General features: G+C 39.4%; 4 protein-coding genes across 7 annotated transcripts in view; all 4 read left to right on the forward strand.

Moving 5' to 3' along the window:
- Positions 1–16,891: 16,891 nt before the first annotated feature.
- Positions 16,892–17,329, forward strand: LOC148875510 (uncharacterized). Its single transcript, XM_088964720.1, has one exon. It carries the CDS (start codon positions 16,892–16,894, stop codon positions 17,327–17,329), a length of 438 nt encoding a protein of 145 aa, XP_088820846.1.
- Positions 17,330–33,396: 16,067 nt separating this feature from the next.
- On the forward strand, positions 33,397–41,653 carry LOC148875511 (autophagy-related protein 18f-like). Of its 3 annotated transcripts, XM_088965972.1 has the most exons (10): positions 33,438–33,626; positions 33,734–33,841; positions 33,929–34,324; positions 36,746–37,210; positions 37,313–37,744; positions 38,113–38,349; positions 38,440–39,261; positions 39,372–39,535; positions 40,160–40,615; positions 41,274–41,653. In XM_088965972.1, the coding sequence occupies exons 3-9, from the start codon at positions 34,118–34,120 to the stop codon at positions 40,536–40,538; spliced, it is 2,706 nt and encodes a 901-aa protein (XP_088822098.1). In that variant the 5' UTR covers positions 33,438–33,626; positions 33,734–33,841; positions 33,929–34,117; the 3' UTR covers positions 40,539–40,615; positions 41,274–41,653. The 3 variants fall into 3 exon arrangements, with proteins under 3 accessions (XP_088822097.1, XP_088822098.1, XP_088822099.1); XM_088965971.1 differs by lacking the exon at positions 33,734–33,841 and having other exon boundaries at positions 33,397–33,626; XM_088965973.1 differs by lacking the exons at positions 33,438–33,626; positions 33,734–33,841; positions 33,929–34,324 and adding an exon at positions 35,961–36,228.
- Positions 41,654–56,482: 14,829 nt separating this feature from the next.
- PEX22 (peroxin 22) lies at positions 56,483–64,906 on the forward strand. Of its 2 annotated transcripts, none has more exons than XM_088964831.1 (9): positions 56,483–56,796; positions 57,476–57,706; positions 57,806–57,853; positions 60,628–60,684; positions 60,771–60,872; positions 61,360–61,425; positions 63,996–64,097; positions 64,225–64,345; positions 64,658–64,906. In XM_088964831.1, exons 1-8 carry the CDS (start codon positions 56,692–56,694, stop codon positions 64,336–64,338), a joined length of 825 nt encoding a protein of 274 aa, XP_088820957.1. In that variant the 5' UTR covers positions 56,483–56,691; the 3' UTR covers positions 64,339–64,345; positions 64,658–64,906. The 2 variants fall into 2 exon arrangements, with proteins under 2 accessions (XP_088820957.1, XP_088820958.1); XM_088964832.1 differs by having other exon boundaries at positions 56,490–56,796; positions 57,476–57,700.
- Positions 64,907–69,235: 4,329 nt separating this feature from the next.
- LOC148875513 (putative galacturonosyltransferase 12) overlaps positions 69,236–72,089 on the forward strand; it is a 5,443-nt gene continuing 2,589 nt past the window's right edge. Inside the window, exons 1-2 of the mRNA XM_088947938.1 lie at positions 69,236–70,070; positions 70,622–70,694. Coding sequence (XP_088804064.1) covers positions 69,860–70,070; positions 70,622–70,694 — 284 coding nt within the window. The 5' untranslated portion in view covers positions 69,236–69,859. The remainder of the gene's footprint in view (positions 70,071–70,621; positions 70,695–72,089) is intronic.

Below are 72,089 nucleotides of genomic sequence, written 5' to 3' on the forward strand. Positions count from 1 at the left end.
ATCAGCCTGCCGCCAACCTCAAGTACCTCACCAGTCCATGGCCCTTTGCGCAATGGGGCATCGACCTCCTGGGGCCATTCTCGCCAGCAATAGGTGGGAGGAAGTTCCTAGTGGTGGCGGTAGATTACTTCACAAAATGGATAGAAGTCGGACCTCTGGCAACAGTTACAGCCCGAAATGTACAGAACTTCTTTTGGAAGAACATAGCATGTCACTTCGGGTTACCTCGGGTACTGATCTCCGACAATGGCAAGCGGTTCGAGGATATCAAGTTTTAGAAATGGTGCCAAGATATGGGAATTCGACAGAACTTCACATCGGTCGCACACCCACAGGCAACCCACAGGCAAACGATCAAACAGAAGTAATGAACAGAGTTATCCTCCATGGACTAAAAGCGCGACTAGACCGGGCTAAAGGGTTGTGGGCTGACGAGCTACCAAGTGTTCTATGGACTCATCGAACTATGAAAAAAACCGCCACGGGAGAAACCCCCTTTAACCTCACCTACGGCACCGAAGCAGTAATCCCGGTGGAGATCAAAATACCTATACTGCGACTAGAAGCATACGACGATCAATCAAATGGAGATGAGTTACGTACCAACCTCAATCTACTGGACAAGGTAAGAGACCTCGTATACATCCGGACCACAACTTACTAGCAAAGAGTAGCTCGGTACTACAACACCAGAGTAAAAAAGCGGAACTTCCGCGTCGACGACCTGGTCCTCCGTAAGATCATGTCACCCGAGCCCGGCATGGGCAAACTTGGACCAAATTGGGAAGGGCCCTACCGAGTAAAGAGCGCGCTCGGGGGGGCATACGAGCTCGAAACCTTAGAGGGCAAACAAGTACCCCGAGCTTGGAATGTCGTTAACTTGCAATGATACTACCTATAGATCACCAACCAAAATGGACCAAGTCGATTCCAGAGCCTAAGGGCTAGGATGCCGGGCTAACAAATACCTCGACATGAGCACTAAGCGAAGTGCCAACAACAAGCTAATAGGTGCACTGGCATATGGATAGTTTAGCAATATGGTCAGTTAAGAAGAAAGAGCAACAACAACACTTAACCGAAAGAACATTCCATTGCAAGATACTTTGTTTACATTCCGAAAAAAAAAAAAAAGAAAAGCAAGCTCACAGGCACGGAGGTACTTCTTCACCATCAGAAGGCACTTCGACGACACCCGAAGGTCCTGCCTCATCCTCAGAATCCGACTCATCGTCAGCAGCGCTGGCCATCTCCTGAGTAATGCGCAAAATGGTTATGGCGCTAATATCAAGCTCGGGGTACGTATTCCGGATCATCCACCGGCTCAGTTTAAAGCCCCGTTTGTACAAGCCCACCATTAGGTCGTCAAAGCACAGCGAGGCGATATATTCATTGACGACCTTCTTTTTGGCATCCTTGATGCCTTGAGAAAAGATCTCCATCCTCTCCCTAATATCCTCTTGAAGGTATTCAACCTGATGCTGCAAGTCTAGCCTCATGTCCGCCATGTGCTTCACCACAACCCCCATGGCCTCGGTAGCTCTTCGAGACCTCGCCAACCTGGCCTGTGCAGCATGAGAAGCCGCCTCAGCAGCTCGGGTAGCCGCCTCGGCAGTGCGGGAAGCCTCTTCAGCAGCTAGCACCTGACTCGAGCTCCTTTCCACTTGGGCCGCCAAGGCGTGGATAGAAGAATTCACCTACCAAAAGGAAAAATAACAAATGACAAAAGAACGATGGCAAGAAAGATAAAAGCAAAGAGCTCGACAAGAAATCGTTGACTTACCACCATGGCGTGAGTGGCAACACGACAAGCTACTTGGTTCAAAGTAAGCACGGTCCATGTCGCGATCTCCTCAGGATAAATGGCCTCTCTACTCTTTTGAAGAGTGTGGTTCGATGACAACACGCTCTTGAACTCGCCTTGGGTTCCTGAGCCTGAGGGCCCAGCTCGTGTATAAGCAGACCCAGAGTAAGCGGGAGCCCCGTGTAAGTAGCCTCAGCATAGGGGGCCCCTGCCGCTTCTTGCATCGGAGGGGCCATCTCGGGCTCCATGGGCGGATCCACTGACGGGTAGTCTGGTACCTCAGGCTCCGCATCTCGGGGCAGCTCGGCATGAGTCTGTTTTGTGACTCTCTTCCTCCTCTTCATGGCGTGAAACAGGTCCCCACCATGAGTCTTCTCTAAGTCCATCACACCTACAAAAGAGGTCGGCATTAGGGAAAATGAAAGAACAGAGCAAAACAAAAGGTAGTCTCTGAGTAAGGAACCTACCCGAACTCAGACCGGCCGTGATGAGCTTGGCCTCTGTCAGATACTGATGGCATTTTAGCCCAAGCTGTGCCCATTTCCGGAGGCCCTTCTCCGTCTCCTTGTCAAGCATGACACCGGCATTAGGGGCAACCACCCCCCACCTGGTTTGGAACGGCCACCCCAATGCACTTCGCACCCCGAAGTAGTCTCGTTTCCACACTGGTACCTTGTTGGGAAGATTGTGTAAAAGCTTAAAACCCGGGCGAGGAGACAGGTAATATGCCCGCCTATGCCCGGGAAGGGGACCCACTTGCTTCTTAAGCATCAGAATGGAAGAAAAAATCTCTAAGTCTAAGGGCAAGACCTGTTTGCAAAATAGGGAGATTGTCCCCACCAAGTTACGAATAGAATCCGAGTGAAGCTGGCCGACAGTAATGCCGAAGTGGTTCATGACCTCGACCATAAGGGGGTGGAAAGGCAGGCGCAAACCAATAGCGAGCTGCTCCTGGAATATCACGATCTCATAAAGATCGTGTTCCCAAGGGAAACTGCCTGAAGGTATAAAATAGGTATACTCCCCAGGCAAGTTGAACTGGGTAATAAGGGAGTGAAGCCCCTCAAGCATCATAGTTGAGGGCCCAAACTTGTCCAACGTCCGACCTCGACGGGAGGAGGACGCCAAACCACCTGAGGTGACTCGGCCTATTGGTTCGAACTCTTCCTCGAGTTCTATCCAAGATAGACATCGGGAGGAGAAGGATCCCAGGAAAGTACTCACCTAGAAAAAAGCAAACGGAGTACAGGAACGTGAACGCGAGCTAAAGTCTTGAACACAAGCTGAAGGCTTGAACCCGAGCTGAAACTTGGACGCGAGCTCAAGAAGAAAAATGCGGGATAATGATGGTGACTGGGGTCCCCCACTATTTATACCCACAGTAACTGAGAATCAATGGTTTTGAACAAAGCAAATCCAATGACCCATAGTCGCGCTGACCACATGTCTCCTGAGACCAAGACATGACTGGCCGCACGTCTCTTAAAACTGAAAAGAGCACCAGCACACGTCTCCTCGCATTAAAGGTGGCAGCAGCGCATTTTTTGAATTTGAAAAGATGCCCATTGTCACGTCCCCCAGCGACGCGCTTTTTGAATTTTTGAAATAAACGCACGCTGTCACGTCTGTCGGCATTTGTATACAGATTGGCGTGTTTCGTGTCTTTTCGGTGCTTGAGAAACTAAAAAAAAATCATGACAAATGCGCACTTCGCGCTAGCAGTCAACCAGCTCGGAGTATGGGACAAATCCACCCACCACCTCGCAAACTCCCCGTGCCAGGGCAAGTCCCTTAGCGCAAGGAGTGGGGGGCAAATGATGAAGGAAGATTTGGCCCGACCTCGTAACCACTCAACACGTGGAAAGATAGCAGCTCGGCACAACAGTACGACCAAGGCGTGAGCTCCGAAAAGAGGAACCCGCGGTCCAAACTCCCCACAAGGAGCCCGAGCTCCCCCTTGGACCCCGAGCCTTACAAACACAAAAGGCAACAACCCAAATTGGCCTGCCTCACGGCAGTTCGGGCGACACCTCTATCCGAACTCAAGACTTCACCTCGCACACCACTCCAGCACTTTGCCTCTGGGACGTCGAACTGGACAACCACACCGTACCTGACACCAAAGGAGTCTGTATTTTGAGGTGGCACACCTGATTGACTTGAGACCTAATGCTTGACAGCCACATTCCAACGGCCACCTACAACCGCCACTTGCCACTGCCATCTCCAGTCACAGAGACGGCTCCGACAAAGAGAGTAGTGGCGGTTCTGCTCCAGCATAGGTGAGGACACCCGAACTGGCATAGGTGCAGGTAATCATACCCGACCCGACAGAAGATTAGGAGTGAGTGCGCGAAGTGGTTATAAAAGGCTCTCTACCACCCAAGAGCGAGGTATGTGAACTTTGCGCCATCTGGTTTATCATCTTGCCTTTGATGATACTAACTTAAGCTTCGAAGCATTCTCATCGGGTCCCTCCTTGGAGATACTCGCTTTCTTCCCCATTTCAGGCACCTTCTGCTCCAGCCAAAGGCAAGATCGTTGACAGGTAGTATCGGCCAGATTGCGCTCCATCAGCTTTCATTTTAAATTGATTTTTATAAAATGGTTTTTCTGTATTAAATGGGTATGAAAATGCTAAATCAATAAACAATTCAGATATCACAAAATGTCAAAATTAACATGGTATAATTGCATATATAGAAATGAAAAAAAAAATCTAAGCCAGCGGTCATGGAATCACCGGTTTAGCCACAAACAACACCTAAGGCGATGGTCATTTAACACCTAAGCCGGCGGTTCGGACCGCCACCTAAGAATATAAGGGAATTAGGCAGAAATCTAAGGCGGCGGTTCTAATCTAGGGCGGTAACTGATGAGAAATGAACACTTGACCGCCGCTTTAGGTCTAAGCTGGCTTTGACCGATTTTCCTGTAGTGGGTATAACATAATTTGTGTCTTCGCATGGCAATTTTAATTAATTAATACATATGACCGCCGACTTTGACCGTTTTTCCTGTAGTGGGTATAACATAATTTGGGTCTTCGTATGGCAATTTTAATTAATTAATTAATGTAATTTACTTAATAATGCAATTTTATTAAGTATAAATTAATATAATATCGATATTAGCTTAACTAAATTACATTAGCTTTAATAGTTTAATTAAATTAAATATACTTTCCAAGTTAATTTATATTAATATGTATGAATATCCTACACCTTCCAAACTATTGTATGTTGCATAAAATATATCACTCTTGGTCTTGGATGTGAGGCAAAAACCTAGATCAATAGTGATCGTTTTCATTCTCTAGGTGCAACATAAACATATTTCATAACTTTCATATTAGTAGATAGAACTTTCACCTATTTATTTTCTCTCTTCCTTTTAGAACCAAAATAAAACATAACCAATGATAAAACATTCAGATTCTTGACCGACTTACTCTCTCACCTAATGTGACTGGTGTAATTTAGAAAATTGAGATCATTTGACAATAAGTAAAATATGTAAAGAAGATCTACAAAATCCAGATCAGATAAATGATTTTAAACTTAATAAAATAAATAAACAATCTTTCCATATATCAAAATCATCTAGTAATTAGAAATTCCTTCAAAAGCACACACCATCTTGCGTGACAAGGGAATTTTCAGCAGTAGAGAGGTTAATGAACCGATCCCAATTAGAAAGGAAGCGGAGAAGAATAGAAGCACCGTGAAGAGTAGAGGTGACAGTGGAGGAGCTACAGGAGAAAGCAAAGTCTTCTTTGCTCTATTCTGCATAATGGCCACTTCTAAATATTTTTTTTAGATAAGTTTCTAAAAGTAAGTTTTTTTTTTTTTTATTAATGGGAAAGTGAAGGAAAGGAAAAATGGGAGTTGGAGATAATTTAAAAATCTTATGAATATGGAATGTAAACGGGTAGGATTCTAATAAATAAAAGAAGAGATTGCCATGTTAAGGTGGCAACTCCAAAGGCTTTTAAAGGGAATAATGCACCCCCTCTAGAATTATAGGGTTAGGGTAATGGAACAAGGAGAGTCAATCTAATGTGGCCATCCTTATTTTAATATATAGTAATATATGCCACCTGATTGGTTGCCAAACATCTATGGTACCGATCAATTGGTATTAATTTCTTTGATCTAGAGACTTAAAGACAAGGTTTGGGGGTTTAACCTACTCGAGAACTTACTGAAATCATCCTTTTCAATTCCAAATTCTTGGAACCGACTCCACCAATTCTGGGTCAATTCCAAATTCTTGGAACCGACTCCACCAATTCTGGGGGTTGGGGGGTTAGCCTACCCGAACTGGCCTAGAGAGCCAGCCTGGCTGGAAGTAGCCTAAGTGTAATTTGAAGTTAATGTATGGGTTTAAATGATATATATATATTATGTTTTATTGTTTGGGTTGACTTGGATTGTTTACGTTTACATTAAGATTGTGTTTAATTAGATTATGAAATCTATTGGAAGTTGGATTATGGATCAATAATATTTTAGGTTATTTATAGATTGTGTTTCATTTTCTTTGAGATTAAATGTCTTGTGGATTTTAAAGGTAGAATGATTATGATAAATTGTTATCCAAGGCCAAAGTTTGAAAGGGAAAAGAAAAACAATATACTATTTGTTCTAAAGAATATGTTACATGGGTAGGCCTTGAAATTGACTTTAAAACCACTAACAAAACCAAACCTTAAAACTGATCTGAGCATTATAGGTTTTGGTTCTAAGCTTCTAGAACTATAGGTTCTAGCTAGGTTCTACACACTGGAACCCGACCAAATCAATTTATGCTCAACCCTAATGGCATTTATAATAAATGTAAGTTATAGGTTTGGAACCTAACTTACCTTGGGATCCAATTATATTCATTATTAGAGGTGCTAAGCCCAGCCCGACGATCACCACCCCTTAGAGATGGTACTTTAATAAAGAGATCAAATTAGTTGAACTAGGTAAGTGTTTTAGAGCTGTGTGGCCAATCATTTTACTCTGCAGCAGCCATAAATGCAGGAGCACAAGATCAGGGGTACAGTGTGTTCAAGTGATGTTCTTGTTATGCAAACATCACGAACCCTAAGCGTGATGTGTGCGCAAATCTCTCCACATGATGCATCTCCTTTTCCTATAACCTTTTACTCCTTCTACCTCACCCAACTATCGGGTTGTCAGTCTCGTGTTTCTTTCCAGCTCTTTTATCTCCGTCAGAGCTTTCTCACGGCTACTGTGAAACGCGTGAATGAAGTCCTCTTCCAGAGCTCGAATACAAAAGGGCAAATCGGTTATTTCCAATCCAGATACCTCTCATGTACAGCCAAATCTGGAAATATTCTTCTCCGACACAATTAAACTGGCCTCAGATCAACAAACACCCATCTTTGAGCCAGTAGCAGAAGCTGTGCATGTTACGGAACTTGTACTTAATGGTCGTATTTTTCCTAGGCAGCAAGTCACAGAAGTACTAGAGGAAAATGCCAAGAATTTATGGCACGACATTAACTCAGTTACTACCAAAATCATTGATGGCGGCAATATCGAGTTCCTTTTTGATGAAAGGCAGATAAGAATGCAGTCTTGGAAGGTGCCATTGAAAAGGTATGGACTCAACAAATCTGGCTACAAATACATATGATTCCCCCACGTATTGTGGAAGAATCTGGAGTTTGTTACTTGGCAAACTTTGTTGGTGATGGAGGGTGATTTGGCCCGACCTCATAGCACGGGTACACGTGGGTATGTTTTTGTTCAAGCGATGACTTAGCGTAACAGTACAGCAAGCGCAACCGCAACTTGGTGGGAAGGGCTCATCGAGTTTAGTCTGGTAACTCGCGGGTTAGGCTACTCGTCGAGAGCCGCCTGACTTGCACCTCTTTCCCAAGGCTAAGGCGCTCCGAGCTACCTTCGAGCTCGGGGCCCCCTGACCTTTCCTAATGCCCGAGCTCCTCCCAGTGGATTTTACGCCACTCCCAAATAGGAACACCATGATCCACCTCTAGATACCTCGAGGTAGAGACACCTTGGGCCAAACAACTCAGTGTAGCTTGCCACAGGCAACTCGCCACTTGCAAGGTAACTCGGTATAGGGTAGCTCGGAGAAGAGTAGTTCGGCACATCACAGGAAGGCTTCCTGCCCGACCACCGTACCTGACAAAATTGGAGACTGCAACCACGTCTCTCGTCAGATAGTGTTGTGCTCGCCACCTTTAGAAGGTGTCTTACACCTGACAAGTACATACCCTGCAATGACGGCCCCGTGCGTGCCACCTCAGCCCTGGATGTAACGGCTGCGGCAGGATGACAGTGGCGGTTATACCTGCCCTGTCAGATGCCGGTGGGCCTGATTCGATAGAGTTCTATTATAAGTAGCCCAATCCCAAAGGGCAGAGGTAACTTTCTGATACTCGCGCTATCTGCACTCTTAACTTTCTTCCTCTCTTTGCATCTTTCACAGAACTCTAACTTAAGCGTCGGAGTGTTCCCACCAGGCAAGCCCCTGGAGATCCCTTATCTTCTCCATCTCAGGTACCTTTCAGGAGCCTTGCAAGTATCAGGTAGGAGTGACCGGATTGCGCGCCATCATTTGGCGCCGTCTGTGGGAAACGCTTCTAAAACCCTTCTTCCAAACTTTCACAATTCCTTCTTTTCTGAAAACTTAGCACCCATGGCTTCTTCAAGCAATGTCGGGCATAGCATGGAGATGGACATCGTCAGGGAGCAACTCTAGGCCCCCGTGGTCTGCATTGGGCAGTTCACCATTCTCCTTTCGGTGGACAGAGTCCCTAGCCTGAACGTACCATGAGTAGTGGCACCTGTGATTGTTCCCCTTCCCCCCTCTGTTGAGACAACCTTCACTAAACAAACTGTTGTTCCTCTGGTGACCAGCCAGAACCAACTCGATGATTTGATGTAGTGAATGCGGGCCATGCAAGCCCAATTGCAACAGCTTCAGCAACACCAACTCTACTAGCAGCAGGTGTTGCATCACGTCTCTCAGTATCACTATCAGCAGTAGTTCCCTCAGCTGCCTTAGCCTTAGCCCCAACTCCCTACTCGGCACCCAGCCTCACAACAAGCCATGTCTCGCTGCTAGGATGAACGCCCTTCTCGCCAAGAAGAGGCTTCCCAGAATCCACCTAAGAGCCAAGCCTCCTCTCGCGGCAAAAAGGAAAGACTAGCCACTCCGGTCTCGCCGTGGGCAGTCAGGTCAGGAGGACCCTAGCTCGCTAGGTCTACGTCACATCAACAATTAAAGTTCGAAGCCCCACTTCTGGAGAACCGGTTTGAGATCCTAGCTGTAGGCTCTAAGCAGAACCCCTCTATTCGCAGCCATCACCAGTAGCCCGAGCTGCTTCCTGCACAAACTATTCCTGACAGTATGGAGGTGAGCAGCACTAGTGCCGAGCCCGCCAAGAAGCAAAGATGCCACCGCCGAACTCATCGAACTACCACCCACAACCTGCCCAAGCTCAGAGGTTGGGAAAAGGTAAGCTCGGGTGAAGTTTGATGAACTTACAATTTATCTATATTTTATGAGGTTTTTGCATGAAATTTTATGCTGGTTTAATTAGATTTTGCCCTATTTTAGCTTGATTGCAAGAAAGATTTCAGGGGGAGCCAAATCAACAAAAAGAAGGCAAAAGCAAGAAAAGAAAGCCCAAAAATTATCAAGTTCAGCCCGGCCCAGCCATGAGAGCAAGGGAGTTTCATTTGGCCCAAGTAGTGCAAGCTAACTCTTTGGAAAACCCAAGGGAAGAAGCCTAGCAAGAAGGAAATTTTGGCCCAACCCATTTTTAGCCCAAATAACAACCTAGAGTGTAGCCCACATGAGCTCAAAAGCAAGCTAAGTTGTAGCCCAAATAGCAGCCCAAAGGGAGCTAGGGGCGGCAACTCCTAGAAATTTCTTGAAGAGAAGGAGGGAGCACTCTAGAATGTTCATGAGGGGTGTAATACACCCAATTCTAGAGACTTCAAGAAGGGGCAAGAGCCCCCTTGAAAAACTATATAAGGAGGCCTCTAGGAGGGGGGAGAGGTGTTCAATTGTTTGAGAGGAAGGCTCTCCCACTCTTAGAGGTTCGGCCACCTTGAGAGAAGAGAAGAGAAGAAGGCTAGGCGCAAGGAAGAAGAAGAAGAAGGGCTAAAGGAAGTTCAAGACAAGCAAGCTAGAAGAAGAAGGTGAGTTTGAATTGAGGGTTTGTGATTCAAAGATCTTTTGTAATAAATCATTTGTAGTTTCATTCTCTTTTGATTTGAATTCAGTTTCTTTGTTATATTTTCTTTCTTCTTTCTCCTTGTTTCCATTCTTCCTTGATGTATTTCAGCTTGTAAAATTTCAGTTCAGCAATCTAATTCTTTTTGATTCATTCAAATGGTCATGAATTGTACTTGAAGTTTCTTGAATAAGGGTGTTATTGTAGATTAATTCGGCCAATTAACCTTCAAAACTCAGATCTGAGATTGCAAGTTCTGAATTGCTTGAAAGAGAATTCAGATCTGCAATTTTCAGATTGGCCGAATGGATCTAAAGTTTGGAATTCCTAGAGTGCTTGAGAGAGACTCTAGGAATTCAGATCTACTATTCAAGAACTGAATTGAGTGCAAGGTTAGAGATAATTTGCACAATTCAGTTGGTGATCAATTCAGACTTGAATTGATGTTTTAGAAGTGTTTGAAGAAATGCATGCATGGGGATTAAATTCTTGTTAGAGATAGAAGAACCGTCACTCACGCATAGGATGAACATGCGCTTGAGAGAGGCTGTTCATGACCTTGGGGTTTCACCAACCCAAGGCTCAATCATGATTTATTCGACTGATCCAAATTGATAGATTGCTGAATTCTGAGATTGACATTTACTGCTTACTCTTCTAACCTGATTTGAAGGCAATTGGGCCAATGATTTAGATAGATTTTAATTTCGGATATTTTAGCTTTCATTAAAGTTTTGATTTATTTGTTGATTAGATAAGAAGTGCTCAATTTAGTATTGGTAATTGTTTCCTAAATCCTCGTGGGAACGATACTTCACTCACTACTTTATTACTTGAACGGCTAGTGCACTTGCTAGTGTCACAATGAGCCACACATCAAAGTTAAAGCTCTTTTCCTTTCTGTTCCATCCCCCTGTCTCCCGAGCTCCTAGTTGTTCCAATGCCCAAGGACTTCAAGCTTCCCCCTCTCGATAAGTATGATAGGTCGTTCGACCCGAATGATCATGTAGACGCTTTCCAGTCACAGATGCACCTGGTGAGGGCCAGTGAGTCTTGCATGTGCGTGGCTTTCTCCACCACTTTCAGAGGAGTGGCCCGCAAACTGGATCGATAAGAAGTTGGGCACAATTCACGCAAGCCTTCACGTCCCACGTCGTCACCAGCAAGTGGTGCCCGCAAACTGAGGAAAGTCTTCTCAACATAGTCCAGATAGAAAGAGAGTCCATCCGGGGCTATATCAAGCGGTTCAATGAGTCATGCATGCTGATACCGCGTCTAGACCCCACAGTGCGCCTTGCGGCAGCCAAGAAGGGTGTGACACACAAAAAATTCAAGTGGCACATGGTTCATAGCCGCGGAAGAAGAGATCAACCAGAAGGGTGAGAGCGCGCCCGAGAAGAGAAAGAGAGAAGGGGAACCTTCCAACCAAGGAGACAACCGAAAGAAGAAGGATGTAGATCGGGGGGAAAAGTTGGGTCAGTTGTTCTGAGCCCCTGTAGCGAACCGAACCGACCACACCCCACTGAGTGCTAAGCGGGCTGAAATCCTGATGGCAATCAAGGATGCCCCGTACGTGAAGTGGCCACCCTGCTTGAGGGAGAATCCTAATGAAAGGAATAAAAATTTGTATTGTAGTTTTCACAGAGACCATAGTCATAGTACCGAGAACTGTAAAAATTTCCGCAATGAGATAGAGGAACTCATTCGTTGCGGATATCTAAGGAATTTTGTACAGAATAATAACAACAACAACAATAATAATAATAATAAAGCAGGTCGGCAAGGGGAGCACGGTAAGGATGCTCTCGAGTCCAGTAAAACAGAGTAGTCACAGAGGCAGCCACTGGAAGAGAGGCCAGTTTGGGGCACCATCCACATGATAGTTGGAGGCTCGATCGTTGCAGGCTGTACCTCGGCGGCAGCTCGGACGTCAGTTCGTGAAGCTACCAAGGAAGAACAAAATCCTCCGAAATGGCTGAAGACAAAGGAACCGATCTTCTTCACGGAGAATGATGCACACGGGGTCCACTACCCCCATGATGACGCGCTCATCATAAAAGTAAGGATCAATGATTTCGAAATCAGGCGCGTCCACGTTAACTCAGGTAGCTCGGCAGATATCCTCTTCAAAGCCGCATTCGACCAGCTTTAGTTGCAGGGAAGTGACTTGAGGCCCGCTAATACTCCCTTGGTGGGCTTCAGTGGAGAAGAAGTCAGGCCCCTCGGGAAAATAACAGTACCTTTGGAAGTCGACACATGGCCCAACTCAGACACTTCAAATCAGTGCTTCAGTCCAGGAACCCCTGCCATCTGAACTAGTAAGTTTCCTACTTCAAAACTTAGATGTTTTTGCATGGTCCGTAGTAGAGATGCCCGGTATAGACTCTAGTCTTATAACTCACAAGCTCAATACTGATCCTATAGTTAGACCCGTTAGACAGAAGAAATGCAACCTAGCCCCAAAGCGATGGAAAGTAGTCAACGAGGAGGTCGCGAAGCTCCTCGCAGCCGGACTTCATAAGAGAAGTTAATTACCCAAGTTGGGTAGCCAACCCCGTTCTGGTAATGAAGGCTAACGGCAAGTGGCGCATGTGCGTCGACTACACTGACCTAAACCGAGCCTGCCCAAAAAACTGCTTCCCACTCCCCAGAATTGACCGCCTGGTGGACGCGACCTCAACGCACAAGTTGCTGAGTTTCTTAAACGCCTATTCGGGCTATAACCAAATCAAGATAGACCCGGCAGATGGACCCGGCAGATGAAGAAAAATATTCCTTCATCATAGAGTTTGGTCTATATTGTTACAAGGTTATGCCCTTCGGGTTGAAAAATGCTGGGGCAACCTTTCAAAGGCTTGTAAAATAAATTATTTAAGCCATTAATTGGTAGAAAAATAGAGTGTTATGTAGACGACATGGTCGTCAAAACTCAATTCTCACATGAATTAATACAAGACTTGCATTCTGTCTTTCAAATTTTGTGACAATTTAACATGAAGTCGAGTCCAAACAAGTGTGTCTTCAATGTCACCTCGGGCAAATTCCTAGGATACATCATTAGCCGGTGCGACATTGAGGCCAACCCGGATAAGATTAAGGCCATCTTAGATATGAAACCACCTAGGAAGTTAAAGGAGGTTCAGAGGTTGAATGGTTGTGTAGCCACCCTGAGCTGCTTTATGTCCAAGTCAGTGGACCCCTGTCTGCCTTTCTTTAAGGCAATTAAAAGCAAAAGGGTTCGAATGGACCCAAGACTGCCAGCTCACATTTGACGAGCTCAAGAAATACCTCACTAGTGTGCCAATCTTAACCCAACCCGAAGAGGGCGATGTTTTAGAGTTGTACCTCTCGACAAGTGACGAAGTGGTCAGCTCGGTACTGATAAAGGAAGTAGATCGGGTCCATTGACCCATCTATTATGTTAGTAAAGTATTGCAGGGAGCAGAGACGAGATATCCAGAATAGAGAAGCTAGCCTACGCACTAGTCATCGCAGCTCGGAAGCTCCATCCGTACTTCCAAGCTCATGTTGTTATCATCCTCACCGACAAAGCTTTGAGGCAAGTCTTACTTAAGCCCGAGGTCTCTGGTCGATTGATGAAGTGGCCGTTGAGCTCAGCGAGTACGACCTCCAATACAAGCCACGAATTGCTATCAAGGCCCAAGCCTTAGAAGATTTCATTGTCGAGTGCACTTTCAGCTCTGAAGTCCCCAGGCCGGTTGAGAACAAGGCCCCCAGTTCGGGCGAGCTTGGAGCTCCCAGGCCAGTTGAGTCTGGGCCCCGTGAAGTAGTAGCCAGGGTGGCATATCTCCTAGTTAGGCCAAGCACGAACTGGAATGAGGAGCCCTGGATCCTTCACGTAGATGGCTCCTCAAATCGGCAGGGCAATGGAGCCGGAATAGTTCTGCACGGCCCAAGTGGCACGAAATTGGAGTACGCACTACGCTTCGAGTTTGCGGCATCCAACAATGAAACAAAATATGAAGAATTGATAGCTGGACTAGCTTTAGCCAGAGAAGTAAAAGCCAAGCACATCATCATCTGTAGCGATTCCTAGCTCGTAGTCAACCAAGTCACAGGAGATTACAAAGCTCGTGACCAACCATGGTTGCTTACTTAGCCAAAGTAAGAGAAGCTCTGCTCAACTTCCAGTCACACTTCATTAGGAAAATCCCGAGGCCGGAGAATGCTGAGGTCGATGCCCTATCCCGGTTAGCCAACACCAATGATATCACCATGAGAACCATGTACATAGAGGACCTGCCTCGGCCTAGCATTCTCGAGGGGGCAGAGGAGGTCACTCCCGTTGTTCAAGCAGAGCCAAGCTGGATTGACCCGCTCGCGAGCTTCTTGCTACACGGGACCCTCCCTGCAGATTGCAATGCGACCAGAAGGGTAGAGTGCTAGGCAGCCAAATACGTCATAATGGACAAACGGTTGTACCGGAGATCCTACACGCTCCCCTACCTGCATTGCTTACGACCTACCGAAGCCGAGCTCATACTCTACAACACTCATGAGGGTCTGTGCGGCGGATACTTGGGGGGCAGGGCCCTCGCCCAAAAAGGCATTATGACAGGGGTATTATTGGCTAACAATGAAGGCAGATGCCATTAAGCTCGTCGGAAAATGTGACAAATGCTAGAAGCATGCCAATATTCACCATCAGCCTGCTGTCAACCTCAAGTATCTCACCAGCCCGTGGCCTTTCGCACAATGGGGCATCGACATACTTGGATTGTGAAGGGATAGGATATCCATCACATGGATGCCCAAAGATTGCGGAATAAGGGGGCGAATTGCAAAAATTTTTCTCTCCCTTCAACTGGGAATCGAATTTTCCATTTAGAAAATCATATTTTCAAAGATCATTCTTTGAACCATAAATTAAACCAGATCTGAACCAAAAGGAATAGAGAGAGATAATACCTGATACAAAGAAGCAATATCTCCCAATGGAGGTGTTCACGCCCAAGGAAGGATCCAAAATCTGCTCCCACTGAAGATGGCACAGTGCAGGGTGGAGCAGAATCAACAGTGTTCTTCCAAAAGAACTTGATCCTTCGCAAAAATCAAATGGACAGCTTATGAATACAACTCCCACCAATCTTTTCTCCATAAGTTTGGTATCAAGATCAAATCTTGATTTCTCCCAAGAACTGGAGATCGAACTGCTGGAGGCGGCGGCTGCAGGAAGGAGGCAGCAAGAGAGTATTTGTAGGGTGCAGAATTCTCCCTTTAAGTGATAAGGGATAACCCTTATCTTATCTGCAGATTAGATCAGCCATCTCCTAATCTAATTAGGAGGTTTCCAGAGTGGATAGGGTCTGGGCCCAATCCTATCAGTTGATTCATCTCAAAATTTGCCCCTTAATTGACTAATCAAATTAGCCCAGTTCGAAATGGGCTTAAGGCCCATTTAATGTTACGTATTCATTTAGCCTTCCAAATTGCTGCCCAGTTGGGCTTCCTTGTATAGCATGGGACCCAAACATTGATCTACACATCAGCCATATGGGTTCAATCCAGCCTTTGTTACAAAGCCTGGCCGAATACACTGTTATGGACAATGCACCCCCTGAAACCCATCAGATGGGCTCTATGGGCCCAACACTTACCCTAAGTGGTCATTGGGCCAAGCCACCTTCTAACACCCAGGGACTGTGGGCAGATGCAAGATTAGCCCATCAGGTATTATCCTCAATAGTTTTACACTTAACCTCTCATCCCATAATGATCATACACTACCCGACAAGAGAGGACCTCTCCCTCGGCTGCAAGGAACAGTGTTGCACTCTCTCTTGTATGGATCCCGGGAATTAAAACCTTTTGCAAATCATTTAGAAACCATAATATATATACTTTTATATCTCATATAAAATATATTTTGCAAAACAAATCTCAACGATTGAAATCGGCTGCCGGCAGTCTTGGTTTCCATCAGTGAGAGTGCATCCCCGATCATTACCTTTGTCCGACAAAGGGGCTGATCATGTCACTATGATCACCCACTGAGATGAATTCTTAGAATGTCCCAACATACCCAGGTTTTGACCCCCGCTAAGGATCTCACTGATTGGTACATCAAAGACAGCCCAATCCGACTCCTAGTGCAGTATCATAATCGAGTCTAGGGGTCGGGTGTAACTTTCTAGTTTTGTCCATCAATCTCCAAGGTCCAGGGCGAACTGGAAATCTGGTCCAGTTCAAAGATTTAATTAATCCTACACTGTATGTGCCTAGGGTCACACTCCGGTAGCTGAGACAAGCCACCCGAACCGACTTGGTGGCACCACAATGTCAGCCTTGTCAGGATAGGTCTCCCCAGACCGATCCACTGGCTGTGAACATTCTAAACTAACACGAGTCTCATTAAGTGTCCAGTTTAAGGGTATTACACAGAAACATACCAAGGGAACATGAATCAAATATGCACTTTTATTCATTTACAATAAACTCATAAAGTACATCATTTTGATTGAAGCTAAAGGCATACAAAACTGTCTAACAGATTGTTCCCACCAACGGCGGGCCAGAGGAACTTCTTAGTAGAAGCTGAACCTCTTGTAATGATCACAACCCGAAACGTCCAAAACTTCTTTTGGAAGAACATTGTGTGCCACTTCGGACTACCCTAGGTACTAATTTCTGACAACAGCAAGTAGTTCAATGACATCAAACTCCAGAACTGGTGCCAAGACACGGGGATCCAATAGAATTTCACTTCAGTTGCACACCCTCAAGCAAACGGTCAAGCTAAAGTCACAAACAAAGCCATCCTCTGCGGACTGAAGGCACATTTGGATAGAGCTAAAGGATTGTGGGCAGACAAGCTACCCAGTGTTCTATAGGCTTACTGAACCATGGAGAAAACTACCACAGGAGAGACTCCCTTTAACCTCACCTACAACTTCGAAGCAGTTATCCCGGTAGAAATCAAAGTGCCTACACTGCGACTGGAAGCATACAATGATAAGACGAATGAGGATGAGTTGCGTACCAACCTTGATCTACTCGACGAAGTAGGGGACTTCGCATACATTAGGACTGCAGATTACCAGCAAAGAGTAGCTTGGTACTATAATGCCAAGGTCCAGAAGCGGATCCTCTGCGTCGGTGACCTAGTCCTTCGTAAAGTTATGGTACTTGGGCCCGACGCTAGCAAGCTCGGGTCCAACTGGGAAGGACTTTACCGAGTGAAACAAGTGCTAAGGGAAGCAACATACGAGCTCGAAACCCTCGAAGGTAGACAAGTACCTCGGGCATGGAATATTCTCAACTTAAGACAGTATTACCTATAACAACTGAGTAGACTACGAGTCACTCCCAGAGCCTAAGGGCCAAAAATGCCGAGCTAACATGACCTCGGTGCTATAAGACCCTGTCGCCTCTTCGGCATGGGTGAACTCTAGGAGAGCGGACTATAAGCCGCTCCCCCAGCCTAAGGGCTAAAACGCCGAGCTAATGAAAGACCTCAGCACCATATAAGACCTAGCCGCCTCATCGGCATAGGCTAAGTACTTGTAATGTCTAAGGTGTAGGCAGCTCAGGTACGAACCTTGTGATGCATAGACTGCCCCGGCATACAACAGGTTGAACCCGTTAGGGACAACCGATGTCAACTTAACCTAGGTGCAGACAGGTCGGGCATATACCCTACTATGTTGCTCACCTCGGTGTACATAAGTTTACCCCTGCTAAGTACTGGGAGATAGTTTGGGGTGACGACAGTTGATAAACCCTCGCTTCGGGTACTTAGCTCGATAGCTTAACAGTTCGGGATAAAATAATCACTTCAACAAATAAAGTAAATTGCACAACATTTAGCAAAGTGTATTTTCATTATGAATATTTCATTACAAAGAGTTTATTACAAGAGGGGAAAAAAGATCAAGCTCGCAGGTACAGGAACTAAACTACTTCGGAGGCTCATCGCCTTTGCTAGGGACCTCCTCAGGGGCATTAGCCGAACTAGTGGCATCTGCATCCTCATCGGTGCCTTCGTCCTCAGAGTTCGGATCATCCGCTGACTAATGCACTATGTCATCTGTGATCCGTGAAGTGGTGATGGCGCTCGTATCAAGACCGGGGTAGACGTGCCTAATTAACCACCTGTTGAGCTTGAAACCATGTGGTAGGCCTCGATCATCACATCGTCAAACCTCAAAGACTTGACATAGTCAATGACAGCCTGAACCTTGGTCTCCTTGAGGGCATCTTCGAAGATCTCGGTCTTCTCTTTGAGGTCACCTCTGAGGTACTCCACCTAGTGCTCCAACTTTCCTTTCGCTTTCGCTTCCTTGAGGCCTTGCACCTCAAGCTTCAGAGCGTCCCGGTCTGCCTTGAGGTTGTCCATCTCGAGCCTTAAGGCCTCTTGGCCAACTGTGAACCCGTTCACCTCGGCCCTCAATCTATCATTGTCTCGGCCCAGCTCACTCTTCTCTGCCATCAGTACCTCGATGAAGCTCTTCTGAACTGAGACATCACTCTGTAAATGGTGGATCTGACAACGCGCCACCCTCAATTCGGTGTGGGCTGTGCGGGATGATTCCTCAACTGCCAAAGCCCATCTCAGGTGTGGGCTGTGCGGGATGACTGAGTTCACCTACAAAAAGGAGACCAGTCAAAAAAAAAAGGAGAAGAGGGTCCTTCGCTAGGAACTCACCACCATGGTATGAGAATCACCTCAGGCACCGAGCTGACCAAGAGTGAGATTAGCCTATTCTGAGACCTCCTCCAAGTACGTAGCCTCCTTACTCTTCTGAAGGCTAGACTGGGGGTTCAGAATGCTTTGATCGTCATAACTCCACAAGCTGGATACTGACATCTCTGTCGCATGGGTGGACTCCTCGGAAGCTTCAGCAGCGACACCAACAGAACAAGCCCCGATTGTAGCCTCTACAGGGCGAGCCTCAACGGTAGCTTCAGTGGCATCCCCGGCAACAGTCTCGTCAGGCTCGGTGGTGGGACTTTACTTGGGAGCTTATGCATTAATTTAAAATCCGGACAGGGAGATAGATAATAAGCTCGTCTATGCCCGGGGAGAGCGCCTGAAGCACTCTTCTTTATTTCCAAGATGGAACAGTGGATATCTAGGTCAATGGAGAAGGCGCGGTCGAAGCAAAGGGAAATGGTCCCAACCACATTCCGTATGATTCGGGTGAAGCTGGTCCAAGGTAATGTTAAAGTGCACTAGCACCTCAACAATCAGGGGTTGAAGAGGGAGACGAAGTCTGGCGACTAGTTGCTCCCTGAAGACCGTGATCTCATTGGGACCGTGCTCCCATGGAAAACTGCAGGTAGGAAGGCTGTAAGAGTACTCCTTAGGAAGGTGGAACCTCTGTATGAGGTCTTGAAGTCTCTCCAGAGTCATGGTGGAAGGGCCAAACTGATCTGGCACCCAACCTCGGTGGGAGGTGGATGCCAAATGACCCAAAACCACCCGTACATCGGACAGCTGGGCGGCAGGAGAGCCACCTTGAGCCAAGGTACCCACCTCGGGCTCGTCGATAAGGCTATCTACACTAGACGACATGAAAACACGAAAGGAAAGAAAGTTTAGAAAAGAAAAGGAAGCTCGGTGACTCACCGTAGAAAACGCAAACCGAAGTGGGGAAATAATTGAGCTAGAAGACCCGAGATGGGAACCTCAGATGCGAGCTCAATACTGATGTTGAAGACTTTGTGGCGAAGAAATGACAAAGGGTCCCTCACTATTTATAGCCACTGCTTCCGGGCGTTAACGATTGAGATTAAACGATCCAACGGCTCTTAAAGAAACCAGCTACGGGTTCCTCGAGGTGAAATTAGTTTAGTGCATTTTTTGGCGTCCGCAAAGTCTGAATCGCGTGACGTCCGCGCATAAACCGAACGTGACCCAGGTTTCTTTTGATTGAGTTGGGAACTAGACTGGTCCAGCTAGGCGAATTGCGTGACAGAGTGGCATGAGTATCGAAGCCAAATCCACCCGGCGCGTCATGAACTCCCTGCACTGGATCAACACCGCCAGCACAGGGAGTAGGGGGCAATTGATGGAGGGTGATTTAGCCTGACCTCATAGCATGGGTACACGTGGGTATGACCTTGCTCAAGCGATGACTTAGCATGACAGCACAGCAAGCGCAACCACAACTCGATGGGAAGGGCTCACCGATTTTAGTCTGGCAACTCGACGGGTTAGGCTACTCGCCGAGAGCCGCCTGGCAACTCGGAGGGTTAGGATACTTGCCGAGAGCTGCCTGGCTTGCACCTCCTTCCCAAGGCTAAGGCGCTCCAAGCTACCTCCGAGCTTGGGGCCCCCTGACCTTTCCTAATGCTCGAGCTCCTCCTAGTGGATTTTAGGCCACTCCCAAACAGGAACACCCTGATCCGCCTCTAGATACCCTGAGGTAGAGACACCTCGGGCTAGATAGCTCTATGTAGCTTGCCACAGGCAGCTTGCCACTTGTAGGGTAACTCGGTATAGGGTAGCTCGAAGAAGAGTAGTTTGACACATCACAAGAAGGCCTCCTGCCCGACCACCGTACCTGACAAACCTGGAGATTGCAACCACGTCTCTCGTCAGACAGTGTTGTGCCCGTGACCTTTGGAAGGTGTCTTACACCTAACAGGTACATACCCTGCAACGATGGCCTCGCGTGTGCCACCTCAGCCCTGGCTGTAACGGCTGTGGCAGGACGACAGTGGTGGTTATACCTGTTCTGTCAGAGGTAGGTGGGCCTGATTCGACAGAGTTCTGTTATAAGTAGCCCAATCCCAAAGGACAGAGGTAACTTTCTGATACTCGCGCTATCTGCACTCTTAACTTTCTTACTCTCTTTGCATCTTTCACAGAACTCTAACTTAAGCGTTGGAGTGTTCTCGCCAGGCAAGCCCCCGGAGATCCCTTATCTTCTCCATCTCAGATACTTTTCAAGAGCCACACAAGTATCAAGTAGGAGTGACCGGATTGCGCACCATCAATTGGTAAAGTTATGCCGAATCAGAAACGAATCAAGACAGGGGCTTATTTGTGTGCAAGAAAATTATAGTAGATTTGAAGCAGGAGCAACCTTATAAACAATTACCCAGGGTTTGTGCTAACTGCGGATTAATTGGCCATGTACAGATGACATGCAAACGGAAAGATCCCTCCATCAACAATTACAAGACCTATTTGGGTTGTAATTGTCAGGAGCAACCTTATAATATTCCAGTCTATACTCCATCTCTCTTAGCTCAACAGCCATGTCACATTTGGCATAGTGAACCCGGACGGACTAGGTAATGGTAAGTTGTCTGGCCTGACTCCGTTCACCATCTCTCTTAGCAACCTTATAATATTCCTAACGAAGACTGAGAGGATAACGACCCCGGCATGCATAAACATCGATATGTCGATAACTCCGGCAACATGGTAGCGGTGGTGGTTAGGTATACCGCCGAGTCTACTCAAGTTCAACTCGGTGATTCAACTCAGAATCAGGCTCGACGAGAGACAACCATTGCATACAGAGACACACGTGACGCGGGCAGCCACTCACGTAGCATGCATGCACCTTCTCTTCAAAGCTTATTTCATGCTAAGGCACAAATGATTAGCTACCTTGCGACCATGCACAACAACACTGGAACACATGGTTAGCACCAGCAAATCCGGGATTAAGTCACAAAACGCATTACTTAACCAAAACCGGAAGGCTTGGAGTGTTTGATATGCGAACAGTAAAACGAAAGTGGGGCCCACCGTACAAGTACTTTCTGGAAGTAGGAACTAACAACCTCATGTCCGTCCATCCAGAATGGTCAAGTTACTAAGGTTTTCCCGGGTCAGAATAGAGGAGCTTAATACAAATTCACATCTAGAAATGGCCTCTAATCAAAACAACGGCCTAGAGGCTTTTATTAGAGATCAGTTGATGGGTATGGACCTCAAATCAACGGGTCAAGACATACTCATCTCCAACTTGAACCCACCATGCAATAGGGAATGAGCTGGTAGAACCGAGACTACACAACTCGATAGTCGGACTCTCTGATGTAAACCTCACTCTTGCTATTACTCAGCTTCATCATACTACTCGCCCACATGTACAAGCTATTACTATTTCATTTATATTAAATTATCTTATTAGTTTGCATATTTTTCTTCTGTTGACTGTTACAATGATCTTCCTATCGTGGAATGTCCGTGGAGTAAATAATCCTAAAATCAGAGAACTCCAACATATCTGTAGAAAAGAGAGGCCTGATCTTCTCTTCCTTAGACAAAACTAGATCCCCCCAGAAGCAAGGATTTAGTCTCCAAGCTCTACTTTCAAAATTCAATATACAAGGAAGCAACTCAGGAGGTCTCATCTGCTGCTGGAAGAATAGTATCCAAATTCAAGTACTCTCGTTATTTGATCATCTAATTCACCTCGTCACCATAAATTCTCCCCCATGTCCTTAGCATTTGCTGCTATTTTATGGACACCCACAAAGAAGTCAACGGAAAGCTACATGGTCATCAATTTCGTCATTCCTAAGTCAAGTCTTCTCTCCATGACTATTAATGGGTGATCTCAATGACATCTACCTTACGAACGATCAGAAAAACTATAGACATGCTACACCCAAGTTATCCAAATATTTGAGAGATTTCATCACACATTTCCAGCTAATTGACATCAGCTACATAGGTCCTCCGTTTACCTGGACAAATGGACCGAGCGGAACCTCAAAAGTACTGGAGCGCCTAGATAGTGTCTTAGCTACTCCAAAATGGATGTATCTATTTCCACAAGTAATGCTCTATCATCTGCCGATCACAAACCTCATATCATAGCCCCATTAAACTCCATACTCATCCGCCTGATACCAAACACAGATCACAAATCCACTTCTTACCTTTTTGGACAGACCACCTCGACTGTAAAAAGCATGTGCAGGAAACTTGGTCTGCTCAAATAAGAGGTCGGCCATGGTACAAAGTAACTTCCAAGCTAAAAGAATGCAAGCTAAACCTGAAAAGGTGGAACATGGAATGCTTTGGGCTCATTCGCATGACCATATATAGGCACTTGCAGACACAATATCGAGGTTACAAATGGCCCAAGTTCAGAGTGCAGCTATGTAAAAACATAAAAAACAATATCATTATTGGCTACTAGGAGCTGGAGGCTCAACTCCCGAGAACTATGGCTGAGGGTGGCCGGAATACCAAATTTTTTCATCAAGTAGTTAGACAAAAGAATATAAAAAATAATATTATTTGGGTTAAAGACAGTAATGGTGTTTGGACTTTCGATAAGATTGAAGTATCAAAATATTTTCTCAACATGATTTGTCAAATAGGAGGGGGAGCTCCAATATTTGACCCCACCTCTTTACAAAATTTCTCTCTCCCCCAAATCCAGCAACAACACATTGACTCCCTTCTAATACCACCAACTGCAGAGGAAATTCACATAGCAGTGAAACAAATGAATCCTCACAAGGCACTAGGACTTGATGGCTTCACTTCTTATTTCTATAAGCACTTTTGGGACATTCTAAGTCAAGGCATCTTTGACATGGTCAATGATTTCTTCTATTCAGAGTAGCTCCTTAAGGAGATCAATAACACAAATATTGTCTTCATTCCTAAATGCAGTTCTCCTATGGACACCTCTAATTACAGACCCATAAGCCTCTGCAATGTACTGTGCAAAATCATTTCTAAATGGTTAGTAGAATGGTTGCAACCTATACTACAAGACATCATCTCCCCTTCTCAATCTGGGTTCCTGAAGAACAAACAGATCATAGATAATATTCTCTTGGTGAAAAAAGCTATCCACCAAATGAAAACCCAAAAAAGGGGGAAATGATACATTGTAGTCAAGCTTGATATGTCCAAAGCCTTTGATAGAATGGGTTGGGATTTCATAAAGAATGTATTGTATCAGATGAACTTTCCTCAAAATTGGTGTAATCTGATACGTCAATGTATATCCACACCCACTTTTTCTATCAAAATTGGAGGAGAAACATTCCACCACTTTTAGTTGCAGAGGAGATTAAGGCAAGGAGACCCATTGTCTCCCTATCTCTTTATTATAGGGATTGCTTCTAAATGAAGCAATCACTGATGGATCCTTATAAGGCATTAGAATAGGTCGTACAGAGGTCCAAATAAGTCACCTCCTCTTTGTGGATGATGTTATTCTCTTCTTCTAGGTTGATCTTTCTCAAGAACGTATTTTGAGACAAATAATCAAAAGGTTTGAAGACTTGCCTGAGCAACAAGTGAACTATAACAAGTCCTCCATTATGTTCAGTAGAAATGTTCCAAGACACCATAAAAAGTTCCTACCAAGTGCTTCACATCCACAACTCCTCCTTGATAGGATCAAAATACTTATGGTCTAGAGTGGGGATGAAAGAAATTGAGGCAACTTCAAATCGGGAGCTGGTTGAGAAAATCATTCAACGATTCAATGGTTGGAGCTCTAAGTAGTTACCAGAAGCGAAAAGAAGGAGCTCTAAGTAGTTACCAGAAGCGAAAAGAACAACCTTAATTAAATCAACAACTCTATCTATCCCAATTTACACCATGCTGACCACCAAGATACCCTCCTCTACCCACAAATTGATTGAAAAGTACACCTGAGATTAGTGGTGGCATAACAAGAGAAAGAGTACTAAACACACAATAGCCTGATCTAAACTCTGCTTACTCAAAACCTTGGGTGGTTTGGGAATTCGACAAGGAAAACAAATGAACAAAGCTCTCTTTAGTAGACACATATGGAGATTGTTGACTGATGCCCAATTTCTTTGGTCCTCGGCTATGAAGGCCAAATATTTTCCACACATCAGTGTTTTTCAAGCAAGGAAAAGGTGGCATAGCTCCTTGTGGTGGAGGCAAACTATTGACTTGCTAAAAGAATTGAACCCTAATATGATGTGGCTCCTCAAGGATGGTAACTCAATACATATCTTTAATGACCCATGGGTACCAAATATTCTGGGAGGTTTATTGAACCCAGCTGTAAATACCAACAATCAATCAGATCAACTTAGAGTTGCCAAGTTACTTAATAGTGACTCAACATGGAACACTAGAAAGGTGGAGGAACTAATTTCATCGAACCACACACCTCATGTCTTACAGATCTGGCTGAATTTTCATCTAGAATCATATCAGTTGATTTGGAAGCCATCATCAAAAGGACAACTAAAAGTCTTTTCTATTTATCATCAGTTTCATCTATCATCTCCATCATCTTCAACATCCTTCTTTGACTGGAAAGCTTTAGGGAGAACAAAGATATCACCCAGATATCATATCTTTGTATGGAAACTTCTATGAGAAGGGATTTCCACTAAAGACAAATGTTCAACATGGATACCTAAGGAAGAAATATTATGTCCTATTTGTCGAATGGAAATAAAAACACCTCATCACCTATTCTTCACATGCACCTTTGCTCGAGCAATTTAGAATCATGTTCAAGTAGGACTTAACCCAGATGAGGTAACCACTTGGCTAATTCATGTAATAATAATAGGCTGGTTGAAATCGACACGGGCCTCCACAAACAAGGACACTTGCAACTTTTTATTTGGTAAATGATGTGTTGTTATATTTCATATGGAAGGCAAGAAACAAATTGTTATTTGAAAATAAAATGTATTAAGGGGCCCACGAATAGGATCTCGTCACAAGTCGGTCCACAAGGAAAACCTCTTGTTTTCCCTTGTTCCTCCCTTTTTTTGAGGACCCTATCTTGACGCCTTAATGGTGATTATTAAAGAGATCACCCCCTCTCCTCTACTATTTCTTGACTTGAAATTTTGATCCTTTATTGAATATCATCAGCTCCTTTAAATAGGAGATTACAAGAAGATAAGAGTCCTACTTTAGGAAGACTCCCTACTAATCTATACTACTGAATTTAGCTAAGATAGAAACAGATAAGATAAGAACACTGAACAGATAAGACTCCCTACTAATCCATACTACTGAAAACATATAAGATAAGAACTGCATCTAGCTAGATAAGAAGAGAACACTGAATTAGATAAGATGAGAACACCGAATCTTGCACCCTTTACTGCTGCTGTCGGCGATGATATTGCTTCCCAATAAAAGCATTCACAACATTACTCCCCTCCCGGACGAAGAGCTTGTCTTCAAGCTCGAAACCAGGATATGTGTCTTGAAACTCAGTCAAAGGGATCCAAGTAGCTTCGGCTAATGGTAAACTAGCTAATGGTATGCTGGCCCATTCCACTAGGACTTCAATAATACCTTGATTAATTCTGGAGCGAATAATAGCCCGAGGCTAGGGAATGAGTTTGCCCTCCTTCAAGAGTGGTAAGGGGGGAACACTGACAGGAGGAATACCTTTAAACGGCTTGAGCAAGGAAATGTGGAAAACATCATGGATCCTACTGTGCTCTGGCAGTTCCAGCTGGTAGGCAACTGTACCAATTCGTCGCAAAACCTTGAAAGGTCCATAAAATTTAGGAGATAATTTAGGAGCAGCCCTGTGACTCAAGGAGCGATGTCGATAAGGCTAAAGCTTCAACCAAACAAACTGCCCAAGTTCAAATGACAATTCCTGATGATGTTGATCATAGGCATGCTTCATGCGTAGTTGTGCTTGTTGTAAGCGAAGAGAAACTTCAACCAGAAGAACATCTCACTCTTGTAGGGAATGATCAATCTCCTCCAAACGAGTAGAACTAGGTTCATAGGACAACAAATGAGGAGGTTCATGGCCATAGATGACCCGGAAAGGTGTCATTCCTAGGGAATAATGATAGGCAGTGTTATAACAATACTCGGCCCAAGAAAGCCAATCAACCCATCATCGCGGTTGATACCCATCAAAACAACGGAGATACATTTCGATCATTCGGTTCACCACCTCAGTTTGACCATTTGATTGAGGATGATAAGCGGAAGAGAAAGCTAAGGTAGTACTATGTAACCGAAATAATTCCCTCCAGAAGGTACTAGTAAAAACTGGGTCTTTGTCGCTGATAATAGATTATGGTAGCCCATGTAAACGGAAAATGTGAGTGAAAAAGACGTGGGCGATAGAAGTAGCATTGTACGGATGTGACAGAGGGATGAAATGGGCATACTTAGAGAAGCGATCCACCACCACATAAAGAACCGATTTTCCCCCAACCTTGGGTAGTCCCTCTATGAAATCCATAGAGATATCAGCCCATATCTATGTTGGGATCAAAAGGGGTTGAAGAAGGCCAACCGGATGCAAATTTTCCCATTTGTGTTGTTGACAAGTAGAGTAGTTTTGGATAAAGTCCCTAATAGAAGCCTTCATACATTGCCAATGGAAATCAGCTTGGACGCAATAAAGTATCTTCTGAATGCCTTCATGGGTGGAGCTATGAATATTGGAGATGATGGAGGGAATTAAAGAGGATTTGGTTAGAAGATGTATCCGACCTTTATACATCACGAGCCCATCTTGAAGGGACCAATTGGAGTCGGCAGTTCTAGACTGAATTTTTTGAACAAGGGTCGTCCATTCTATTGATTATGGCATCTCCTTGATATTGTCTAATAAGGTGACTCAGGGACGTGAAATCCCACAAAGAAGCATAGTGTCCTTGTCACACCTGGACAATGCATTCGCGGCGTGATTTAAAGATCTCGCCTTGTAATCTACCCGAGAATCAACTCCAAGCAGCTTGCTAACCCAATGTTGTTGGGGAGAAGTGGTAAGTCACTGCTCCAACAAGTACTTGAGGCTATAGTGACCAGTTTTAACGACAAATGACCTTCCCCACAAGTACGATCTTCAGTGTTGGACTGCTCTAGCTAACTCAATCAATTTGCATTCATAGGCTGTCAATTTTAAATGATGATCAACAAGTTTACGACTGAAGAAGGCAATCAGGTGCCCTTGTTGCTGTAATACAACACCAATCCCTATTCCGGATGCATCGCACTCAAATGTAAACTCAAGATCAAAGTTCGGTAATTGCAGAACTGGAGTGGTGGAGAGGGCATCCCTTAAATTTGCAAAAGCCGCATCGGCTGCATTGTCCCAATGAAAGTCATTCTTCTTTAATAGGTTAGTTAATGGGGCAGCCAACAAGCCATAATTTTGTACGAATTTGTGGTAATATCCTGTCAAATCGAGGAACCTGTGGAGGGCCTTGGCGGATTTGGGCTTGGGCCATTCCTTGATTGCTTGAATTTTGGAACTGTCCACCGTTACACCTTGACTGTTAATGACATGACCCAAGTAAAGAACCTGGCGCTCCCCAAAGGAGCACTTGGACCGTTTAAGGAAGAGCTTGTATTGGCGCAGGAGCTCAAAAACAATCCTTAGATGATGCACATGTTCTATCCATGTTTTACTATAGACCAAGATGTCGTCAAAGAACACTAAAACAAATTTGCGAATGTGGGACTGAAATACCTTGTTCATTAAGGACTGGAATGTGGATGGGGTGTTTGTGAGACTGAACGACATAACTAAAAACTCAAAGTGGCCATGATGAGTTTTGAAGGCAGTCTTTTCAACATCTTCGAAAGCCATTTGGACCTGAAAGTACCCTGACCTTAGGTCTAGTTTTGAAAAATACTGGCACCATGAAGTTCATCCAACAATTCGTCCACAATGGGAATATGGAATTTATACTTGACAGTCCGGTTATTGAGCTCTCTATAGTCAACACAAAATCTCCAAGTACCATCCTGCTTTGCTACCAACAGGACTAGCGGGGAGAAAGGAGATCGACTAAGGCGGATGATCCCCTACTTAATCATTTCAGCACATTGCTTCTCTATCTCGTCTTTCTGCAGATGTGGGTAGCGATAGGGCCGGATGACTGGTTCTGAGCCCGTCACCAGAGGGATCCAGTGATCGCAAGCTCGGGAAGGAGGAAGTCCCTTGGGTTCTTGGAATACATCTGAAAAATCAGCGAGGAGCCTTTTCGTGGTCGCTGCATGCGCGACTTCACCTTGGAGCACATGAACTTGTGGGTTTTTAGCCTTTGCCACTTTACCCTGCCAAGTGACTTGCTTCCCATTCAAGTAGAATATCATCTTTAGGGCGCTAAAATCCCATAGGATTGGGCCCAGGGTGATCAATCATTTTACCCCAAGGACTATATCAAATCCATCCAAGGATAACCCAAACAAATAAGCAAAGAAGGATTCAGAATTGACCTGTATTTGGATGCCCTTACAGATGCCCGAGCTGTGTACTCTTTCTTCGTTTGCTACAACTACCTGTAGTCTTGGTTTGATTTCCATTGGCAGCTCCAATTGGAGGGCAGCTTGCTCACTCACAAAATTGTGTGTGCTTCCTGAATCAATGAGGATCAGTGCTGGTCTTCTCGCTACCCGCGCTTGCAACTGCATAGTTTGAGAGAGTTTTATTCCTGTTATTGCGTGGAGAGAAATCTCGGGTTCTAACGAAGAGGGTTCATCCTCATCTTCCTCTTGTTCATCCACCAGGAGGTAGAAAAGTCCTTGCACCTATGTCCTGCTGAATAAAGATCGTCATAGTTGAAACACTGTCCCCTCGCCCGACGTTCTGCCATCTTAGCCCTAGACAATTGCTTAATAGGGGGGGGGGGTGCCACCACGCTGCTTCCCACACTGGGTGCTGATTTGGAAACATTGCTCGTATGTGGCTTCTATTCTCGGCTGGCTACAGAAGATGGGGTCATTCCGAGTGTTTTCAGGGATGCCCATGTTGTCGGAGGCTGCCCTATTGAAAGTTCCGCGGGTGAGTTGCAGCTTGCGTTCAAAAGTGCGAGCCAAATTCATAGCAGTAACCAGGTTGGGGGGATTTTGCATCTCCACATCCACCCTCAAAGTTTCTACTAACCCTGCGGTGAACATGTCAACCTGCTGGTCTAGTCGTATCGATGATGCTCTTGCATGGAGGGTCTAAAACTGACGCTGATATTCAGCCACCGTTCCCGTCTGTTTGAGGTTGATTAGTTCGCCAAATGGGTTGCTTGTTAATGGGGGCCCAAACCTGAGAAGACAGTAGGATTTGAATTGGGTTCAACTGAGCCCGGGTTCCTCCTGTTCTAATCTATAAAACCAGGGTTGCGCCTCATCTGTCATGTGGAATGCGGCTAAGCTTACTTTGTCTCTGCCCTTTGTCCTTTGGTTGCGGAAGAACTACTCACATCTGTATAGCCATCCCAGAGGATCTCCAGCACCATTATAGGAAGGGAACTCCAGCCTGTTGTATTTGGGAATGATCGCGGCTCCCTGGACAACGACCTGCTACTCGTCGGACGATTCTGCCACATCTGGTCGGCGGACGTTTGTGGTTGCAGTCCCTTTTGGATTCCTTTCCTTGCTAGAAAAATATAAATTCATTAAGCGCCTTAATTCTCGGACATCGTCCTTGACATTGCGCACATTCGTGCTGTTCTCCACGAGCTTGTGCTCCAGTTCATAAACCTTAGTCGTCAGCTACTCAAGGTCACCCATGACGCCTGACTCTGATAGCAGATTGTTAAGGGCCCGTGAATAGGATCTCGTCACAGGTCAGTCCACGAGAAAAACCTCATGTTTTTCCTTGTTCCTCCCTTTTTTTGAGGACCCTATCTTGACGCCTTAATGGTGATTATTAAAGAAATCACCCCCTCTCCTCTGCTATTTCTTGACTGGAAATTTTGATCATTTTTTGAATATCATCAACTCATTTAAATAGGAGATTACAAGAAGATAAGAGTCCTACTTTTAGGAAGACTCCCTACTAATCTATATTACTGAATTTAGTTAAGGTAGAAACAGATAAGATAAGAACACTGAACAGATAAGACTCCCTACTAATCCATACTACTGAAAACATATAAGATAAGAACTATATCTAGCTAGATAAGATGAGAACACCGAATATTGCACCCTTTACTACTGCTGTCGGCAGCGATATTGCTTCCCAATAAAAAGCGTCCACAACAAAATGCCTTTTCACCCACAAATTCTAGAGCAGGTAGCTATCCACACACAATCAGCTCTGGAGATCGCACAAGTGATTCGTGTGACATAGCATTAACAATAGCAATTCTTTGCATGAAAATACACTTTAGAATGATGGCTCCTTTGATCCTCACACAGGACATGCAGGGCGAGATTTCATCATCAAATGTGCAAAGAAACCTCTGCTCTCATGGATGGGTTGGAAGCAACTTCGAATCTATTAATACAGACTCTAATAGTTTATATTGACTCTGCAAAGCTAAGAATGGATAGAGTAGCTGTAACGGAGCAGGTTCAAGACTCTTACATCTCGGTTTCAATACCATCTTTTTGAACATGTAAATAGATCAAACAATCTAGCTGCTCATACTTTAGCTACCAAACATCAGTCATCAAGATGGGCATGTACAGTTTAGTATATTACAGTAAATCAGTAATGGAGCTACTTCTTTTTTTGCAAAAAAAAAAAAAAAAAACCCATAAATGCAAGCCAGAGATTTGAGTGTTTTGGACCAGATGCACTTGTAAAGATTATAATATGATACATATAAATAAAAACCAAAGGCCCATAATCTAGCCCAACTTAGTTACTAATTGTCATCCCTATAAATGGTACTTTAGGAGATGAAATTAGTTGAACTACATAACTGTTTTGTGGGCCGTGGGACCAAACCAAACCAGTTGAACTACAAAATAGGTGTTTGGAACCGATGAGGCTTTCTTGAAAAATGGTGTGACACTAGTGCAATATCTGAAATTCATTTTTTTGTGGTTTTTACTGTTCAGTTCATCTCTGAAATCATAATTTCACCTACAGTTGGGAGTAGGTGTCAGCTCAGAATTGATGCCAATTTAATATGGGTATTATAGATGGAGGTGTTCATAAATTTGAATTGTTGTGCATCTGCTCAAACCACAGGTTGAAAATCAAAAAACGTGTGGTCTTTTCTTATTTTTATACTAGTGAGGATTTATACAATTCATGGGATTTGTTCAAAGAATATGAAATAAAATGAGAAAACATTTATTTTTTAAATCACATTGAAAATCGAAAAAAATGTATATGTACACCCTCGTTTTTTATATTGATATAACATTAAAAAATACAACAATGCAACACCCTTGCCATTGAAAAAAAAAAAATCATTTTCTACAAAAACGACATACCAATGAAACACCATTTTCTCAAAGAAAAAAAGAAAATGGTATTATGTCACCAAAATGATTGCACCCACAGTGGGTAAAACAGCTAAACTTCAGTAAATTCATTCTCACTTGGAATCTTCAAATGTTTTCCCTTTCCAGACACAATAAATGATCAATTTTAGCAAACGCTAGAACAACGGACACCAGGGGCGCCCCACAATGTCCCACAGTACATCCCCGCTATGTACTCAGAACATCTCTTGATGCCCAACATCTCTTGATGCCCAACAGCACATCGAAATTGATACTATCATCGGTATATATTTCCAATCGGTAGATATTCCCAATGCACGGCGGGGATATCCTGTGGGACACTGAGGGGCGCAAACGTGAATTCTTGGAAAAATGCCAAACCAAACCGTGATGGCGTCGCGCCCAATTGAATCCTTGAAGGCTCGAAGCCTCATCCATCAGCTATTTTCGTGATACGAGATATTCAGAATTTGAAATATGTACAACGAAGCCTTCGTTTGTGTTCTTGGGAATATAAGAATATCCTCCATTCGACAAACAAGAAGCAGCCCCCTCTGCGGTCTACCACAAGTATATGTTCTTTATAAATGGCGCCTCACATGCACATCCACCATGTATTGAGAATATCTCTCATGAATAATAGTTGATAATTCGTTAAGATGTTCCAACGAATGGTAGGATGTGCGTGTAAAACGTAGCGCCATGTGTAGCAAAACGGCAAAACCGTAAACACTTCGCCTTTTTCTGATAACAGGGAAGTTCACGAATCTCGCTCTTGAATCTCGACGTCCATTGTTCCACGTAGATGCCTCGAGATTTGTACATTAGTTGGATGATATTCTACATTTCTCTAACTCCGTCATTTGAGTTCTGGCTCCACTTTATTGTTATTATCTTTTTTGCGCTTGTAATAATTAAAAAAAGATACCAAAGACGATCATTCAGTTTGTGAGCATGCGGGTATTGGTGGTATTTTGACTTGCATTCCGTTCATGTTGGTTGTCCTGCCGGACGGCCTTGGGTAAGTGTTACACTGCTTATTCAATGAATACATAGAAAGGTATCGTGGACCCAATGCTTCACTGGCCTTGATTGAATATCCACAAGACGCGTGTCAGTTGAGTTAACGTGCATCACGAGGTTTTTCCAATCTGACGGCCTTCTGTAAAAGACACCCTTTTACCGTGTTTTTCACTGGAGGTAAAAATTGCCGAACAAAGACGTCGAAGGTATTGTTCCAAACTTCCAAGTAGGTAAGGAAAAAACAAAAGTGAAAATTAGACTCTCAGAGAGAGAGAGAGAGTCGTAAACGGAGAGTTGTCATTTCATTATCCGATCACACGGGAGATCGTTACATCTCCCCCCCTCTCTCTTCTTAGCTCGATCTCCCTGAAATCCGGTGTATTATATCTAATCCCGTTTCCCGGCGTCTTAAAACCGCTTCCCGGTGATTTTATCGGCAATTTTTCTATTGTATACTTGTATTGTCCTAATTCTCTTCTCCAATCTAGTTTTGAAGACTTATGATTTTTAACTGAAGAATCCGTTGTCGTATCCTTTTTTAATCATTTTCATTCTTTCTATAAAGTTTCAGAAGAGGATCAAGAAGGACGACTACTCGAATTGAAGCTATAATTCCTTTCTATTCATATATATATATAAGGCGAATACTGCCGTTTTGCATCTTATCTTTTAGGTTTTTGGGATGAACTAGCCTTTGTTGCTTGTTGAATTTAAGAAAGAAGTCGAAAAGGTTTTAGTATTGATTCGGATATTCTTTTAGGTGTTTCTGACTTCTGGATTATTCGAAGCCGAAAGGAGATGGAGAGACTTGTAACTTGAAGCTAGGAACTTGGGGCTGTTTCTCCTGTAGGCTGAAGGAAACAGCCTGCTGTTATGATTAGGGCACTGTTCGGTGAAATAGATTTTTCTTCATTATATTTTATCTTCATTTTTTCTTTGGGATTTCGGGATGAGAAATGATGGCCAGAACCCCAAGGGAGCAGTTACGAGATCGGGGCGGAGTAATGGGTTCATACCAAACTCTTTTCGAGCGATCTCGAGTTACCTAAGAATCGTATCCTCGGGCGCGTCCACTGTTGCCTCGACGGTTCGATCAGCTGGTGCATCGGTCGCGTCGTCAATTGTAGATAGAGAGGACGTTGGCTGCCGTAATCAGGTACTGTTCCAGTAAAATGGTTTGGTTTTATATCAAATTGAAGTTCAATTTTCTTTTTCTGGACTGGCGGTGGCGGGGAAAGATTCTTCTTGTCGCCTCCCTGCGGGATGTGTTGGTAGTTATAGTTATACTCATTAGTTAGAATTTAGCCAAAAAAATATCTTTTGCTGTCCAGTAAGCAGTATTCTTTTCTTATTGATTAATGGTATAATGTACTTGTTTAGTGCATAACCTTCTCTTACAAAGGCAGTTCTTCAAATTCTTACGAGGAAATAGAGCGACACAAATTTATTCCCATTTCATTACGTCGACATAACTTAGGCTGTATTGGTTTTTTACAAAATTAATGAGAGGGAAAGTTGTGGTAAAATCCTAGGCATCTGATGAAATCCCTTATGAACTTTCCTACAACTTTTTGTTTCTCACATAATTTTCCGTGGAACCAAACACAGCCTTAGTAGAGCTTGTGGGAATGCAGGGAGTAATTGTCGAACTCACAGCCTTTCTCACCGCATCTATCATGCATGCTAGTTTTGTTGTGAAACAAGTGATCATCAGCCCTAACCCTCCTAAATACACTAGTAATTGCTTTCTATTTTCTTTGTTCTTCTACCATTTTTTGGAGCAAGTAGTACTTCAGTTGTGGATTTAGCAGTTACGTTGAACAATTGAACACCTAACTATGTAATAATTGTGCTAGTACTGATCATGTACTTCCATGTCAGAAGACGATTTGTTGATTGGTGTATATTTTATGCCGAATTGATTTTAGGCATAGTTCAAAGTATTGGGCCATTACAAATATTGATATTCTACATTTAATTGAGTTTCAGGAAACGCCTCTCTGTCATAGTTTTCAAGGTGCCAAGGTGAGGTTAGGTGGCAGGGAGTGCCTTGTTGCTTAGTCAACTAGGTAATAGATTTTTTTTTTTCTTTAAGGTAAAAACCATGAATTATAGGGTAATTCCCTAGGTTCTGTAGCAACCAACAACCATCTTTCACTAGTAATTATCTATAATGTTTAAATTTTGTGTTAAAACAGAGAAAATCAACATATTCATGAGAAGAGAAAGAAGAGAGCATACACCTACACCCACAAACTGAATGGTTTGGTTTAACAATGTATGTTTTATTATTATAATATAATCTCAAAATTAAGAATATAAAGTATATAATAGCTCTGTGTACAAAATAGCTAGGTGATTAAGTGAGGCAACCCTCCATGGGTGCCTTGTAGCCTAGGTGTCAACTGTCATCTTGGCAACTATGCTCTCTGTCTATCATCAATGCACAACTACTATTAGTAATTGAAAATAACAGATATCTCAAATTCCTCATATATAGCTTATCGGCAATATCAAAAGCCAATAAATATATATGATAAGGTATGATACATAATGATGATACTTTGAACCGTGGTTTTAGGGTGATTTGGCCCATTCGGTTGGAAAATGTTATTGATGGTTCAACCTCGTTAAATTTCTTTAATCTTACATCCATTTTATGTATTAAATTTTCAAAAAGAATTCTTACTGACCTTTCCTATTTTAGAGCATCTGGAAAAACAGTCTCTGGATGTAAATGATTTGTCGGTGAAATATTATGGGATCATTCACATGGGTAGTTTCAAGGATCTGGGGATGACTGATTTGGATGATGAAGTGAAAATATGGGCAACATCTATGCTTTCTATAAAAGATCCAAAATGTGCAAAGAAGGTGAGGATGTTGTAGAGAGTGGTGAAGATGAAGGGTAATATCTAGATGGATATGGTTGACCAGGAAGAAAGCGAGAGCCATGGGGATTTAAGTGCTAGGAACTTCTGTCTCTTGAGTACAATTGCAGAGATGTAGTGATATGAGGTGATTCTACAGTTTCGGGTTTCCATTTGAAGTGGCCTTGGTGTAAGTTTCATATAAGTTCAAATGCACATGTTTCGGGTTTCCATAACTCTTTGGAACCTTCAATTGATTGATTGAATTAGGACAGCCTTCCTTACTAGTTCAGTAGACGGCCTTCCATGTACAAGACCAAATCATCTTAGTCTATTGTTGCCCATTGGGGCTGCTCTAGGGTTCCCAGAGATGCACTTGTTGATATCTATTAAAAAACTAACTATTTGCATTTTTTTATGCACAAAGGGGCTGCTCTAAAACTCGAACTGGTATTTTCAGTGCTTGTCAGCCCAAGGTTTTGGCACTTCACCAAATAATGGTCCCTACTCATTGATACCTATTTGGTTATCTTATATTAAATGAATATATGATGTGATTAAAAATTTCCATTTGTTAGAGGTTGTACAATCCCTCTTTTATCATTCCTGAATAGCATCTGGTATGTTCATGTGTGTATATAAATCTTATAACTAAGAATTGAATTTGAAGTTATTTCATTCACATATCTTACTTTTGTGCTGGAAAGGTCCACTGGGCTGGGTTTGACAAGTTAGAATCTGAGGAAGGCATTATTCGGAGAGTTCTCTTGCTGGGTTATCGGTCTGGTTTCCAGGTTTGGGATGTTGAAGAAGCAGATAATGTGTATGAGCTAATATCCAGATACGATGGCCCTGTTTCCTTTCTGCAAATGCAACCAAAGCCAATAGAATCAAAGAAATCAGAAGACAAGTTTGCAGATGTCCGACCATTGCTTATCGTTGTTGGGGATGGTTCTCTCTCTGGTGGTATTAATGTTCAAGATGGGGTTTTCACCCAATGCAATGGGAATGATAGTACTTGCCATGAGACTGGTAATGGAAACTTTGTACCTACAGTTGTTAGGTTTTATTCCTTGAGGTCACAATCTTATGTGCATATCCTGAAGTTCAGATCAGCTGTTTTCTCTGTAAGGTGCAGCCCTCGAGTTGTAGCTATATCTCAGGCAGCTCAGGTATATAACTTCCCTATGTACATAGCTGTTTTATCTAGGCTTCTCCTGCAGTAATACCTTTTCTTATTTGGAGCTTGTAAATAAATATTTTCTTTGTTCCAGATACATTGCTTTGAGGCTGCGACCCTGGAGAGAGAATACACAATTCTTACATATCCTGTATTTTCGGGTCGTCCTGGTTTTGGGAATGCAGGCTATGGACCACTTGCAGTGGGGCCAAGGTGGTTGGCTTATAGTGGAAGTCCTGTTGTCATTTCAAACACAGGCCGTGTCAGTCCACAACATCTTACACCTTCTGCAAGTTTCTCTGGTTCCTCTTCAAATGGGAACGTGGTTGTGCATTATGCCAAAGAATCAAGCAAACAACTTGCTGCTGGTATAGCGACCCTGGGAGATATGGGTTACAAGAAATTGTCACGGTATTGCTCTGAACTCCTACCTGATTGCAATAATTCTCTAAAATCAGGGAGCCCTGGCTGGAAAACCAACGACACTGTTAATGGCCATCTGTCAGATGTAGATAATGCTGGAGTGGTATGTTTTGCCCCTCATCTTTAACATTATGTCTGTTTCAGCTGAAAATAGATATTCATGTTTTGTTAAGTTTGTATGGTTATTCATTTCTGTTCTCTTATTATAGTAGCTTGCTCTATAGCACCTGCTATTGACTGTATCATGGTATCCTTGATAAATGTTCTCATGAATCATTGATCATTGTAAGCAAATCTACTCATGTTGATATGAGCCCAGAATGTAGTGTTAATATTGTTGGTGCCAAGCATGAACTTGTGGTTTCTTCAGCCTTGGCTTTTCTGTGAAGGATGCTAATGCTGTATTCATTCTTGTAGCACCATATGCTTTTTCAGCTATTGATTTTATTCACGATTTCTTAATTTCTGCAGGTTATTGTGAGAGATATTGTTGGAAAATCTGTTCTTACCCAGTTTAGGGCACATAGGAGTCCTATTTCTGCATTATGCTTTGATCCTAGTGGGACATTGTTGGTGACTGCTTCAGTTCAGGGTCATAACATTAATGTTTTCCGAATAATGCCCATGTTTCCTAGAAGTTCATCAGGATCTGATTCTCATGGATCTTATGTGCATCTTTACAGGCTGCAGCGTGGCTTAACGAATGCTGTAAAGAAAAACAACAACACTTTGATTTATGATATTTTTGAATGTACAATTATTAGTAGTTGCATGATTATGTTCTTTTGTATTTTACAGGTAATACAGGACATCAGTTTCAGTGCAGACAGCCAATGGATTATGATAAGTTCTTTAAGGGGAACGAGCCATTTATTTGCTATATCTCCTTGTGGAGGTTCTGTGAACCTTCAGTCTGCTGCTTCAGGGTTTACCAACAGTGTGTTAGGTGTGATGACCAAACAAGATGTTCATTGGCCACATGGTTCAGGGCCAGAAAAACTTGATCAACAAAATTTTTCTGCATTTGGTCCTCCAGTAACACTATCAGTTGTTAGCAGAATAAGGAATGGTAGTAATGGTTGGAGGGGTACAGTAAGTGGCGCTGCAGCTGTTGCAACAGGCAGGGTTAGTTCCCTTTCTGGGGCTATTGCTTCAACCTTCCACAACTGCAAAGAAAATGGTTCATGTTTAGATTCCAATTCATTAAGTACAAAATACCACCTTCTGGTGTTCTCACCTTCTGGCTGTCTGATACAATATGTCTTGCGTATATCTAATGGACCAGTTTCTGAGTCAGTTTCAGCCAGATTAAACACTGCTTATGAATCACTTCCAGATAGTGATGCAAAGTTAGTTGTTGAAGCAGTCCAGAAGTGGGATATCTGTCAGAGACAACATCAAAGAGAACGGGAAGATAATCTTGACATTTATGGTGAACATGGTAATGGAGACAACCATAAGATTTTCCCAGAGGGAAAAAGGGGGAACGGTATATATCCTGCTAATGGTCTTTTAGTCACAAAGACAAAGAGCAGTGCTGAGGAAAGGCATCATTTATATATATCAGAAGCTGAGTTGCAAATGCATCAAGCTTGGATACCAATGTGGGCAAAACCAGAGGTATTTTGCCTCTGTTGAATTTAAAAGAAGCAATTTTTTTCAGATAAATTATTTTTGATGCCATGATGGGAAATGACTTTACTGCTTTTATTCTGTGCAAATTGGGCCAGATATACTTTCAGGTGATGATGATGGATTACAAGAACATAAAAGAAAGTGTTTTAGGAGGTGAAATTGAAATTGAACAGTTTCCAACTCGCATGATTGAAGCAAGGTCAAAAGATTTGGTACCAGTTTTTGAGCATCTTCAAACTCCAAAATTTCAAGAAACAAGGTGCTTGTTTATCCTCTATATATAGAATTATGATATCATCTAAGAATTGTCCCAACCATGTGGGGTTGGCCCAATGTTTTCCTAGATAATTTATCAAATTGTCTTTTGGTTCAAATCCAAATATTACACATTTGTTTGAAATTAAATACGCCAGGAACATCAGACATGTGTGTGCAGCATATGGAACCTGTATTTTTGGTTCCTGGGTTCTGCTTTGGGAAGGGGGATTGTTCCACATTCTCTAGTGTAATTTTGATTTTCTTCATTTATTTTGGGGTAGTGATTGTCCCCCGTTTTGTTGCTTTTTCATTCTTGAACTAATTTTCCTAAAGATAAAAAGCAGAAAGGTAGGCACAAGATATTAGTGTTGGATAAAAGGTAGGCACAAGATAAAAAGCAGAAAGATAAAAAGTAGAAAGAAACCTGCATGACATGGTAGGCACAAGATATTAGTGTTGGATACCAGCATATGTTGGTTTCCTGGATTTATAGGCAAGAGCTACTTTATTTGACATAATTATCTTAATGAATCTCTTGATCATTGATGTTCTAGGTCTAACCACCATTTTAGCTTGCTGGAGAGAGATATAAGTGAAATGCCTGAACCTTTTGTTACTTATTCAGGGTACCTGCTTTGGATAGCAACTGTAATGTCCTGCTGCAGAATCAGAGGTCTCGGCTATCTGAAGATGGGAGGGTTTCATGCGGAAGTAGACATAGCTCTCTTGACTATATCTCAGAAGGTAGTATTGCAGCTACTGAACTCCCAAATGTCAATGAAGAAAGTTGCTGGGGTGGTCTTCAAATGTCATTGGAATCAACCGCAGGCTTTGTAAATAACAACAATATGACTGAAATTAAAAATGGGCTTGAGTTTGTAGATAACAGAGAGAAGATTGAGACCCACCTTGAGTTTGTAAATAATAAGAAGAAGAAGAATAATAATAAAGAGAGCCTGAAGATGGAGAATCACTTAAAGGATGATGACGGTGAGTTGGATTGAAGGTAACCTGTTTGCTCTTTGTTTGAAGTCCAAATAAAGACTTCTGGGATGCCTGAGGTTGTCAGAATTGACTTAAGGTATATTAAGATGGCTCACTGAATTTAGATTTGGTAGTTTTCTTAGTTCTTCGTTGTCTTTTCTATTAAATTATTTTTTATTATTTTATGGGGTTAGATATATTTTTATTAAACTCAAGTTAAAATTTGATTGTCTATAATAGGTGTGATTTCATGAAACTGGTTTTCTGCTTTTGAGAAGACATGATCATGTAAAATAGAATTTCTCGACTTGCAGAAGTTCTATGGCTTTGTTGCTGAGACTCTTAATCCTTGTATGCACTACCTATTTTTGATTGTTGTACTTCTACCTAATACATGTTGCCAAAAAAGGACACGTGTGATCAAATCTGTGGAACTACGGGCTCTCCGTAGTATGGCCAGTGCGCCTCACGTGTACCCTGCTCTGTCCCCACCTGAGCTCCCTGCAATATGTATTATACTATCATGTAATATCCAAAAAACCAGTACCTATATATGTTGGCATTTAAACTCATTCCCATGTCTATGAGAGATTGCCTACCCATCCATAGTAGCTTGCTGAATGCTGAATCATCCAGTTGGTGGTCCTAATTCCTTGGATGCACTGGATTTGTACTGTAATGGGGAAGGGAACTCTATTTCACCTCTTGCTTCTGCTTGGCCTTTGAGATTGTTTTAATGATTTTCTTAATTGCAGGTGATGGGGGTTTGACTTCAACTTAGTGTTTTGTCGTGTGCAACTTCTATTTTGTTCTCCAGAGAAGCTTATTAACCAGTGTTAATATTTGTTGGGGTTGAAATTTGTGGGAGAGGGTGAATATCTGAAAGGGAGGAGTTTGACTGTGATGTGGAACCGTGGATGGCATGGAAGGTTAGCATTCCTTTTCTACTAACATTGTAAAATGTAAATAACAGATTCCTGAATATTAATATTTCAATAATCATTTGTAATGTGTAAATAATAGCATAACTGTACAAACCCTGTGATACAAGTATCTTGTATAAAGAGGGCCCTTTGCTTGGGGTTGTTTGATGTGAATTGGAATTTCGGGCCTAATGGTCCTCTGATTCATTACCTATTTTTTCTCTTCCTACATCAATATAGATTAAATTTGAACATATTAATTCATGTGCATTTTATTTATCGTTTTTTTCCAGGGAAGATTCTTTTATCAACATAGACGTAAACCATTTGCATTTGGAGATATATCGGGATTCCAAATAGACCTGTTCATGGGCTGGGTGGCCCGATGGCCCGGCCCGGCCCGGCCCGCACCCCGATCGGGCTTGGTCATGTAATTAGGCCCACAGGCCTGACCTCGGGCCTAACACAGTAAGCCCGATTGTGTAATGGGCCGGGCTCAGGATTTGTCAAAAAAGCCCAGCCCGAGCCCAAGCCCAGCCTGGCCCGACTCAACATTATATATTTTATAAAATACATAATATGTATTTTATATATTATATAAAATATATAAATAATATAATATTTATTAAAATATATATATTTATAATTTAATATATACCTTTTTTTAATTTTTTCTTTATAATTTCTCTCTCACTCTCTCTCTCTATTCAGCCACTTCAGCGGTAGTAACAACATGGGCTAAATTTTGGGCTCGGGTCCAAGTTGTAGGCCTGATAGTCGGGCCGGGCTCGGGCTCGGGCTCGGGCTTGGGCCTTAGAAAAATCTATTAATACAGAGTGAAAGCCCGGCCCATGAACAGGTCCAATTCCAAGCCCTCGCTACGTTCACTGATTCTTCTCTTCTGTCCAAATATGTCTTCATTCCAGCTCTTTAACCCAGTGCACTTGCCTTGAAGTGAGGCTGAAAAAAAAGGCCCAACCTTGGCAGCCCCAGCCGATTAGCCCTTTGAGTTATTTGATGCTTTTGCTTTTGGGCCTTTGGCCCCATGTTCAAGCTTTGAGCCTCAAGCATTTAACCTATTAGGCTGCGTATGGTTGTAGTGTAATCTTATTTGCACTAGTAGAAATGCATGGGAGTGCAAATGAAAAGAATATAAATTCTGGTTTAATTTTGCTTTGGATTTTACTTTGTTCTATTTCATGTCTTATTTGACTTCATTTATACTGCAATAAAATAAAATAAGGTAAATTTTGAAACAAAAAATAAAATCAGAATTTTTGCACCCAAATCATTTGCAAGCTTTGAGCCTAAAGTATTTAACCCTTTATTCCATGTCATTTTTGAAATAACCAATGAGATGCACTTTTCCAATAACTTAAATAATCTCTTCTTTTAAACTACCTCCCCCACTTTCTCCAAAATTATCTCTAATTCCTATTTATCTTCTAAGTTATTTCTAATTCTTATTTATCTTCAAAATTATCTCTAATTTATTTGAGAGTTTCTCTCCTAAATTATCTCTAATTCCTATTTATCATCTCCCTTACTTTTTATCTACATCTATCTAAAAAAGTTTGGATTAAAAAATTTAAGAATTATTTAAATATTCTAACAAAATTATATAATAACTTGAAAATATTTATCAAAAATATAAAAAATAATTTTATATTTTTACAAAATACATCAAGAAATTATGTACTAACAATTTAAATTATGTTTTTTCGGATTATCAATTTAAAATTTTTCAAATATTTTATATATGTAATAGATTTAAATAAATAAAATTCAAATAACAAAAAAATTTAAATATTTTATAGATTATTTAAATATTTATCATAACTAGATTTTAAATAGTTAAAATAACAAAATTATGTAATAAATTTAAAAAATTTTGTCAAAGTAGAAAAATAATTATAACATAATATTAAAATTAATAATAATTTAATATATTATAAAACTAATGATAAAATTATGTAATAATAGTATAAATTATGATTTTATGGATAATTAAATTCAATAAATTTTTTTTTACCTTTCATAATTTTTAAATTTATTACATAATTTCTTTATTTTAACTATTTAAAATCTAGTTGTGTTAAATATTTTGTTATTTAAAATATTTAAAATTTAAAATATTTGATTAATATTTATTAAAGATTAAATTATTATTTGAGATGATACTATTTATTAACTAAGTTAATATATTTTTAGTACTTATTGTATATTTTTCATTATTAATTTATTTTCAATAATTATTGGAGATTAAACTATTGTTATTTATCAGAGATGAGACTGTTAATTTAGCTGAAATTATGAGTGTTCATAAGTTTGTTCAGTTCGGTAGTAGGCTATTTGGCCAACCAAATTGACCTGATCAAGTTGGGGAGTTGGTTAGTTGAAACCGATTGGCCTTTTGTGAAAACCAACCCACTCAAATTGTATCAATTTGGGTTGTTTTTTTGTTTGGTTAGTCGATTCAAAATATTTAAACTTAAAAATTTAAGTTTAATTTTAAAAATTATAGTGCAATTATTAATAAATAAATTTAAAAAATTAGATTTATGATATAAAACATTTTACACTAAGAAATATGTGAAATTTTCACTTTTCATTTTAAAAATTATATTTAAAATATAAAATATTAATATATATCCATGGCTAGGTCGTCCAATTTTGGTCGGTTTACGAATGGCCAAAGTGAAACTGATCCAACTTGGTCAAATTAGGAAATTTTTTAACCAAAATCGGCCTAAAATACTAGAAAATCGACCAACTTGGGTCGAGTTGATCGGGCTGGTCGGATTCAGTTTGATGAATAAACCTAACTGAAATTAATTATTGTTATTTTTGTATTACAAAAAATTTATTAAAAGTAGTATATAAAATATGAATAATTATTAATTATTTAAGAAGTTGAAAATATAAAACAATTGTATACTCTTATGTGTTTCTATTAGGGTCATTTATTAGGACGCACGTTATAGTTTTCATTTTACTAAAACATCCCATATATTTTACAAAGGAGTGCTTGTTTTGTCATTAGGCCCATGATTTTTTATTCCAAAAATATCTTTAACACTTTCTTTGAACATAAAACAAAATTGACCAAATATAGCCAATATAGTAGTTGTCTGTGTCTTATTAAGGGCAAAAATGATATTTTTATTTTTATTTTCTTTTGACTAGATTTATTTAAATGAGAATTAGGGTTAATACTGTCATTTTCCATTGTTATCTAATGAAAGATTGATTAAATCTATTGCAAATTATAAGTGGTATTTTAATAAAATGCTAAGTATAAGGTAGATTTTAATAAATCCATGAAATTATAAAGACTATTTTAATAAATAACCCTTTTTATTGTTTAGCTTTTGTTTAATAGATGTTCGGGTCCCCGCTAGTACTATTTGAGACAGAATGCAAGACCCAATCTGAACTTAAGGGAAGAAGAAAAAGAAGATGAAGTAAACGTTAAGATTTCAAACCAGCGATCAACAAATAAATGCATATAGATGTGTCTGGCAATTCAATCTTAAATCCTCCATAATTAGTTCTATGCTATATTTTATTATTTTCCAAAATTTAATTTTTAAATCTTTATAGAAAGCAAGAAATTTCTAGCCACTCAGGTTGGGTAATGCATTATCATAATTAAGTTGCAGGTGCCTGTAAATAACCTCATTGTGAAAGAAAGATGGGAAAATTTTATCAATAGCCAGTATCCCAATGTTCAACCATTAGTTATCTCGTTTTTGATGAACAATGTATCTGACCTGATGTGGTCTTCTGGTTAGTAGAATGAGTTTCATTTGATTACCAAGAAAAAAAAATCATTTTTTTTATAGCACCTTCTAAAACCATTGGAAGATTAGATGCTTGGAGCCTTGGATTAGTAATTTTCTTTTGTATTTGCCCTTTACCAATTTGATACGGGATGTTATCTACTTCACTAGCCCTTTTATCTTATTTCAGTCTTTGTTACAAAGCTAACGAGTTTTGTGTCTCACAGGACTAACGACATTATGGCAGTCGGGTATTGTGGCAATCAACCCTAACACCCAATTGTTCTTAGATTTATATGGTATTCTTATAGTGTTTAGATTTTAGGGGGGGAGGGGGGGAAATCCTATATAGATCAAAACCTATATCTAATAAATCAAACAAGTGATCTATCTCACTCGGTCAAATCTTCTGGCCGTCGGAAGTCTCTCTTTCTCTTCGTGCATAGATCTTCAAAAGGTAGATGCCCTCATGTTACCCACCACCAGCCAAAAGCAACATTAAAGAGGTGCATTTTTTTCATCTTTTTTGCGAGCCTCTACGCTCTACCCGATAACAACTGGGTCTTGGCGCTTCGGCTTCATAGCTCCGTTTGTGGCCGCACCTCAGCGGTGACTCTGCTCAGAGAGCTGTTGGTCGTGGCCAAGAAAGTGAAAGAGGGACTGCTGAAAGGGGAACAAGGAAAGAGAGGGAGTTTAAAGTGGCCATTGAGGAGCTTGTACCCAAAGGAAAACAAACAAGACGTTGTGGGCTCATGGAATAGATCTGCTTGCTTACTCCTTTTAGTCATTAAAATTTGCCAATATGGATTTTAAGGAATCGATTCCACCTCGATCGTCTAAGGTGGGAAGGTTGCAGATGAAACCATATGAGACACATCAACTTCTTGCCATAAGTAGATTCAATCAGAGGTGGTTTGGACCACAACATCTCACCCCTTCTTCTCTAATTCTTCATTTCCCACTTGGCTTTTAATTAAATTTGCTTGTGTGAGTTGAGCCCTGTGCAAAAAGGTATTGAATATCTACCAGGGTACAGGCTGGAGGTTGCAATTTATGCTCCTATATCTTCTCTCACTAAAATGAATAGAATTTTCACACGATAAAACGAAAATGGAATCCAAAATTAACAGGCCATAACCCATAAGCTAAGTTGATTCCATCGGACCCTGCGAACATAAAGAAAGCGGAAAAGTGGAGAAGCCCAATACCACTCTACCAATCTACCATATTCTTCATTTGAGAAAAAGCAAATGGCAAATAACTCATCTGATGATGCCCGCCAATTCACTTAGGGATCGACAAAACTGGAGAGGTGGTTCCAAAAGGCTCCGGCAGTCCGTGAGCGTAGCTACTGTGTACTTCTTATGTTGATGATAATGAAGGTTTTTGGATAGGCATGCAGCCATCAACACAGCAATTGCTAATGCCCAACATAGTTTAACCCCTCTTGTTTCACTCGCTCCTATATCCGGTTTGAAGTTGTGAAGGAATGAGCATTAATATATGATAAGAAGTTTCAGTGATTTCTAATGTTTTGAAATATGTAAACATGTATTGTAAATTTTTTTAACTTGAATCTGGAATGTAAATCCCCATCGACAGCTCTACAAGTTTATGCACAAATATTTTTGTAATATTTTATCTAATTCTCTGAAATATTTTTCAAAAATTTCTTGCAATATTAGTTGGGTGCAATTGCTAATATTTGTTTGATTTTTTTGAAAACTTTTATCATTTTATTAGTTTTTTGAAAACTTTTATCATTTGGGATATTGTAAAATAGGTCGAACATAAGAAAGGGTGAAATAGTAAATTAGCAACATCCGTTAATCAAGTTACTGTTATTTCACTGACATGGGGAGTTTTGGATGTTTTGAAAAATTATGATGAATTTAAGAGAATTCATAAAAAGTGATTGTGAATTTTAGACAATTTCTCTAATATTTGAATATTAAAACCATCTTTTGCGCAATTTCAAAGTCAATGACAAATTAAAATAAATACATGTAGATGTCATCATGCTAGTACGGGTTGGAGCTAAGCAATACTCTAGATCCAATGTATTTGTAATCGAAGGGATTTTCTCTTTGAGTCCAATTATATTTCAACACGTCACCGGATGTTAAGTTGGTATAAACTTGTAACCAGTTGAATGACAACCCTTTGAAAAGCTTATTTTCAAAAAAAAAAACAAAAAGAAAAAAGAAAAAGCTAAAAATAATCTCCCTTGAGATAAAAAAAACCCTCCATTCCCATATTTTTTTGGGTTTCTAGTAGATAAGGGCAATTTTTTGTCTTGAATATCAATAAAAGTAATATTTTTATAAAATAACTAAAATATGATAACCTTTAGGAAAAATATAAAAAAAGGGCAATGACATTGTTCATCATCTTCCTCTGCCTCTGTATTCATGCCAATAGGCTAGATTCGAAACTCTCTCAAGAGGAAGAGATGACTCACCCAGAAAAATATTTTATAGCAACATGCAATTAAAAAACCTTTTTACAATGCAAGGCACATCGTAGCCTGTCGGGTACATTGACATCATAACCCCTACTGGTTAAAAAAGAAAAGATGTACAATAGGCTTGGTTATTTTCGATGAGGAATCTTAACCAAGCAAGTTCTACAAACAATAGATTATAGAAAATGTAAACTATAAAGAAGAGGCTGGAGCATAGCCTATAGTAACAATTTCTCGTGCATTACTAATGATGTTTCAACTTTCAAGCAGGAGAGGATTTAAAGTTCATATACAAAAAAGAAAAGAAATAAAAATTTAGAAAATAAAGAACTAGGGTCTTATAGTGATACAGTAACATACTGCTTACAAGGAGTTGTGAGCTGAATGTCCTCGAGATAGACAACGACAACCGAGGGGTTGCGAATCATCTTCTTCACAAGGAAGGTTGCCATTAGCGGTACCAATAAAAAATCAAAGGCAAATTTTCCTTGTTGATTTCTCCTCTTTCAACTATTTTCGGTAGGTATCGGTGACGGTTTCGTCAAGCAAAAATTTACACCGCCTGGCTCTCCACTATTTATAGTGGTGATTCTCCCGCCACCGATTGCAAATCTTCCTATTACAAATTTACAATGGGATGTCGAGGGGCAGAGTACGAGTGAAGAAAGAGATGGATTCAAATACAACATGTCAACGGCCTTTCTCGTTGCGGAATGTTAATCAGAATTCACGTTAAAAACCGACCCGTAGGGGCTGGTGTGTTATATGCCTTGCATTATGCAGCTCATGGAGGCAATGTGGATGCAGTTCATATATTAACCAGTAGGGGCTACGATGTCAATGTACTTGACAGACTACCCGTAGGGGCTGTTGCTGTAATTTTTTTTTTTGGGTGAGTCATCGTCTTCCTCTTGAGAGAGCTTAGAATCTAGTATATTGGCATGAATACAGAGAAAGAGGAAGACGATGAGCAATGTCACTACCCTTTTTTGATACTTTTCCTAAAAAGTTATCCTATTTTAATTATTTTATAAAAGTATTACTTTTTTTTGATATTCAAGGCAAAAAGTTGCCCTTACATGCTAGAAACGCTATTTTTTTTTTTCAAAATCCTTTTGCTGCCACCCTCTTCTGAAGCCTTCCACCCGCACCTCCGCTGATCACAATCAAGAACCAATAAATCATAAGTGGGAAATGACAACGAAGAAACCTAAGCTCTATTTGCAAAGATTAAAAGGGTTTTTTACTTTTTAGTTCAGCAAGTATCTGTAAGGGTGGACAAATGACCTAGTTGTCGTGGTTTTCTGAGGAAGATGCAATAATAAACCTTCTTTAAAAACCTTTTTTTGAAGGAGAAATTCCACTTGTCGAACAGTAGATATCACCACTCCCATGAGAACATTGCCTCTGCAAAAGCTTTTTGTTTTTTTGTAGAAAACTTCCATACTCTAGTAGCAATAGCATGAACAAGACAATTTGCTTTTCTGTGAATGAAACTCAGATTGAACTCAATGAACCTTTCAAACAACAATAAAATGTTTTTATAACCAGGAAACAAAGAGTGCTAACAAAGTAATAGCAACTCAAAAATTTCTTCCTTTGCATCAAAATCCCCTCTTATTTTCCCATAGTCTAGAAAGAGCTAATATCAAATCGAATAGCAGAAGTGGCTTCCTTGTCTTCGTAGAGGCACATACCATTTTAGCGCCACCAACATCAATCAAGAACCACTAGAATTTAATTCCAGGCCTGGTTTGAGTTAGTGGTGACAAACATAGGCTGAGAGAGAGAAAGAGAGAGGACTGGTTTGGGTTGGTAGGGTGGCTGGTGCTGGAGGAAGTATCTGTGGCCAAATATATACATGATGTCGGAAAGGTCGATAGATCTCTGCTCGTCTCGCCGTTCAACATATCTGAGTAAGATGGCTTATCGGCATTGATAACGGGGCGACGGAGAAAGGTGCCGTTGGACGGGAATTTGGTTTCATTTATGATATTTAGATTTTTTTTTAGTTTTTTTAGGTATTTAGTTTTGATATATAAAAATGTAAATAATTACCAGTAAAAGGTTTAGCTGATTCAAGCAAATAATAATGTCATAAAATGTATGGACTCGAAGAGAAAATCCCTTTGCGTCCAAAAGCACCGGATCCCTCTTTATGAGTGGAGGTAGGAGGGTTGTTTGTTTGGAAAGTAGGAAGCAAGCTGATGTGGATCTCCTCTTTATACAAGAGACAATTGAGATAGGAGGAAGGTAGTGCAAATCTTCACCGCAGTCAGTACAAATGCGATGCAAAGTATAAAATTTATGATATCTTGATTTAATATATAAAATTTATATAATTATATATAAATCTAAAAATATATAAATTTATATCAACAACAACAACAATCATCTTTCTTTGACTTTTAGTATATATTTGGCATCAATGCTGCAGTTGCAGCCTGCTGATGTGTGGTTTGGAGCACCGTTCTTTTTTTTTTTTTTTTTTTTTGGAATTGTTGCTGCCAGGTAAAACGTTTCCTGGAGCAACAACTTTTTCTGTTTGGTACCAATGCTCAAGGAAACGTTTTCTACACTTATACCCATTATCCACTATTACATCACTGCCCTGTTGGCAGCAACGATCTATAGCTATAGGAAATGCCAAATTTGACGTTGCTCCAAGTCATGCCTTCCCGATTTCCAAGGCATGACTTGGAGCACTGTTTTCTATGAAAAAACGGTTCCAAACAGAAGGTTATTTCTTGGAGCACCATTTTTTCCTATATGGCACTAATGTGGCGCTATTTGCTGGAGTAATAGCAACAGTTCAAAACAGATGCTTAACAAATGAAGCAAAGTCGGGTTAAATCTAAATTTGATCTTGAGATCCCATATCTCATCATATTTGGGTTTTAATTTTCTCTAATCAATTTTGGATGTTGTTGAATGTAATCTAATTACAGGCCTAATTAAACTTGGTGCAATATTTGTATTGTTAACAAATAAAGCCTAGGGTTAAGAATTTTAGATTTCTATAATTAGGGTTCGATTTGTTTGGCATTGAATTTGCTAACCACTTAGTGGGGACATCTTCCTATGAATTACAATATAAAGCATAAGATGAATGAGAACAAAATGGCGGGAGCAATCAAATTTGATTAAGTTTTACAAGGACATGCTTAAGCTAAGCTAAGAGGGGAAATGTTTTCTTTAACCTCCCATCTCTCTTCACTCCCCATCTCCATCTCCGCCCCGCCAAGGCAATCTCCCTCCCCGACCCCATCAGGCTGTCGAGAGAGGTTTTATGCTAGACATGTTCACCAATTCACGCCATGTCTATGTTTATGGTTAAAAAGAAATAGGGAGCAATTACTATTTTACCCCACTCTATGGTAATGTGTCATTCCCTAAAATGTTCTCAACAAAGAGGCTGTTGGCCATCAACAACCAAAGTTTTTCCGGTAACGTAATAGGGAAGGAGATCTTAATTGTGTGAAGTTCATTGGTCGGTTGTATTTAGGAGAGGAGGTTCACGAATAGGGTTTCACCACATGTATACCCATCAAAAGACCTATTTACTAGACCATTTACAACAGATTTGATATGCTTTGTATGGTCAAATTTGTAAAGCCATAAATTCATTCCTTTACTACAAAAAAAGTTTAGCATTTATAATAGATTTGACATCTTTGTATGATTTGACATCAAAAGACCTTTAATGCCTCTCCATGCTCCATTACCCCCACTCTTCATTCTCCTTAACTATCTCTCCTCTCTCCTTCCCACCACTCCCATTAAGCCATGTCATCATTCTCAACCCAACTACTTAAAAATATTCCTAAAATTTCTCTCCTAAGGTATCTCCTCTAAGCCATTGGAAACTTATCATGTTACCCCACTCCCCAATCAATTTCTAAAATCTCTTATATCCACACACTCTCTCTCTCTCATTTAAAATATTCATATTAATTAATAAATAGTTAAATATGGTTAATATTTAATCCAACCCATATTCAATGAGTATTAAATAGTGTTATTACCAAAAGTTAATAAATACAATTAGTAAATTACCAAAATATAAATATTCTTATTAGTATAATTAGTAAATTACCAAAAATTAATAAATATTGTTATTAATTAACTCATCATAACTTTTTAAAGTATTTTGGTAAATACTGTTATATTCATGTTAATTAACAACATTTTATAAAAATTGAAAACTCTTTAACTAATTTCTATAAAATTCAGAATTATATTTAACAATTATAAAAAGTATAAAATTTTAGTTATTTCTATTATTATAGTTAATAACCAAATGCATATGGGGGGAATAAAATATTATAATGTTGGAAAATAAAATTTTCATAAAATAACATTTTGGAAATTAAAAGATATAACTTTTTTTGAAAGTTTATTTAAAATGTATTAAATAATTATTGAAAATTATTGGAATATTTTGGAAATTTTAGGAAAATTTATTATATTTGATAGATTTTGGAAAACTATTGAAAAATTATGTAATTTTCATTATAATTTTTTTTAAATTATTAAAGATAAATTAGTATGGAAAAGGGAAACCTGTAATTTGAACCAATAATTGCACAAATTATTAAGATAAATTTGTATAATAATGGGAAAAATATAAGTTAAATTAGTGTAGTTATGTAAGTAAATCATTTAAAAAGAGAATAAATTATTTCATAATAATTTTAAAATAAATTTGAATAAATTTTCAAAATTACACAAATGTAGTAAAGTTTCCAAAATTTTCATAAAATTATATTTTTAAAAATTAAAGACAATTTAGTGTACTTTTAAAAATTTACCTTGTGGCTGGTACTGAGTATATCTTTTAGATCATTTTTGTCATCAAATTGAATATTGGGTTATAACAGGGAGTATGTGCCTTGTCTTGAACCCACCCAACACTGGGGACTGAGAGGGAAAAATTCAAGGATTTCCCATCCTTAATGAGGGGGAGTGGGTGCCTTGCCCCGAACTCGCCTGACATTGAGAATGAGGTGAGGAAATTCAAGGATTCCCCATCCCTAACAAGGAGTGGGTGCCTTGCCTTGAATCTACTTGACACTGGGGATGAGGTGAGGATGGGGTATAGCGTCTTGACTACGGGGGTGGGAAGTGGGAACATAGATGGGGTGCCTTGCTCTAAATCCGCCCTATTGCCATTCCTATATAATTGTTAATTATTAATGAAATTAATAAAAATGTTAGTTTTTGCAATTATTTTTATTTATTTAAAGAATCAAAATTTTATTTAAAAATAATAAAACTAATAATAGTTATTAAAATTACTACAAATGATTAATAAAACTAAATTTATTAAAAAACATTTGTTCATATTAAATTAACAATAGTTATTTTCTATAAATCAACATTAAATGAAAAGTACAATTATTAAAATTTTAAATATTAGCAATAACTTTGAATACTTTTAATTAATTAATAATAAAATTTGATTATTAATTTATAAATTACTTAATAGTAAATAAAATTATTCAATCTTTCAGATTTTCCCATACACCGCACAAGTCTCTACGTACTAGTATAATATATAATACAAGTAATTAACCCTAATTTATATTTTATACATACTTAATATAATATACTATACTCATAGGCCTAAACCTTGGCCCAACCCATGATCACCACGTTTGTCCATGTCATCATCATCAATTAGATGATTTAGATCAACCTTATTATGTGTTCATTCCTTTATTATTTAATAATTCATTAAGAGGCCATTTACAAACCCTCTAGTTTTATGGATTTATTAAAACATTTCCTATAGTTTTCAATCAATTCATTTAGTGGGTGTTGGGCATCGATGTCATTTTTTGAGAAAACAACACCACGTAGGCGTCACATTAGAGAAAGTGGTGCTTCAAACAATGCCCTCTTGTTTGGTACCGTTTTTCCGAAAAAAACGTTGCTCTTGACCACGCCTTGGAAATCGAGAAAATGTGGTCTAGAGCAATGCCAAATTCAATGTTTTATAAGAAAACAGTGTGCTACTGCCAACAGTACAATGATGTGGAATCAATGTGGCATCATCTTGGACATTGGATAATGCAGATCAATGTTGAAAACGTTGCTACCAGCACTGATACCAAACAAAATAAGTGTTCTTTTCTCAGAAAACGCCTATGTGGCAGCACCAGTTCCAAACAAAAAAATAAAACGGTGCTTGCAACTCCACATGCCCAGGTTTTTATGAGAAAATAGTGCGATGTTCCCAGCACCGATGCCAAACACCTAATTAATTGACCTCATTAGAGGATAGTGGAAAATAAAACTATATTTTGTTAATTTTATTTTGTTAAGGATACTTTTAGAATAAATAATCATGATCCCATGCCCTTAAACATTTTGCACTCGATTCAGGTGATGATGTTAATAATTTAAATGGCAAAACAAACAATTTATTAATTTTTTTGGTAGAAACAATTTATTAATGAAAGATCGATTAAACAAATAAGTGGGGAAGGAGGTATTGAAGCAGATGACCCTTAATTAAATCAATAAAAGTAAAAAACTAAAAGCAAAAATGTAGTCCTAATTTATTTCACGCCTCTCTCTCTCTCTCTCTCTATGTATATATATATATATGTATTAAAATTGGTCCTTCCATGTTAGCATATCTCTCCTTTTAGAGAAGCTATTTATCTATTTTCTCCATTTTTTGTATTTTTTCTTATTTTCTTTTGTTTTAAAAATATAAAACAATAATCATTGCTTATCTTGATAAAATTAAACAACCAATGAGATGCACTTTCCAAGAACCTAAATAATCTCTTCTCCTAAAATTTCTCCTAAACTACCTCCCCCACTTTCTCCAAAATTATCTCTAATTCTTATTTATCTTCTAAATTATCTCTAATTCCTATTTATCTCCAAAATTATCTCTAATTTAGTAGAGTTTATCTCCTAAATTATCTCTAATTCCTATTTATCTCCAAAATTATCTCTAATTTAGTAGAGTTTCTCTCCTAAATTATCTCTAACTCCTATTTATCCTCTCCTCTACTTTTTATCTAAATCTATCTAAAGAAAGTTTGAATTAAAAAATTTAAGAATTATTTAAATATTCTAACAAAATTATATAATAGCTTTAAAATATTTATTAAAAACACAAAAAATGATTTTATAATTTTACAAAATATATCATGAAATTATGTACTAACAATTTAAATTATATTTTCCAGATTATCAATTTAAATGTTTTTAAAATATTTAATAATATGTAATAGCTTCAAATAAATAAAAATTCAAATAAAAAAAATTTAAAGATTTTATAGATTATTTAAATATTTATCATAACTAGATTTTAAATAGTTAAAATAACAGAATTATGTAATAAATTTAAAAAGTTTCATTAAAGTAGAAGAATAATTATAACATAATATTGAAATTAATAATAATTTAATATATTACAAAATTAATATGAAATTATGTAATAATAGTGTAAATTATGATTTTATGGATAATTAAATTTAATAAATAATTAATATTTTAAAACTTAAATATTTTACATATTATTTAAGTATTTAAACAACTAAGTTAATATATTTTTAGTACTTATTGTATTTTTGTAATTATTGTATTTTTTTCTTTATCAATATATTTTCAATAATTGTGTATTTTCGTTATAAATTTTTAATAATTATTGGAGATTAAACTATTGTTATTTATCGGAATAAGACTATTATTTAGCTAAAATTATGAGTGTCCATGAGTTGGTTCGGATTAGTCATAGGCTATTTGGCCAACCAAATTAACCTGGTTAGGTTAGGGAGTTGGTCAATTGAAGCTGACTAACCTTTCATGTTAAATATTTTGTTATTTAAATAATATGTAAAGTATATAAAAAATTTCATTATTTGAAATTATTTTATTTTATTTTTATTACGTAATATTAAATATTTTGTTATATTATTTTGCTATTTTTAATGTTTTTATTTAAGATTTTTAGTTATTGAAATATTTAATTAATGTTTTATTTTTTAACATTAAATTCTTATTATTTTAATTACATTTAAATTAATTTTTTATAAAATTATAATTTTTATTGTTATTATGGTGGATTTTGTAAAAATATTGAATTATTAATAATATGAATATTATTAAATCTATTAATTTTTTGTGTTTTGAATAAATATTTTAAATTTAGTATATAATTTCGTTATAACATTTAAATAGTTCTGAATTTTTTTAATTGAAACTTTCTTTATATAGATATAGATAAAAAGTGGGGGGGTGGGGGGGAGGATAAATAGAAATTAGAGATATTTTAGGAGAGAATCTCTCTATTAAATTAGAGATGATTTAAGTGATAAATTGGTGTTGGAGATAATTTATGAGATAAATAAGAATTAGAGACAATTTAGGAGGAAGTGGGGGGAAAGTGGTGCCACTTGGCTAAACATTTGAAAAACTTTATGGTTGTTAGAAATAGTTATATAGATAGATAATTCAGTACCCAAACTTTCATATGGTTCAATCTAATATCAGAAGTGATATTTGAAAAAGACACAAATGCCTTAATTTTCTTAAAAAAAAGAAATAAAAATTAAAAAATGTTAATTTTTTATCAACAATTGGATGGTTGAATAGTTGATAAAGAAAATTAGAATTTAACGGTTAATTAACAGTTGATTAACGATGAATACAGAATTAAGAGTTGATTAAAAGTTAAGATAGTGAATTGTCGCATTTTTTTGGTGTGACGAAAGTGACACCAGGCCCAAAGTACCACAATACTAATTTTCCCTTTTAAAAACGGGTAAATAAATAGAGAAAGGGTCTGTAATTTCATTTCCCGCAACACACGTACAGCTAAAAGTCCCTCCAGCAAGGAGTCTTTCTCTCTTGTTGACGACGAAAGGGGTTCCTCCCGCGAAATCCACAGCAGAAGCCATGGCTGATTCGTCTTTATTAGGGCTTGTTCTCTGATACATCGGAGACGAAACGACGATAAAGACTCCGCTTTTGGAAGTTCGGGATGGGTGACTCATCCAAGGAAGAACTGGTTCAGTTGCTCAAGAGAATCGGTGCTTATCTCACTGTCAAGTTGTCTAATCTCTTCTCGATCTCCTTCAGACAACTGGTTCTCATCTTTCCCTCTCTTTGATTTCTTCTCAGTTAGAATTTATGAAACCCCCTTTACGGATCTGTGCGGTTTTCCTATATGCCCCCTCCCCCTTTCTCCTTTTATTTGCTTCTGCTGAAGAAATTTCTGGATTGATTGATAATTCTTCTTATTAGATGATCTTTCAGGTCGATTTGTGTTTCATAACGATTGTTTGGTTGACGTTTAGACCAATTATGTTTTCTGGTAATAAGGGAATATGAATTTTTATTTGATATATCCGATAGAATAAGAGATAAAATGAGTTGTATCAGTGCCTGTTGTTGCTTATCCTTAAGTGGGATTTTGGTCATTGAGGTTTGTTTATAATAAAAGCAATACCTCACCTTAACGGTTACCCTAAGTGATACCCTTCTTTCTTGAATACTTGCTCGCTTCTCGTTCCAAATGCCTCTGTTGGATTTCGTATTTTCTCTTAATTGGGTTGTCTTTCTTTTTCTTTGTCTCTTGTTCGTTGTGTTTCCACTTGATGGTTGTGCTTCACGAGGTTATATAGCATTTGATGCCGACTAAATAATGATAAAAATTCTGATTTTACTGTTAGAAAAACTGAAAAATGCCTTGTGCAAAATTTTATCATGTCCATCTAACTAAATGACAGATAGGAAGTTTCTCACTGCTTTGTTATAAATATCAGAATTCTCGTTCTTTTGGGGCTCTTGCGGGGCTTGCTATTGCAATAGTCTTTACCTGGAGATTGTTGAGAACTCCCCCCAGGCACCAAAGAAGACAACCAAAACGACAGGCTCCTGCACCTAGTACTTCTGGGATCCATACTCATTCAGATGCAACTCTAGTTGCTCCAGGCTCTTCTTCAGAGCCTTCAACAGCACAGAATGTGATTGATGAATTCTTTCAGCCAGTAAAGGTTTCACATGATGCTTTTTATGCGATTTATGTCGTGTTCTAGTGAATGAAATTTAATGTCATTTATTATCTTTTGTTTTTTGTTTTTTTTTTTTTGCAGCCAACATTAGGACAAATAGTAAGGCAAAAATTGAGTGAGGGAAGGAAGGTAATTTATCTATCTTCTCGATTTATGCACTAACTACATGTTATTACATTAGATGGTTACTTGGTTAGTTTACTAATTTAATATGGTTGTTGATGTTGCCATGTTTAAATAAACTAGAACTTGATGAATGTGGCTAATGCTAAGTCTGTCAAAATAGGATCTATGATGCATTTACCACAGGAGGTCTTGTTTGTGTTGTGCGTCATCCATAGCTACCTGCATGGAAAGTAGAATTTTTCCTTCTAATCTGAGAAGGAAATAATAAAATAGAATAAAATAAATTTTTCCAGTTAAAATGGCTCTGCAAACTTTAGGAAGGTGGTGGAATGGAATTCAGAGAAATTCCTTTCAACCAATGTTGTCAGTATCTTATAATTTATGATACTATCCATTATTTAAATCATGAATCCTGAGGGTTATGCTTTGGATCTTATGATTTACTCGTTTTCCGAAAAAAAATCTTGTGATTACTGTCTGAGTCTTATGGCGGTATGACCCATTTTTGTGAATCTTTTGGTTTATCTGGTTCATGCAATTAGTGATATTTGACTGGACTTAGTTATGTACATTGTCATTTATTTTCTGTAATGTTTTAACAGTATTTTGTTTTGAACCTTTACTAGAATAAGAATTAGTTTGGTTGTTTGAACCTTCATAAATACTCTTTTATGAATATTTTCCTTCATATATAGTGTGTTAATTCATTTTGTATTGGTTAATTGAATTTAAAATCAAACTTAATTATATCATCTCAGAACTATGGTGTAAAAGTGACAAAATTTTTTGAATAAATATATATGTGGTGGATATAGATTGAAAGTGGGGTAAAATCATTTTATATATGTTTGAGCTTTTATCATGCATATTTCTAATTACTTGACAAATTTCTGAAAGACAAATAATTTTACAATATACAATATGAAATATACAAATTTCTGAGAGAGTTCAATTCAACCCTCTCTGTGATTTTATGATACCATTATGATTTTCAAAATTGTTTTTCATTGGTTTTCAGGTGACATAGGAAATATATCAGTAGATTGATTCCTTAGATGGTGGATATTATGCTTGGCAATTTGATATTGTTAATATTTGGTGATAATCTTCTATAGATGTCCTGAGTAACTCCCATTGCTGTGGGGGAAGTGCTATATCTTTAACTAAGAGCTTTATTTTATAATGCAGCTATTGATGCATATTGAACTATCATATTTTAGATTTGTTCATGTTACATGAAGAATTCAACTAGCTTTACTGAAGTGTTTTCTCCTCTTGTAGTTTATTTTCTTATTACCATAGAGGCAGTCTAAGTGGCCCATCATGCTCCAATATGGCAGTTTAAATGATGTTTTAAAAGGGTCTTGGTGTTTTCAACATTACCATCATCCAATGTTGCATAGGCATAGACATGGGAGTCAGTCTGATGCATATCTAGGAGTTTGAGTTGGAAAGACAAAAAAGATGAATTGGGAAGCACATCCGAATTCCAAAGTTGATACAGCCTATTCGATACACTGTCATAAATCTCTGGATCTTCTCCTCTATCTCTTTAACCAACCAATACAATCTTGAAGTCAGTTTCAATCCCAAATTTAGTGCCCATTTGTGGGGGCTGAAGCACAACAGATTCTGGATGTCCCAGGTTGGCCCCACATGAACAGCCTATAAACTTTGTTTAGTGAAAAATCCAGAGAGCTAAAATCGTCTCAGTCATTCATTTGAAGGGCTGTCTGTTTCAGCCTCTTTGAATAGCTTATCCAGAGCACTTCAAAGCAACTGAACAAGCTTAGCTGAACCTTTGGCTAGCCCTCTGAAACAGGCCTTTAGAATAGCCTAGAGCATGCATCAGCTATAAACCCATGAGCTACAACTGTAAGGAAAACTATAGTGGCTCGATTCATGCGACTTGAGTGGTGTAGTTATTCCTACTGTGTAGACTTACATGGTGAAGATTAATTCACTACCAATCCGCTGTAGAATCTAGATGCACAAAATGTAAATACCATAAACCTACAAGTGCAGTTTAGCTTCAAAATACGAGGGAAATGAATCAAATCTACATCTTTTGGGTAATACTGACTAATTCCCATGCTGATCTTTTCTCCCAATAGTAGTTATTTTTTTCCCATTGAACTCTCTCTGTTTCTGTCTTACACATATAGATATAATTATAAGTTCTTATATATCTAATGATGCTAAAATTTTCTTCCAAATTTGTCTCCCCCTCTTTTGGTTTCAAATAATTAATACTCTCCTTGAACTTCTAAATGGGTTAAGAGAGTAATGGTGATCTTGAACATTTTCAGTGCTACTTAAACCATTTATTCTTAAAATTAATTTTATGTAAATCACTTTGAATGGGTGAGTCATGCATTTAAATCCCTCTCGCAAAAGTCACTTTATAACTATCTTATGGATGTTTTGTATTGGTCATATCGAATGTTCACGTGACTAAAGAAGAGGGTCTCAACCATTACTATATATAGAAAGCTGATTTGTCAAAAAAGGTGGGGAGAGGCCAGGAGGGGAGGATTTTGTCTTACACTCAGCTCTTCATTGTCCAAATCATCATGAGTCTTAAGCAATTTGCAAATTGAGGCTGATATCAGCTTCACTTCATGGTATTGCTTTTGCTTCTGGTAACTGTCCAATGGGGGGTTAAATATATCTTTTTCTTTGGATAATACTGTGAGGTACTACAACATGCATTGATTATATGTCTTGAAGGATTAGTTGTTCCTTATTTTTACACCCATGGGACTTGGTCTTTGTAGGTCACATGTCGATTGCTTGGTGTAATCCTTGAGGAGAGTAGTCCTGAGGAGCTCCAGGTCAGTGTTCCTCTTCATTCCTGGCATTGACATAGAAAAGGAAAATGCAAGATGAGTGAAATTTATCTACTTTTCTTTCTGAGCAGAAACAAGCAACTGTGAGATCTTCTGTTCTGGAAGTACTGTTAGAGATCACAAAATTCTGTGATCTTTATCTCATGGAAAGAATACTGGACGATGAAAGTGGGGTGCGTGCAAATCTTCTTCTTTCATATTGCCCTGATATATCATCATCATCATCATCATCATCATCATTTTTGTTAAAAAAGTAAAAAAGAAAAAGAAAAAAGTAGAGTTGGCTAAGCATGGATGGTATCTATTAGTTGTAGTTTCCTTTTTGCGTTCTTCTAGCTCTTATGAACCTCATTTTGTTGAATTTTGATTGGGTAATAGATACTTCTATTTAGAGAAGGAGACCTTTTAGGACAACTGGAAAAATATCAATAATTTTTCTAACAAATGATAGTGCATAGCTGTATGAGACCATGTAATACTGGATCTTTTCCTATTGCACAGCTACTTTTGTTCCTCATTATGTATATAAAAATCATTCCTTTGGAAAAAGGGCCATTATATTCTTGCGTTTATAACTTTCCATGCATTGTGATAGTCATTTATTCTGATTTGCATTTAAACTTGTTACTTGCCATTCATGAGAGACAATATCTTGTGCAGGAAAAGGTTCTTTTAGCTTTAGAGAATGCTGGGGTTTTCACTTCTGGTGGTTTGGTCAAAGATAAGGTAATTTTCATTATGTGCTAGAAAAGAATTAATTGAAAAAGTTATACTTTCTCTTTCAATCACCAATACAATTATACTTCACTTTTTCCTTAAAAAAAGACTTAACTGAAAAAAAATTAAAACATAAAGCTACTTTGGTCTTGATTATGATAATTTTCTTGTGATGGAATTATGCGAAATGCTGTTTATGCTTGCTGCTGTAAGATGCTATATGAATCGTATTATTCTAAGCACTGGGTCCCCCTAAAAAAACCCACTTATTTACTTAGGTTCTCTTTGAAGTTTGAACACAAGTCTACGTGGAATTTTCAAAATTGCTTAATGTTCTCCTTGAACTGCTTCACTCTGATTAATCACTCATATGTGTGTTACACAGGTCCAGGTGTGTCTTGTGTGGGTGTCTAAGAGTTGAACCCATCTTAACCCCAAAATCATAGATTGCATGGACCATCCACAGACTGATCCACCAATGAAATTATATATTGGATACGTGACATCTTAACCCCAAAATCATAGATTGCATGGACCATCCAGACTGATCCACCAATGAAATTATATATTGGATACATGACATTTTATTTTTTTTATAATAGATATTTCCAAGGTTCAAAGTATCAACATGTACCTGCCTTACGGCTTTTTAAAGGTATTTTGGGAAAACAATTTTTAATTGTTAAATAGCATTAAAATAGGCCACCTCTGAAATTTTGAAACAAAAACTAAAAAAAAACATGATGTGTGAGGTTCAAAGTATTGATACACCCCGACATGAGGTTCAAAGTACCGATACACCCCTTCCAGCATGTCGGGGTGTGTCAATACTTTGAACCTTGGAGTGCAGGGGTAAGGCTGTGTGCATCTATCCCTCCCCAGAGCATGCATTGGTGGGAGCCTCATGCACTGGGCTGCCCTTTAGGTTCAAAGTACCGATACACCCCTTCCGGCCTACTGGGGTGTACTGATACTTTGAACCTTGGATATTTAATTTCCAAAAACCAAGTGCAACAGAGCACCAAAGAAAAAAAATAGATCAGCAGACTAGGAGATGCACCTAACTGAAGTCAAAGGCTGCCCCCCAGCAAGCAAAACAAAATCTAACCAGGAATAAAAATGCAGAAAATGGTGCATGTTTTCTAATCTATGCAGAAAATGGTGCATATTTTCTAATGTATGCAGAAAATGATGCATATTTTCTAATGTATGCCGAATGTTTTTGACAACAAAAAAAGGCTTCTTTCCTACTACGATTTCTTTTTATTATTTTCTTATTTGTTAGGGTTTAATCAACACAAACATTGCTAAGTGTTGTATTGAACCCTCGAAGACTTCAAAACCTGAAACAATAAGGTAGAACTTAAAATTTTGTCTAATCAACACATTTTCTTCCTCCATATCTTCTTTTTCCTCTTGTATTCTTTTCTTCTACTTTTTCTTCCATATTTTCTACTTTTTCTTTTCTTCCTTTCCTATAACAAAAAAAGCCCCTATATTTTTTCAGTTTTCTTTTCTTTCTTCTTTTTCGTCTCACGAATATGTTGATTTTCTATACTTTAGCATGAACTTTATACTTATGAAAATTATGAATAATTATTAAGGAAATGTGGTTAGAATCCATCTTCTAGGCGACTAGGCGACAAGGCACCCCCTGTCGCCTAGCCTCGCCTTGGTGCCTTGAAAACTATGTATACATGGTATGCTGGATGATAAATATTAATTTCTGATCATGCAAACAAGGTAATATCTGAAAACTGAGTTGACAACAAAGAATGCAATATATGAGATGTAAGGTGATATTTGAAAACTCAAGTTGAAATTATTGAAATTCAACTTTGCAATTGGTTGGGGGGCGGGGGGGGGGAGTGAAAGCTCTGCGTGCCCATTAAGCTGTGACCTAGCAGGAAGTCCTGTTGATATTATGAGCATCTTTAAAGCGTTTTTTAATTGTTCACCAACCTGTTTTCTGGTTTGAGTTGACTTAAATTGAATTATGTGTATTTATGGGAAAGATCTTGGATATATCAGTTGATGGTTGGAAAAGGATCATTGCAGTTGCATCATCATCTATGATACTACAACAAGGTGGTTAAGAAAATATTACTGTACTTCCATCACTGGACAAGATCCCCCTAATAACTTTTATTATCCAAAATATTAATCAGCATGACGCAAATGATATGTTATCAGAAGATACAAACCTTTATCTTGCAATTGTGGAGGTTTTCAGAAATAATGGGAATCTGAACTTTGTGAATCGAAAGAAAAGAAGTCCATTAATTGATTGACCTCCTGAAAGCTTGTTATGGATTTCTATTCAACCTTTAATCTGATTGGTCTTTGATAATAAACAGAAGGCATATTCTTATTTGTTGTTTGCATAATGGTGTTTTCCTTGATACGTTAAATGCCATTTCTTACCCCAAATAGTTGGGATTAAGGCTGAGTTGAGTTGAGATAATGGTGTTTTCCTTCACAATATTTCATACATCTTTACCAAAATAAAGGGTGCAACTGCACAAAATGTTTTCTAGCCAATTTGTAGTCCATTTATGATGCTGCACATGTACCTGCAGGTTCTCTTCTGTAGCACAGAGAATGGGAGGACATCTTTTGTACGACAACTTGAACCTGATTGGCACATTGACACAAATCCTGAGATCATCTTCCAGTTGGCTGTATATTTCTTTATCTGTCTCCATTTTCTTAGACTATTATTCAATCAGTGTGTTTATAGCTCTCTAGAAGTAGAGTATATATTCTTAAGAATGCATGGCATCTAAGTTATCTTTTTTATTGGTTCAGAGGTTCATCAAATATCAGCTTCACATCACTCCAAACAGACCAGAACGTACTGCTTCCAATGTGTTCTCGTCACCAACCTTGGAGCAGTTCTTTGGATTACAAGATCAAAATTAATTCATGAGTAAGTATATGTTTCAAACTTGTAAAAGATCACCAAAGTTATGTGCTTGCTGTGATTCTGTATTAGTCTAGGCCATAACCAGGCATCCTTTACGTCCACACTGTTTATAGATGATGCGAAATGCAATTACCAGATATACAATGGTTATGTTCTGACAACTACTTCCATTCTGGTCTATATGCTGACATAGTACTTCATCATCCAGTTTTAGCTTTATTTTATTCATTTACTCCATTCTATGCTAGCATTCTGTATCACTTTTAGTTTCAGCTTCTAATGCTATTTTTTGGCTATGTTTTGGGATTGAACCAGCTGCCTCCCATTGCCCAACATGATATGATGTGAGTTCACCGTTTGATCAACTAGCTTCGAAGTAATTAAAGAAATTTACAGCCAGTGGTTAGGCTATGTTATCAGGTTGTCCAGCGAAGGAACTGCATAATTCCCCAATATTTTCTGGGAAGAGGCTTTCCTTGTTAAAAATTTGTGCATTAGGTTATTTGTATTAAACTCGAGTTTTCTATGAAATTTTCTAAAATGGCTAAAATCTTCTTCCTCTAATCCTCTGCATTGCTTTTATTTGAGGATGTAGTTCTTGTCAGTTGTCACTTGAGTTCATCTGTAGTATCCTTAATTGTTTGGGTAGTCTTGTGCAAGAACCATAGGTGGTAGTTCAATTTCCATCATGTGCAGAGTGAACCATGTCCATTGTGAGTCCTCGTGTTCTTTGTCAAGTTAATTGCCACACAATTATTCCTTTTTCTTATTATTTTTTAATGGATGAAGGTGATCCTTTGTATAGTTGCCTTGGTACTTTTGCTGTTCTATCTATAATACATCCATTGCCGGCCTACAAGTGTCTGGTTACTTGATATCTCATTGTTGTAGTCCTGATTGGGTTTCATTTAAGATGCTTACATCTTCCCTTTGTGTTGTGCCCTACCTGCCCACCTTTCTGGACATGTCCTACGCTGGTTGGGTTCAAGAAATTGGCTGGTATATTTCATTTCGAAGTTCAGCTCACCATTCTTCTGCATTAGAAATTAGTAACTCACCAAACATTAAACGTTAGTGTGGAGTGAATGATGTTGAAAGTCTGAATTCCCCATGGGAGGTAAAATTAATGTATGACAAAATTTGAAGTTGCTGAATATATGTAGCTCTGATAAATCATGGATATGTTAGCTGGTTCAATCTTTTTCTCAGACGGGAAAGCGGGGTAATGATAAAATAAAAAATATATGGGCAACTGGTCGAATTCCTACTCGCTCACTCTGGGTTCTGGCAATCGATATGTTCTGTTTGAGGGCCGAGGTTTTGACCTTGGTCTCCGTATACGACCGAGGGATGCCAAGAATTTTTGCCAAATGGATGGGAAGCTGGAGCCTGGAAGAGGGGGTGGAGGCATGGAGGCGTGGAGCGTGGAGGCACCCCACATGCACATCTCAACGTGCATTGGGAACATCTCCCCCCGTACTTGTCATGGGCAGGTGTTTTCGAGTTCAGATCTGTGCCCTAAAGGCATCCCACAGCACATTTCCACCGTGTATTGGGAACATTTCCCGATGATAGTATCAGAAATGATGTCATTCGTTCCCAATACACTGTGGGGACGTCGTGGGGTGCCCTTAGCGCAGATGTGAACTTGGTGTTCCCAATACACGCTGTTGCGAATTCCTTGGAGGGACCTGTTTCCACGAGTCCGCATGAGATTACAAAAATTTGAACGGACTCTGCTTCAGCAAGAGCTTTAAATTTGAGTCGTCTTCGGACCCATCCATCTCACCCCTTCCCAGCAACCACGGTTGTACAGTTTGTCATCTGCTTAAGCCTTTAGGTGGCTCCTGGATCATTCCAATGTTTTAAGGCTCAGCCTGGACTGGATGGTTGGACTGGATGGTTGGACTGTGAAAATTGAGAACTGGTGGCATGGTTTTCACGGGTTGGATGGGCAAACCACTCGGTTAATTGGTAAAGCTGGTCTGCTCTGGGTCTTAAAGCATTGGTCTATTCTTTGGAAAGATGGCTAGAATGAGCTTTGATCTCTTGCAAAGTCCCAGGCAATAATGAGATGTCTCCAATACATGTATGTTGAATTCACAAGCAGGGGGGGGGGGTCGGAGGAGCTTCCAACCCAATCTGGATCACCTTCCAACCCTCTACCAATGTAATCTTATACTGCACATCTCATACATGGTGGGTCTCAGTCTCAAGTTGTTAGAGTGTTGGAACATGTTTTGTTGGCAGAAAATCTCAATTCCTCCCAACCATGCTTTCAAAAGTGTTTAGAGTTTTCCCTTGCTTGCAGGGAATCTTGTTGGGGTTGGAATTCGTGAGGTGGGCTGATTATCATGGCTCTTTTAACAGGAGTCTGGATCTGCCAAATGATTAGACAACAATCATGTTTGAGATGTGTGGGTGTTTAATTTTGAGGTACTTAAGGCTGAGAGCCTATTTGGTACCCAAACTTTATAACAATACAATCTAGTACCCGAATTTTCATTTTGCAACAATTTAGTGCCTACCGTTAATAAATCGTCATTTATGTATATCACGTGACTTCATGTGCAATTTAAGACTTAAAAATGTCAAAGCTACCCTTGGACACCGTTCATCATCTTCTTTCCCAAGAAAATGAAACAGAGCCCACACACACTATTCATCATCTTTTTTCTCAAGAAAATGAATATTAGATTCCAGGAACCCAAATCTCTTGATGGAGGTAAAACCTCCATCCACCACCAGCCAAATGTTCTTTGTCACACCGAAGAATGCTTGCAATAATGGCTCCAACCATGCCCAGTTCCACCCCAACATCGCCACTGAAGAAGCTTTTTATCAGCAGCCCAGTAATAAGCCCTTAACCTTACAATATTGGGGTGCTTAACACTGTTCATCTTCTTCACAGAGAAACAGAGCGGCGGCAGATTTGAACCCATTTGGTAAGCGTTAACACCATGTCAACAAGGAGCTAAGTTTGAAATGGTCTCTGGTAGTGATAGCATGCAAAGTAGTTAGGAAATAGAAAAAGAAAAGAATTAAATCAAGGTATGTAATTACTTATGTTTTACAATTGGCTTGGAATCCATCAGAAATGCAAGAACCGAGCATCGATACCGACAAGCTTAGTTATGAGATCTCTATTCTGGAAAGTATTTCTCTTCGGCTAGGATGATCAAAAACTATGGATTCCCAAACAGATCGCTCCAGCCATAGAAATAAAATTCGAAACTACATCTCCGGCAACCCCCGGTAATAGCATGGGGGCGATCAAGAATCAGAGAGGTAAGGTCTGCATTCTTAACATTGATGGCAGAGGAAGGAGAGGGATCCTCTCCGAAAAAGCCCTAGCTTACCTAGAACAAGCTCTCAAGACCAAATTCGGAAATCCAGATGCAAGAATAGTAGATTATTTTGATGTTGCTATTGGAACAGGCTTCGGAGGGATTTTCACGGTGATGCTGTTTACCACCATGGTGATAACCGACCCATTTTCCAGGTGGAGGAGACGTGGAAGTTCTTAGCATAACAGAGGAAGCATTTTTATTGATCTTCCTCTAGTTCATTCTCCGACGGGGGTTTTATACAACGACAAGCTTAGTTATGAGATGATCGACATATATATATATATATATATATATATATATATATATCGAAGCTTACCATCACCGACAACTCTCCTTACCACGTGCACCCTTCCACATGCATGGATCAGTGTCGTTTTCGTTCCACTTGGAGAATGCCGAGATGCCTTATGTTTGGTCAACGATAGACTTTAAAGCCAGAAGGGAGAGACCGTCGGGGGATAGAGAGATGGCAAAATTAGGGTTTTGGAGCAGCAGAAAAAGAAAGAAGAGTAGGAGGCCACATGAACGAAAGAAGATGAAAGGGACATGTGTTTTATGCTCTGTTTCATTTTTTTTGAGAAAGAAGACGATAAATAGTGTCTCTTTCATTGGCTTCTCTTGAAGGGCATTTTTGTCAATATACATGTCACTTAACGAATGGTTAACACTAGGTACTAGATTATCGCATTTTAAAATTTGGATATCAAATTGGCACTTTACCCTAAGTACAGGGTACCTATCGGAAATTTTCCCTTCAATTTAATTTTAGACAACAAATTTAAGAATTAAGATGTGTGGGTGTAGATTATGTTGGAAGATGGTGTGATTAGCATATCCAGCCTCCTTTTTTTATCAATGCCCTTGGCCGATAGGGTGGGAACCGATTGGCGAGTGCATGTGCATCTTCTGTGAGTCTGCTGTGGATCCACCTGCACGGTTGCTAGTCGGAATCACATGCAAACAAAATAAATTCCAACAACTTATTATCAATATGATCTGACACTGCACGTCTCATACATTATGGTGTGTCCCTGTTTCATGATGAGATGTGTGGTGTTAGATCAAGTTAAAAGAGTTGGATGGTGTTTTGTTAGTAGGAAATCCCCTGCACCCTCGCAAGTCCCAAGTCCCAAGTCCCACCACCACAAATGCATCCAGTTTGACGTCATTGAGAAATTGATGTTACAACCAGCAAATACCCCTTATGTCAAAATGCTAATAAAATAATCGGGGTCCAAGACATGGGAATAGGATGATGCCATGAATGATGGGGTAGCATTATTCTCATCACATTAACGTGTCTAAAGTTTAAAGTTAAAACTCGTCATTGTCAAAACCCTTTTTTTCCACACTTGGGCTTTGGCTACCAGCCTCTGAAAACATATAATTTGCTCCTGTTCCTGTTCTTCATTCTCTCTCACCCTACCCGACCCTGACATCATTCAAATCGATTCATACCTGTTTGGTACAACATCATCATAACATTTCTTTGATTACCACAAATATTGGCAAAGGCAGACTATTGTTTATTTTATGGGCACTCAAACTTGCTTCCAACCTTCCTCTTTTCAGCTTACAACAGAGTGTCTTTCTTTCGGGGCCAAACCGATTCCAAGCTTGTTTATTAATAGAAAATAAACACTGGAGATTGGTTTCTTGAATATGCCCTGATTCGGCGTGTCGAGTCTGAGTCCCGGCCCGGGTTTTCCAAATGCTGAGTTTCCAATTCTGAACTTAATTTTTTTTTTCGTACGTCCCCTCCAAACTCGTTCGCTTCATTTGGAGGCAAACCAAATCTATACTCCATCAAACAATGCAAACTCTCTCTCCAAAACCAATGCAAAAGTTCCCAAGTCCTTTTCTGTGGAACTAACCTTCCCTTCTTGGGTTGAAAACATTTGAGATTATAGCCTAAGTACTAAGCAAGGTTAGGTAAAGGATAGCGGCCTGAACACCAGCTCCCACTCTGCACGCTTACTTTTTTACAGCCCTCCACTCCGCGGCATGGATTTCAGTTTTCTGTTGTAATTCAATCATCAGGTTCATCCTTGACGACTTACAACAAATGATTTCATAGTTACAGAGAGTCCAGCTAGGAAGAACCCTCGGTGGCCTGGTTTACAACCGGATCGACTTCTTTAGCGTTGCTGCTCATCTTTCAATCAAAATGCAGCTCCTCCTATCACCCAGCTTGCGCCACGTTACGGTGCTTCCAGGAAAAGGGTTGAGGGAATTTATCAAGGTGAAGGTCGGGGCCAGACGAGTTTCTTATCGGATGATTTTCTACTCGCTCTTGCTCTTGGCTTTTCTGCTTCGCCTCGTCTTCGTCATGACCGCCATGGATACCATCGACGGAGAAACCAAATGCTCTACCATAGGTATGTACACACATGATCCCACTGCGTTTCTCTCTCTAGCATTGAATTTCTAATAGATTAATTGCCACCGACACAATTTTAGTTTTCCGATATCTCTGTGGAAAATAAAAAAGATAGAACTTTAAATAATATACTCAGGAAAGAAAACATTTCATAACTTGGGTTTTCTTTTCTACACTGAATAAGAAGTTGCTCGGCTGGTAGGTTGAGTCGTACAAAATTCAAAGTACGTTTTGTCTATTGGTACAAATAGTATACTTGTTGTAGCTTTTAGACTATTTACAGAAGAATAATCTTAGAATGCGATTAAGCACAATCCAATTGATCCAATTTCATGATCGTAATCCATAACCATTTCTAGATGTTAATTAATTACTCTAACTACGTACAGACTGATAGTCCTGGATAAAAAATTAAAAAATTAATTATAGATCAAAACCATCCAGATTGGTGACTCTGGTGCCGTGCGTTTTGCTGTGATAAACTTCGATTTATTTACCATCAATTTTTGCAATTAATCGTAATACTTGGTGGCTGGCTGCTGGTGGTAGGATGCGTGGGGAAGAGACTAGGACCGAGGATTTGGGGAAGAAGTCCAGAACCAATGGTGATCTTGAAATCCCAGTAACTTCAAAATATTAATTCAGATTTCTTCGTTGATCATGCATATTGTTATCTGTTTGGAGACATGAATTGAATGATGCATGGTATGAACCCACTAACTAACAGACTTTGATTTCTCTTTATTTTCAATTTCTTAATCTATTCTGTTGCTTTAGCTTCTTACCCGGTACCGCTATATACTACCTACTTCCCCAACCGAAACCTTTTCTTTTCTGCGTCGCCAACTGCATTTTGGGCCGCCCGAGCCTGTCCTGGCCCATTCACTGGGCCTGATGAGTGAATGATATTTGTTCAGGAGTTGGTCCAGGCTGGGTATCCGGGCGGGTTTTGCCTTAATAGATGTATCTCCATTCTTCGTGATTTTTTATAATATTAACCATTTTGTTTTTGTTTTTATTTTTATTTTATTAAAAAAATTTAAAATAAAATAATTAAAATTCATAGTCATATTAAAACAGATTTAAATATATTCAATATATTTTAAAAAATATTAATACATATACATAAATAACATATACGTATGTGTACACATATACATATATATTAGTGGAGATCCCTCGGGGCAGGGATCAGGGTCCCTGCAGGGTAGGGAGTGCTTTCACTGTTTTCACCCATCCCCATTAAAGAGGATGAAAATTTCCCCATCCTTATCCCCATGGGGGAAGATTATCCCCATCCCCACCCCATTCGGGGCGGATCCTTATGGGAATCGAAGAAATAAGAAAAATTGCCATCCCTATTATATTTTGAATAGAAGGCTCCATTTGAGAAGAGTACAAATAGAGCTGTATGAACTTTGCACATTTGTATTTGTATTTCTCCAAAGAGCCTAGATTGTATATATTAATATATTATACATATATCATAAATATTATTTATATAAGAGTAAATTGTTGATACCTCTCCTAAACCGACAGTTGCAAATAGATTCTTTTTATTAAAATCTTTTAAAAAGAGGCATGGAATTGTTTAAAATATCCATGCAATTATTTTTTATTAAATATTTATTTTTCAAATTTTCTCCTCATATGAATCTCTCTGCCCAAACCCTTTCACTCTCTTTTTTGAAATTGATTTATTTTTCAAATTTGCCCTTCTATCAATAACGCAAAGGTAAAGTTGCGATTTTTAATTCTCCGTTTTTATTGTAAAAACTAGTCTCAATAATAATTGCATAAATGTTTTGAACATTTTTATGTCTCTTATTAGCAAATTCTAATAGAGGGGCCTATTTGCAACTGTCATAAAATTTCAGGGCAGATGATTGCAATTATTAAACTTTAATAGAAGTTTCAGCAATTTACCCTTTATATAATTCATATATATTATAAATAATATTAAGACCTCTGGTTTGGGTTGAGCTATCCCGGTATAGAATTTTAGGACTTGGGCCAG

The sequence above is a fragment of the Nelumbo lutea genome, chromosome 1 (genome assembly GCF_056320005.1).
Source record: "Nelumbo lutea isolate HS-2025 chromosome 1, American lotus-T2T, whole genome shotgun sequence".
Classification (NCBI taxonomy): domain Eukaryota; kingdom Viridiplantae; phylum Streptophyta; class Magnoliopsida; order Proteales; family Nelumbonaceae; genus Nelumbo; species Nelumbo lutea.

Coding starts and splice junctions, on each gene's coding strand:
- PEX22 (XM_088964831.1), top strand. CDS start 56,692: ATGGGTGACTCATCCAAGGAAGAACTGGTTCAGTTGCTCAAGAGAATC. Junction 60,685..60,770: donor GTAGTCCTGAGGAGCTCCAG/GTCAGTGTTCCT, acceptor CTTTCTGAGCAG/AAACAAGCAACTGTGAGATC. Junction 60,873..61,359: donor TACTGGACGATGAAAGTGGG/GTGCGTGCAAAT, acceptor TATCTTGTGCAG/GAAAAGGTTCTTTTAGCTTT.
- LOC148875511 (XM_088965971.1), top strand. CDS start 34,118: ATGAGAAATGATGGCCAGAACCCCAAGGGAGCAGTTACGAGATCGGGG. Junction 38,350..38,439: donor AGCGTGGCTTAACGAATGCT/GTAAAGAAAAAC, acceptor TGTATTTTACAG/GTAATACAGGACATCAGTTT. Junction 39,262..39,371: donor CAATGTGGGCAAAACCAGAG/GTATTTTGCCTC, acceptor AAATTGGGCCAG/ATATACTTTCAGGTGATGAT.
- LOC148875510 (XM_088964720.1), top strand. CDS start 16,892: ATGGAGAAAACTACCACAGGAGAGACTCCCTTTAACCTCACCTACAAC.